This window comes from Cinclus cinclus, chromosome 14 (assembly GCF_963662255.1).
Source record: "Cinclus cinclus chromosome 14, bCinCin1.1, whole genome shotgun sequence".
In the NCBI taxonomy this organism is placed as follows: domain Eukaryota; kingdom Metazoa; phylum Chordata; class Aves; order Passeriformes; family Cinclidae; genus Cinclus; species Cinclus cinclus.
The window spans coordinates 19,910,167-19,979,350 of record NC_085059.1 but is presented as its reverse complement, the minus strand read 5'-3'; the positions used below and the strand labels follow the sequence as shown (position 1 = coordinate 19,979,350).

General features: G+C 55.7%; 3 protein-coding genes across 3 annotated transcripts in view; all 3 read right to left on the bottom strand.

The window, feature by feature from the left end:
• The window catches only part of SLC26A2 (solute carrier family 26 member 2), a 16,140-nt gene extending 15,289 nt beyond the window's left edge, over positions 1-851 (bottom strand). Inside the window, exons 1-2 of the mRNA XM_062502341.1 lie at positions 754-851; positions 3-216 (exon numbers count right to left, since the gene is read on the bottom strand). The gene's annotated coding sequence lies outside the window, so the exon portion shown is untranslated. The remainder of the gene's footprint in view (positions 1-2; positions 217-753) is intronic.
• A 2,126-nt stretch (positions 852-2,977) lies between these two features.
• LOC134049725 (tripartite motif-containing protein 29-like) lies at positions 2,978-7,934 on the bottom strand. The gene is made up of 6 exons (XM_062502342.1): positions 7,249-7,934; positions 6,540-6,635; positions 5,948-6,181; positions 5,831-5,853; positions 4,741-4,910; positions 2,978-3,430 (listed from the first exon to the last, which is right to left on the bottom strand). Exons 1-6 carry the CDS (start codon positions 7,861-7,863, stop codon positions 3,387-3,389), a joined length of 1,182 nt encoding a protein of 393 aa, XP_062358326.1. The 5' UTR covers positions 7,864-7,934; the 3' UTR covers positions 2,978-3,386.
• Positions 7,935-15,493: 7,559 nt separating this feature from the next.
• Positions 15,494-58,229, bottom strand: PPARGC1B (PPARG coactivator 1 beta). Its single transcript, XM_062502268.1, has 12 exons — positions 58,146-58,229; positions 27,503-27,676; positions 25,150-25,362; positions 23,264-23,374; positions 21,093-22,176; positions 20,567-20,603; positions 20,142-20,206; positions 18,976-19,738; positions 18,424-18,499; positions 17,546-17,667; positions 17,133-17,287; positions 15,494-15,597 (listed from the first exon to the last, which is right to left on the bottom strand). The coding sequence occupies exons 1-12, from the start codon at positions 58,227-58,229 to the stop codon at positions 15,494-15,496; spliced, it is 2,988 nt and encodes a 995-aa protein (XP_062358252.1).
• Between the last annotated feature and the right edge of the window lie 10,955 nt (positions 58,230-69,184).

Below are 69,184 nucleotides of genomic sequence, written 5' to 3'. Positions count from 1 at the left end.
ACCTGGTTGCTCTTTTCTCTTCTGCAAAACCTGAAGATTCTGCTCAGCTTGGTCTCTCTTCTGTTCCATTCTCTTCCTCATGCTGGCAACAACTGCCAGTTCTGCTTCCTCGTTAGACTGAAGGTCACCCAGGATCATCCTCTTTTTCTCATCAAGCTCTGTATTTATACTTTTAAACAGCTCTTCCAGCTGAGAAGTCAATGTTCTGGTAATGGTCTAAATGAAGAGATAAGAAAGAGGGGCACTGGCTCAGAAACTCCACCCTTCAGTTTAGTGCCTCTGCTTATCAATTAGAATTGTATCTGTCCTTTGCACTGGCTTTAGAAGGAAGCAGACAATAAACATTTCCTTAGAATATCTAATGTAACTTCGATGTAGTAACAAAGTCAGATGAATTTCAGCCACCAGAGTGAGAGTTTACTGGTACACACTGAAAATCCCTCTTGTAGATTTAAATTGCTTTTCTTTTATTGAATGGGTAGAAAACATTAAAAATACATAATCTTATGTACAGTTTGTGGGCTGCCAGTCCTGCAGCCTGGTCTGTGGAACACCAGTACAGGGTGGAATCCCCCAGTTGGTTCCTCCTGTGGAGGAGATGGAAGGCTGCAATAAAGCTTGGCTTCTGGCAGTTTCTCAAACCACTCCTTTCCCTTTCTATTCATCTACTGCTAACAGCATAGTCACCATCACTTATTGCTGGGAAACTGTGAAGGAAAGATGCTCTAAATTAGCAATAATCTGGATACCAACCTTGATCTGATTCTCGCTTTTCTGAAGCTCTTCTAGGGCAGTAGCTAAATAATTTTTAGATTTCTGCAGCTCTGTCATGGTGTCAGAGAGTTTAACCTGGCAGAAGGAATGACAGCACTGAACTTCCCAGCAGGAACAGCTTCAAACCAGTCTGTGGAGATGGTGAAATGGCCATTGTCTCACTTCAAGGCATAATGAGCAAAGGAAATGCATTTTATCCCTTCAGCCTCAGTGATTCTGGAGCATTTCAAGGACAGCAGCTGGACTCAGAGACAGGAACATGGATGCCCCCGTCTCTTGTATTTGCAGGAACACTGGCTCCACAAAATTTGTGGCAGAAGGAGGAACCCCAGAATCACTGAAATTGGAAAAGACCTCCAAGGTCATCGAGTCCCACCTGTGCTCAATGCCCACCTTGTCACCCAGCAGAGAGCACTGAGTGCCACTTCCAGTCATTCCTTGGATACCGCCAGGATGGGACTCCACCACCTCCCTGGGCAGCTCCTTCCAATGTTTAACAACCCTCTCAATGATGAAATTCCTCCTGATGTCCAACCTGAACCTCCCCAGCACAGCCTGAGACTGCATCCCCTCATCCTGCCACAGGTTACTGGGGAGCAGAGCATGGGCAGAGCCCGTGGGAAGGGAAGGACCTCGAGAGGGAAAACTCCCTTCCCCACCCAAAATCCAGTAGCAGTAGCATTCCCGGGGCTCTGTGGAGGAAGGGATTTTCTAATCCCAGCAGGAATATTCCTCAGTCCCAGCTGGGAACACCGCAGTGAGGGCGCCTGGCAGTCCTGGGGCTCCAGAGCCTCTTGCTGGCTGAGGGACCGACCCACAATTGTCCCAAACACCTTCCTCTGTTCTTCTCCCTCTGCTTAGCTGTCCACACTGTTCTGGAGGGAATGAAAAGCAAATTCCAGCAGAGTGCACCAGTCCCTTGCTGGGACAGAGGGGAAATGGCCGGAGCTGCCCTCACACCCATCACCATTACCTGTGAAAGCCCCACCACCCCTCCTGTGCTTTTCCCCCTTTCCTCACGGCCAGGGCAGGGACCATGGTGAGGGAAGAGCTCTTTACCAGCTCTTTGTCGTGTTCCTCCTCCACGGAGATGGCCTCGTGGCCCCTGTGGGACCCCGGTGATGGAGCAGAGCACGCAGATGCATTTCTCCTCTCTCAGACTCCATTTCAGCAGCTTGCTGTGATCCTGGCAGCTCCTCTCCTCTGCCTCTGATGGAAATTCTTGTGTTTAAGTTGTGTTGTGTTTGCTCAGCTGGGCCTGGCACAGGGACACTTCACAAACCAGGCAGGTTTTCACGGGATCCATCCAGGCAGTGCTCACAGGGAACCATGCCCGCCTTCCCCTTCTTGGAGCCTTCGCCCTGGTGGAGGCTTTCCCATCCAGCCTGTTGCCCTTTGGAAGTGGTGGCCTGAAATGCCTCTACGATGCTGGCCATCTTGAAATTGTTCTGCAGCTTCATGCTGGGCCCTAGGTGTGCATGTGGGGCAGGTCGAGAGCCCCTGGGAATTCTGCTGGGTTCTCAGCACCTTCTCAGGGCACTGCTGGCAGAAGTTGTGGCCACAGGCCATGGACAGCAGCTCCTGGTACATGCCCAGGCAGATGGGGCAGGTGAGCTCACCCTCCAGGCTGCCAGCCCCTCCACATCCCTCCTGAGCTTTTGGTATGGCTGCAGTGACAAGAGAGAACCAAAACTAAAACCAGAGGCAGGAACTCAGCCCCGAGGCTGCACGACCTTCCCTTCCAAACCCTTCCCTTCCAAACCCTTCCCTTCCAAACCCCTCTGAGCCCTTCCCTTCCACACCCTTCCCTTCTAAGCCCTTCCCTTCTAAGCCCTTCCCTTCCAAGCCCTTCCCTTCCAAACCCTTCCCTTCTAAGCCCTTCCCTTCTAAGCCCTTCCCTTCTAAGTCCTTCCCTTCCAAACCCTGCCTTTCCAAGCCCTTCCCTTCCAAACCCTTCCTCCACCCCAGGGCAGGCAGAGATGTCCACCCTTCCCCACGCTTTGACAGCCACTTTGGGAAGTTTTCCCTCTATCTCCAGCAGGGAATCCTGCCCAGTCCCTCCTCACCTCACAGGGCAGCTTTGCTTCTGCACTGGATGTGCATGATGGAAAGAGGCAGCAGAGGCAAAAGCTGCTGCCTTAGATCAAAGATCAGCATTGCTGCTGCCTAGTTCTGTAGCAGTTAATGTTGTGCTGTCAATTTTTAAGATAAAATAAATTGCCATCGTGTTTTGCAAGCTAATAAAATGACTTTAATAACATGAACCCAACGCAGTACTTGATACAGCTGAGCAAAAGTGAGCAACTTAATGGTATTTCCATTATGATTAACAGAACAAATAAAAGAGGATCTCTTGCAGGAAGAGGCAGGGTGCTGTGAAACACCCCCCATCACAGCAGCCCACAGTCCCATTTCTGATCTGTGCCATCTTAGCACAGCCTCTGTACAAGGCTCACAGCTCCTAGGCCTGGAAATATAAAATAACACCTTGTCCCCACATCACTACAGGAGCTTCCACACACTGATGGCAGCATGGATGGACTACTTCAAAGGGATGGTTCCTGTCCCTATAATCATGAAGTCCTTAGCAGGATGTCCAGCCTTGACAGACATCATGAACAGACAAAGCCGTATTTCTGCCGTGGATGTCTTCGACCTAAGGAACACACAGAGCTAATTACGAGGCATTTGCAGGCAGCATTCAAACCAGGCACAAATAATTCCAAACTTCCAGCAGCTCTCGTTGCTGGTGTCCTCCTCCCAGCAGCTCTGGTCACCCTGCATGTCTGGGGTGGCTCTGTGTGTATTGGAGTCCTGTCCTGCTTTGGGCTGGGGTTCACTTCAGTCATGAGGACTCCATTAATGAGAATTCATTCTCTCCTCAGCAGCTGGTTCAGTTTTGGGTTCAGTAGAGAGCAATGCTGCTAACACACTGATGGTTAGGCTGTTGCTGAGCAGTGCTTAACCTGAGCCAAGGACCTTTCTGTGCCTTGTGCTCTGCCAGCCAGGAGGTGCACAAAAAGCTGGGAAGGAGCACAGCTGGGGCTGTGACCCAAACTGGCCAAAGGGACATTCCACACCATAGAACACCATGCCCTGTATATGAACTGGGGGGAGATGGCAAGAGGGAGCCAATTGCTGCTCAGGAACAGTGGCTGGACATCAGAGAGCAGGTGACGGGGGAGCAACTAATGGTGCATCATTAGTTTTGGTTGGGTTTGCTCTCTCTCTCTCTCTCTCTCTCTTCCCTCCTTTCTGTGATTGTTATCATTATGATTGCCACTGAATTTGTATTTCGTTAGGCTATTTGAAAGAAAATGAAGAGGCAGATCCAAATAGGGATCCATGTTGTGTTGTATTACCACCAAATGAGAAGGGACCTAAAGAGAAAAAAAACCCATTATAATTAACAGAGAATTGTGGAGATTTGGAGTCTGCCTCTGTTCTGACCTAAGGCTTGCTGCCAGCGAGGGCTGAAGCACCATCCAGAGAGCAGTACACAGGAAAACCCAATTTCACCAATTCAGCCAGACAAGTGTCCCCCTGTGCACTGCTCTGGGACTGTAGGTTGAGCTTACAAAGCATTGCAAAGGAGTAGAAATATTTACACAGAAAGAGCAGGTTATTTATGTCCTAAGCAAACTCTACCCTGCTGCTGCTGCTGGGACGAGTTCTCAACTTTCCCCTTCAATGAAAGGGATGCCACAGAGGTATTGCTATTATCTTCTCTTAATCCTCCCAGAAAACTCCTGGGACTTCCAAGCCTCTTTATCCATAGCCTGGTTTATTCAAGGCATGTCCCAAAGCCCTGAATCCCAGGACCTGTTCCCTTTGCTGCACACACATGTACAAATAAGCACACACTGTAAGGAGTTAGCACTTCTAGAGGTACTCAGTGTAGTCCTTCCTTAAAAATGTTTTATTGACTTCTCCATCTTGCTTTTGACATATGAAATGAGCACTTACCAGTAGGTGCTGCTCCAAATGCTGGAGGTGGTTGCTGCCTTAAGGAGGCATCCATGTTTGAGAGGAATTTCCAGAAAAACGACATAATAGAATCTGCTGTTGATTTCTCCAAAGTAATGGGTGGGTTTGCCACTATCACACCGTCCATGCTAGGAACTGGGTTGCGTTTCCTAAAACGTGCAGAAGGAATCACAGAACCACAGAATTAACTGAGGTGGGAAAAGACCTCCAAAGGCCATCAAGTCCCAACTGTGCCTGATCCCCACCTTGTCCCCAACCCAGAGCACTCAGTGTCACCCCCAGGAATTCCTTGGGCACTCCAGGGATGGGGATCCAAAGCTCCCTGGGCAGTTCCAATCCCTGAGCACCCTTTCCATGCAGAAATTCCTGCTGCTGTCCACCCTGAGCTCCCCTGGCCCAGCCTGAGGCCGTTCCCTCTGCTCCTGTCCCTGTTCCCTGTAGCAGATCCCAAATCTCCCCCGGCTGTCCCCTCCTGTCAGGGAGTTGTGCAGAGCCACAAGGTCCCCCCTGATCCCCCTTTTCTCCAGGCTGAGCCCCTTCCCAGCTCCCTCAGCCCCTCCTGGGGCTCCAGCCCCTTCCCAGCTCCGTTCCCTTCTCTGGACACACTCCAGCCCCTCCATGTCCTTCCTGAATTGAGGGTCCCAGAACTGGACACAGCACTCCCAGTGTGACCTCAGCAGTGCCAGCACAGGGGACACTCAGTGCCCTGCTCCTGCTGCCACACCATTGCTGACACAGGCCAGGGGCCCTTGGCCTCTTGCCCTCCTGGGCTCCTGTTCAGCCAACACTGAGCAGCATTCCCAGTTTCCTTCCCTCCAGGCAGCTTTCCATGGAAACTGGAACTGCATGAGGTCGGTGTGACCACAGTGCAGGACATGGCCCTTGGCCTCACTGAATCTCACACTGCTGGCCCTGGCCCATGGCTCCAGCCTGTCCTGATCCCTCTGCAGAGCTTCCAGCACATCCACACTCCTGCCCAACTTAGTGCTGTCTGTGAACTTACTGAGAGTGCACTCCAGCCCCTCGTCCAGATCATCAATAAAGATATTAAACCTCAGGAAGAGCTTACCTGGCTTTAATTGCTGCAAAAACCTGTAAAGACATTTTGAAAGCAGAATTAGCACAGTGCAGGCACAGGCCAGCCCTGGAGCTGTGTGTCTCTGAGAAGGGAGATGCTGATAGGTACCTTGGTGAAAAGAAGTGTGTCCTTCTGATTTCTCAGAGCCTCCAGCTCCTGAACATCACGGCTGGCTAAATCCTTCTTCTCCTTGTGATTATTCATCTCTCTCTGGATCCGAGAAAGTTGCTGCTCCTCGTGCTTACTGAGAACTTGCAGGACCTCTCTTTTTTTCATCTCTAGCTGCTTATGCATGTCCTTGAACAGGTTCTCCAGCCGTTCCCTCCTCTGTCTCTCCTCAGTCTATTGAGAAAACAATTTCAAAATTGGAAGGGACATTTTCCACATGAGCTCTCACTCAGAAAAAAAATCTGTCTTTTTTTCTGGGATGAGAGAAGTAACTAAATGTAGAAAGTTGGTAAAGTAAAAAACCACACACCAGCCACTAGTTAGGAGGTACAGACTTAAGCTTAATTAAGAATCTACCTCCCAGACTGATAAGAAAGTTGTGCATCATCCTCCCTCAACAAACACGTGAAAAACCACCCAGGAACTAAAAAAGTGTCAGAATCCATTATCTGAGGAAGTGCAAAAGAAAACTTTATCTCATCATTTACCAGACAGCGACCACCCTAAGGTAATATGAGACCTTGAAACAAACCTTTAGTCCATTCTCTTGTTTCACCAGGTGTGCTATGGCTTGATCCAGTGCAGCTTCATGCTTTTTTAGTGTTTCCAGAGTTCCAGGAAGAGATATCTACAAATATAACCGGAAGAAGATATCAGGATAGGACTGGCATAAAGCACGAGATCAGCAGTTTTATGGACAGGGCTTAAGCTACACTTGCAAAAGGTTTGCTCACCGCATGCTCTGAGAGCAAATCAGTAGGTAAATGCTTACGGGAAGGTTTTATCCTTGAACAAATGCCACAGTTACAAGCACAAAGAGGACAATTTGAAGCTTAAAACTGTTAACGTGCACTAACCACATACAAAGCTATTTCCCCTGTTGGCACCTTTCTTTCTGTTACTCTGTCATTAATTATCTTTGCATAAATGCAGCTCAGGCTCAACTTTGGCTCGGAGGTGCACCAAGGACTAAAACTCTTCATGAACACTCAGTCCCACCAGTGTGGCCAAACTCTTCTCTCAGGAGGGGAAAAAAGCGTTTATAACATCTTGTTTTATATCTCAAGGGCCAAACCCAGGCAGAATCTGGGACAAAACTAAGAATAAAAGCCCAGGATTGCAATTGAACCCCGTCCTGGGCGTGCAGGTCTGAAGCAGAAGTTGGCCCCGTGCCATGGGCAGCTCTCCGGGGTTTTCCTGGCGCAATCCACGCCCGTCCCACCGTGCCAGCATCCTCTTACCTGGGAATCCCGGAAAGCCTCCTCCAAAGTGACGATCTGGTGGTTCTTGTGGGACAGGATGGAGCACAGGATGCAGATACACTCCAAGTCCTGCTTACAAAAGCACTCCAGCATTTTGCCGTGCTTGGGGCATCTCCTCTCGGCCAAAGCCTGGCTGTCACAGGGCTCCACCAGCACATGGCTCTTCTGGGTATTCCTGCCGTTGTGTTTGTTCAGGTGAGCCTGGCACAGGGAGGCTTCACAGCTCAGGCAAGTTTTCACCGCGGGCTGGGGCTCCTGGAGGCAGGAATCACACAGAACCACCTCCTCTTCCTGGCCACAGCCTTCCTCCTTCTCCTTGCGCTGCCCTTCCTGCTCTTCCTCCTCTTGGTACTCAGGAGCATCCATAAATTTCTGCACGATGTTGCGGAGATGGAAGTTGGGCTGCAGCTCCCCGACAGAAGATTGGCACAGAGGGCAGCGGGCAGGGCTCTGCTGGCTCCGGAGAGCCTGCTTGATGCAATCCCTGCAAAAGCTGTGGCTACAGCCCAGGGACGTGGGCTCCCTGTAAACATCCAGGCAGATGGGGCACGTCAGCTCCTCCCTTAGCCCGGCCACAATCTCCGCTTGGGCCATGGCGCTGCAGCTCCGGGACAGGGCTGGGACGGAGGGAAGGATTTGCTGGGAAACGAAACAAAAACACGGCCGTGACGAAAAATTCAAATTCGCTTTGTGACGTAGGTTAAAATGCTGCCTCCTCCCCTTTGCAAGGAAGGGTCATCCTTCCCCTCTCGCCAGCTTCCTGCTCTGAGTGCCACGTGTTAAGGAAAAAAAAATTATAACGAGCCCTGTTTAAGGCTTGGGGATTGTTTTCGGCTTTGTCCTGTGCGTAAGAGGTTATTTCAGCCGTAAAGACCTCAGCCATGCTGATGTGATAATTGATAAAAAGATTCGTGTTAATCATAGAAGTATTGGGGTTCACAGAATTCACAGAATTGTATTGGGGTTTGTATAAATCAGAATACTAAGGTCTGAAGTGAAGCATTGGACGTTAGATAAGAGGAAAACGTATGATTAAATCATTCTGTTTTAAATCCCCCTGTTATGAATATTATGTTTTCTAAATAAGTTGTATCTACTACCAGTTTGCAAAATCAGACTTTACAACAGTCCGACAGATTTTGCAAAATGGGACTTCCTGCCTTCGTTTGACCAATGCTGCCTATCTACAAAAAGCAGAGTTCCTGACTTTTGCCAGTTTTTATCTACCAAGACCAGATGGTTATCTGTGAGACTGACTATTAGCCAGAGACTTTACAGATGTTTATTCACCACCACTGCTTACCTGGCAAAGTTATGACAGCAAAACCACAAAAATTATTGATTACAACAGGAGACCATACTGTAAGAAGAGGCTGCAAAGCAAGGTTGGATGGAGCATGGAGTGGGCAGTGACCCCTCACGTTCCCCAGCCCTGCTTGTTCCATCTATATCAAATAAAGCAATCTCAATTTTGTTAAATATCAAGACTTTTTGTTTCTCATTTATAACACTGACAGGAACTAATATCCCCACAGCAATGGGACGCATTCGAAGAGATGTTTTGGGAGCACTGTGATCAAAAAAAGAATAATTGGAGGAATGGGGATGTTTCCCAAACAACCACCCAAGACCCTCAAAAGAACCCTACTCCAATTAAAATAAACTCTGAGAAGCGATTTAAATATGCAGAAAATTCAGTGAGAATTTGGAGAAATGTGCTGAATAGGTAAAAATTACATATAATTACATAGATTTAAGGTGGTCTGTTAGCAAGGTGTGTAATAGGGAGTTATGCCTTTTCTAACATTGAAATTACAGTGCTAGTTTAATTCCCCATTTTCAGTGACAGCAGCTCAAGGCTGAGAGCTTGGACACTTCAAGGGGAGCATGGCAGAAGGTCCAGCCCTGCTTTGATGGTCAAAAAACGAGGCAGGAAGGAAAGCTGGGAGAATCCTTGTGGGCAGGGAGGCTGGGGCAGCTGGACCAGAAGGCAGAGAGCAAAGGAACCAAACCTGTTCTCCTCTGCAAAGACACCTGGATGGAGCTGGACACAACCCGGGACTGATAAACGCATGGGTTACCTGAAGTGCAGCCTCCAGAGCCCCTGGCAGATCTTGTGTGGCACAGAGCTGAGGTTCCTGGCAGGGAGCTCCTGTGCCAGCAGAGCCCAAGGCAGGATTTGGTGTCAGATGCCACTGCTCAGAGCACAGATGGGAGCTGAAACTCCAAAGAACAGCCCAGGACGGCTCAGCAGGCAAAGGGCATTCCACACTGGCCAGGAGCAGCAGCCTGGGGCGTGCTGCCCACACTGCCACGTGCCAGCCAGCCCAGGGCAGTGACCAAGGCTGTTCCTGTTCACAGAAGCTCCTGAGGGACTGATTTTCCCCTCCCACAAGGGGGTCCAGGAGATAAATAACATTCCTCCCTCCCCTCCAGCAACCGCTCCAAAACAGCACCTGTCTGTGTGAAAAGAAGTTGTTTTATTACCAAGTTATGCCAAAATAACAACAGTCCAGCTGGCATTTTTCTTAAATGGCTGGAAGTAATTACTGGGACCAACGTTCACCAACAGCTCCCTTCAGACAAGGCATCACCAGGTCTTGCTTGCAGGAATTATCCTCAGTAAATAATCATATTCAGTAAACAGTATCAGTACTTGATTTTCCAGGAGGCTGCCTGGGAATGCAGTGTTGGAGGCACAGGTCAGGCTGGGAGGACAAACATCAGCTCTGGGTCTGTCCCTCCCTGAAGACCCTTCCTTTGTGAGCCACTCTCCCTCCTGGAACCCACTCCTGTGCCTCTGCTCCCCATGAGCCCACCCTGGGCACCCCATCACTGGCTGTCCCAGATGAATGCCCACATTTCCCCCGTACAAATTATTTTTTTCATCTGTCTGGGCTTTATTGGCATCACAGTGCCTGAGGGATCTCTGAAAAACATCCCACTTTGGTGGCCTTGAAGCCTGCTGGTTTTGGAAAGCAGCAGGGAATGGGCTTCCCATCAGCTCCGGGTGCAGCAGAGGCAGGGATGAGGGGCTGGGTTTGGGGTGGGAGGCTGGTTCAGGCTGGGGGACCCACACTGGGCTCCCAGGAAGATGTAGATCTGCTGCCTAAATGGGTGCAAATCAGCAAAAGCCACCTTGCAGAGCTGCTCCTTTCGGGCTGCTGGGATCCTCCAGCCTGGCAGCGTCACTGATCCACGGTCTGGATAAAATCAGTGCAACCTCTCTGGTCTCTGGTGAGCCCTCACAGGGCATGGATGGGGCTCCCATGGGCCTGCCCAGGACTTCCAAACATCCCTTCCACAGTCGAGGCTGCCATGAGGACCAGGACCCCAGGACCCCAGGACATGGCTGTGCCCCTGGAAGATCAGTCTGGCTCCCAGGGTCTGCTCTCCTCCTTCCAGGGGTTCTCCAGGTACCATCCTGAGCTGCATTACCACCTGGAGTCTTTCCCACATTTTTTCCTGCTCTCTTACTCCAGAAAATTTGAGGAGCATGCCCTGCTTTGTTCTTCACCCACTCCATCTGGGGAGTTTCTTCAGCCAGGGGTCCTGTGGCAGTGGCACCACTCCAAGTCCAGAGTGCAGAGCCCAGGTTTCTCCTGCACGAGTTCACCTGGGAGAAGCCACACTTAAAATAGCAACACACAGGGATATTCCCAAGCAGGAGCTGCACCCCTGGCAGCTGGAACAGAGCAAAACACCTCACCCTGAGCAGACTTGCACTAAAAACTAAAGTACGGCAGCACGAACTTGTTTCTTTTTTTGTTCTTTCCACTTTATAGTATATATGTTATCGTTTATTTATAGGCAGATCACTTCACTATTTACAGTACATGAGCGTAGAGATTCTACAGTCTTTTTGATGTAAACAAGAAACTCCACGGCAGGGGAGTCTGGAAAAAGAAGCCAGTTCTGAAGTATTTACAGAATTTAAAATAGAACTTTTATACCCACTGGATAGATATAGAGAATACATTGAGCGATTTGGTTAAATTATCTATGAAACTATAGAATCTGACAATGTAAAAATACAAGAAAACGTTCTCTCATTTTAGAAGGTAGACAGTTAAATCACACTAGAAATAAATCTCTTTTGTTTTTTTTTAAAAATAATAACAATAATAATAAAGGAAAGGCATAAGAATCCATGCCACCTCATAAGGTTAAAGTATATTACATAAATAAGGACACAACAGAACGGAACTGGGGGAAAAATTAAGTGAAATATAAAAAAACCACTACCAATTAAAAAAAATACTAAAAACTTGATTCTTAATCATAGAGGGATCAATTCTGCTGCTTTTACTCACTCTGCAAGTAGAAAATTGCAGAGTTAAGTAGCACTTACTTAGCATGAGCAAGGGAGGCAGAATTGACCCCTAATAATTATGAGCAGTGTCCTTTTACTTAAAAAAAAAAAAGAAGAAAAAGACAGAATTTAGCTTTTTAAAATATAAATAACAAAGCAGATGTGCCCCTTTTTAGGTGAAATTCTTACACCTTTCTCAAGAAATGCATCAATTGAACTGTTCTCTCTCTTTCTCACATGCACTCACACACTCCCTCCCCAGCTCCTGCTGCTGCCCCTGGCCCCGGGGAGGGCGAGGGAAGAGGAATTTTGGAAACCCCAAAATGAAACCCCAAGGCTGCATTTGGCTCTATATTGCTTGAGATTGTCAGGGATGGATTTAGAACAGAACGGGTTCAGCTCCAACACCGCTTGGACTCAGGACCCAGCAGAACTCCAGAAAGAAAAAAAAAATTCCCCCCAAAAAAAGGAGAAAACCGTGTTGATCTGCATTTGCAAAACTCATTTGCGTGGCCCAGAGCTGAGGTCACACTTGGGACTGTAACGTGGTGACTGAGCTGCTGCTTCCTGAAAGATGTGAAAGAGGAATCGAGAGAAACCTTTGCTTTGGGGCAGCATCCAACCTTAAAACCTGGGATTGTCCTCTGCATTCAGCCCACACACTCAGAAATGTTTGCTCCTCCCTGCGGAGCCTCAGGGACACACTGGATTCCAGCCAGAAACCTGCTGCCCTCCCCTGAACAGAGCTTTTCTGGGGCAAACCTGTGCAAAACAAGCAAAGGGGCATTTTATCAGAAACTCTTCACATTCAGCACTTCCCCACAGCACCTGCAGGAAACGGCTGGGGGACATTCCATACTTCCACAGTTTTAAAAAAATAAATCTCCTCCTGACTTATTGCCTCCCAGAATAAACCCTTTTGCTCCCAGTTTCTCCTGCCCATCCCACAGTCGGGGCTGGGGTGTGAGGGGTCCCTTTTTGAGGGGAACCCAAGGTGATGCCACAGGATGGGTGGGATGTAAAAGGGGGATCCCCAGTCCCTGGCAGGTCCTGCAAAGCTCTGGGCACCTCTGGCTTCCCTGGCAGCAGTGCCTGGGCATTGCTTTGCTCCTGCCCCATTTCCCTGTCAGCATCCAAACCTTAGGCAGTTCAGGAGGGAGCTCTCACCTGCCCCTGTGCCCAACCCAGCTTCCTGCAGACTCGAGCACTGTGAGCTAAAGACACCTTTAGAGTAAAATAAAAAAAAAAAAAACCCACAATAATTAAAAAAAAAAAATCGAGTGGAAATTTATTTTTCACCCAGTGCTATAAGGTGGGGGAAGCCCCAGGGCAGGCAGCACACAGCCCAAGGGGCTCTAAGCATAGTGCATTAAGTCTTGGAAAAAAATGATCTTTTTGGGGAGGAGGGAAAACAAACCATCCCAAGTGAATGGAAAAAAAAAGAAAAAAGTAAAAACCCAAAGCAAAAAAGGAAAACCCAACCCCACTTATAGGCTTCAGGCACCACGAAGACCACTTATTGCATCCCTTCCTAGCCTAGGGCTGCAGTACTGATGAGCTCTGTGCAGGACCAGCCCAGGGCACCCAGCCACAGGGAAACACTGGGAAATTCTATACCTGGGTATGCCAAAACCAGTGCTTGGGAAGTGGCTGAGTGATCCCCTGGAGTGGGCTGGAGCCCCCCAGCTCTGCACTCACCCTTCCCCTCCACCACCCTTGATGCATCCCCAGCAGGGCTCAGCCATGGGTGCCCCCCAGCTGAGTGGGAGATGGAAGAATTCCACTTATTTACTTCTCTTTTTTTTTTTTCCTTTTCTTTTTTTGTTGTTTTTTTTTTTCCTTTTTTTTTTTTTTTTGGGATTGATCATTTTCTGAAAAACATCAGCACAGCACAGGACAGTACTACCCACCCTAAATGTGTCGCTATATACATTCTACATAAGCTCTATAGCAATCACATGTAAACATCATCATCGTGAGGAAATACTAGGACAGAAAAAGGCAAAGCTACAATGAGGCAATTGCCAATAGCAGATGCTCAGTCTCGGCCAGAGCTGCTCGTGGGATGAGAACCAGGAGGTTTTGGGGTGTGGGAGAGACACCAGATTTCACTGCTGAGGCTGAAATGGCACAAGGACTGTTCCCTGGCAGTGAACGTCACCAGTGGTGGCTCGGGGACCTCACGGTGGCCTCCAGGTCCTGGCACTGCCAGGCTGGGTGTTGTCAGAACCACGGCTCCCCCGAGGGGAACAGCCAGGGAACTGTGCTGGTGTCGGCATTCCTGCTCCTGCCAGAGCCCAGGGCCACCCTGGCAGGGCTCTGGCTCGTGGTGTCACATCTCGTGCCATTTCTGAGGCTTTGGTCACTCTCCCTGCTGAACGGGACATGCCCGGGGAACTGGGGGATAAAACCCCCAAGTCATGGGGAGGGGAGACCCCAGGAGACTCTAATCTATCTATTGGCAGAGTTAAGGCTATAATATTCTATCTACAGAGGATGGCTGAATCCCTAGTGGTCTCTGGGGCTCAAACATAAAAGGAGAAGGTGGCAATGGCTTGAGGAGCAGCAAGACTCCTGCTCCCTTGGGAGAACGGTGCCTCTGGCTGGCTGGTGGAGGGCAGTGTCCCCATCCCACTGCACCCACACATGGAGGGCAAGTCCACAAAGGAATTTCACACTTACACCCAGCCGGGGCAGAGCTGTGCCCCGGGTGCTGGAGAGATCTGGGGTGTGGGTGGGTGCTGGGACGTGTATGGCTTATCAGCTACAGCAGGGTGCTGGGTGGGTGCTCAGGGTGGGTGCTGTGCCCCCCGGCCTCTCTGGATTTGGGGCTGGACTTTGGGCTGGATTTTGGGGCTGGATGACTTCGGGCTGGATTTTGGGCTGGCTGCCCAGCGAGGAGCAAGGACAGGTCTTCTCACCCCGCTTGCTTTGCAGGGTACGGAAGCAAGTGTGGATCAAGCCGCAGGGCCTGGCCAGTGTTCCAGCCATCCAAGAGCTGGAGAGGAGCCAGTTCCTCCACATCCATCCCCCAGGCTGTGCCAGCAGGACCCACCAGATCAGGCCTGGCTGGCTGCAGCCCCCCAGCCCCTCTCTCCTGTCCCCTGAGGCAGCGCTGGCTGCAGGCAGAGCACCCCTCTCCCACCCTCTGCAGCCTGCAAAGCTGCCTGGCCCTGGCTCCATCACCCACCAGGACCCAGCTCAGCACGGGGGTGATGCTGGGGGGGGTTTGGGCCGCACCAGCACAAAGAATGGCTTTGACAGCAAAATGGGTGACCCCGGGGCAAGCACCGAGCACCCCGGTTTGCCAGCAGGGGAGGCAGGGGAATGTCAGCTCTGTGACTGCTCTGACCCCCATTTGCTGAGTGGCAAGTGCCTCATTACAGTGCATAGTTAAAAATCAAGGAAGCGGTACAATAAATCTGAATTACAGTACATCTGAGCCATAAATACATTTTTTTTAAGTATATACTTTTTTTTTTCTCTTCTTCTATTAAAAATTAGTTTATAATCCTGATTCTATTCACAATGAACAATTTCATCATCACACACTACAGACAAAAAAAATGTTATGGTGAACACAGCTGCAACTCCACATCGGGAGCATGGGGAGGGCTGGGAAGGGAAAGAGGGGCCGGGGGGCTCCTAGGCTCACCCTAAAACAACCAGTCAGAAGCAGAGGGGGGGACTAACGTGTGGCAGTGAGACATCAACACCATGGGGACTCACAGACAGAAGCAGCTTTGTTCAATGTAAACATCGATCAGGGGACAGCAGTCTCTCTCTCGCGGGCGTGCTCTCGCTCTCTCTCGCTCTCTCTCTTGCCATAGACTGAATAATTTCTTTGAAAACGTAAACATATTGGAAGTGCCTTGACTGAGGTATTGAGGTATTCCTCCAAGGTTAAGGCTGTTACCGATGCAGGCTGAGCTGAGCCTCCTGCAGCAAGCTGTCGAAATCCATGGTCTCGTACTTGCTTTTCACCGGAGCCGGGGAGGACTCGTCCGTGCTGCAATCTGAAAATGGCAGGGACACAAGGCAGCCGGGTCAGGGAGGGGGGATCAGCGTCCTCTCTGCCTCATGGGGAGGGAAACTGAGGCACAGCAGGGCACAGCCAGGCTGGACACAGAGGTGATGGTGACAGGACTGGGGACACTGGAAAGAGCTGGGCCAGAGGAAATGCAGTCAGGTCCAGCTGGGCAGGGCACACACCACTGACATTCACTGCCAGGGATGAAAAAATCTGCTGGGTGCAGCTGAATTTGGAGGGGCTGACACAGGGCCATCCCATGGGAGCTGTGCTGGTGGCAGAGCCAGCCTGCTCCACTGCCAGCCCTGTGCCAGGAGCTGAACACGGCGTGGAAAACCCAGGGAATTCAGCACATAAGCTGCCTAGTTTCACAGCAGCTTAACATATTTGGTGTATATTTTTGAATGGTGTGGATGCATTTCAGCTCTGCCTGGGAGCTCCCCTTCTCAGCCTGTACCAGGATGAGCAGGATTTTAGGAATGAGCCAGGCTGTGCAGGAAGGGAGTGACTGGTGGATCTGCAGACATCAGGTGAGGAGCACTGAGGGGGTTTCTCTTAGACGGGGGGGCAGCCCTGGTCCCCCTCCCCATAGCACTGCACAGACACCATCTTCCTCATCTGGTTCCTAATTTCTCTGTGCCCAAAATGGGAGGCTCTGGGATTTATTAAAATGAAAAATGGACATTCGTGCCCACAATCAAAGTCAAGGGATGGCTGCTCTAAGCAGAGCAGATACTGCAAGGTGATAAAAAATCAGGGAGTACTTGTATCAGATACGGCATCTGGAGGTAAGTCAAGATTGGGGCTTTATTTTCTGGACCTCAGTCTTTCACTCATCAAGTGGGATCCAGAACCCTTCAGCCCCTGCAGAGGGTACAGAAATAAACACACAGTGTTGGTGGAACACCTGAAGCAAGGAGGGCTGGGCAAAGCCTGGGACACATTTCTCTTGCAGGACTAGCACAGGGTTTGGCTCCTGGCCCTCAGCTGAGGCTGCAGCCCTGGTGACACAGTCACTGAGACCTTGTTGAAGCACTGAAAGGATTAATGCCACCACAGCACATTTCAGAGCTGTCACTTTGGCTCCAGAGTGCATGTGCAGCGTGGTGAATCCGTCCTGCAGAGCAGCAAACCACCCACATCACCTCTTGGGCTAATGAAATGTTGCTGACTGCCTTCTCTAATGCCTGGGAAGGGAGTTTTCTGCTGGAAAGCCTCCAGCACTGTGCACAAACTCAGCAGACACAGGATGGGCTGCGCTCAGCTGAGACCCAGCAGCCCCAGGCTGTGATGCCACATTTTGCAGCCAACACACCCTGATGCCTCACACCATTATTTTTTTTTTCTTCTGCCCAGTTTCACAATCCACCTGCCTGAGCCATGAGCCACAGGAAAGCCAGTGGGCTTCTCCTGCAGGCTCTGAAGGCGTTTGGGATCCCTGCGTGACCAGGGCTCAGCGCTGCAGTGTGCTGTGACAGCTGTGTGCTGATAAAGGAGACAAAGCAGCTGCAGATTCCTCACCCAGGTCAGCATATCTGGTCCAGAAGAAGCGCCCCAGGCCACCAGAGCTGAGCTGGAAGGAGGGCTCGTTCCTCTTCCTTAGTGAGGGGCCGTTCTTCAGCGATAAGGCGGCGTGCTCGGAGTACCGGTACGTGATGAAGCCATACTTCTCCCCCCTGAGCAACCAGAGAAAGAATGCAAAGTGTGATGAGCCCCACAGCCCTCGTGATGCAGCATTACAGCCCTGGCCCATCATTCTTCCACTCCTCCATCCCACAGATGCCCTTGGATGTCTGGACACGCTGGATCTCCTCCAAAAGTACCAAGACTGAGGGTTTGGCTGACCCATGGGATTGATGTGAACCTCTGGGGCTTGGGGAGAGGAGCTACCTGTAGCTGCTGGAGTCCTGGGCTACATCTCACTGGCCACTCACCTGTTAGTCCTGGACAGGACCTGACACTCCACGATTTCACCAAACACCTCGAAGCGTTTCTTCAGCTCGCTGGAGCTCATGCTGCTGGAGAGGTTTCTGATGTACACCACCCGGCCTTCCCCCTGCCAAAACAACCAAAAGCTTTCAGGTTTGCACCTCCGGGCTGCTGATGGGCTGTGAAGGAGCCCCTGCAAGCCAGCACTGGGAAATGCTGCCATGGACACAGCCTGACACCTCCAGGATCTGGCTGTCTCTGCTCCAGCCAGGTCATAGTGTCACCCACAGGACAGCCACTACTAGGCTGGAGCAGCCACCACCCCTTTTTTCTCCTTTAAAATTCTCCTGCACTCTTGCAGCTCTTTCAGCTTCTCCTGGCAAACGTGGGATATATTCCCAAGATTTGCCAGGGGCAAAATCCAATTACATTGCAGGAAAAAGTGCCAAAGTAGCATGTGTGAGTGTGAGTGAGTGTGCACAACAGTATGGAGCACCAATTTACCCTCCCATATGCCCACCCCTCTCCCAGCATGTGCCCACAAGTTCCTGGTGCACAAAGATGCAGTGGAGCCACATCTGTGACAGCCGAGCAGCTCCAGGGATTCCCCAGTTCACCCCAGAAATGGCCAGTGCCAAGTTCACTGAGGCACCAGTGTAGGATGCTCTGGGCCCCCCCGCCCTTTGCCAAGGACTCCATGTGTTGCCAATCGCTGGCAGCTTCTGCTGCACGTTGGGTTTTCCTCTCCCCCCACCCCCATGTCCTTGTTTAGCACTGGCCTGGCACCAAGGGATGCTGAAGCCAGGGCTAACGGGCTCCAGTGCTGCTGTTTGGAGCAGGAGAGGAGCCGAGGGCTGGGGTTGCTTTGTCCCCCCTCACTTACGATGGCCTTTTCCCGTCTCTTCTTCAGCTGGCCCCGGTGCCCGCTGCCACCCTGACACTGCTCGCCGTTCTCACACCTGCAAGGGAGGGCCAGGAGGTCAGCCCAGGGCTGGGGGAGCTGCTGGGAAAGCTTCAAACATCAGTGAGAAGCTGAGACACCCACAGGAGTGGATGGGCACTCAGGACACTGGGAGCCAAGGAGAGACTGGAGTTTGGAAACACTGGAAAGGAGACTGGAAAAGTTTTTCTCATCGACGCCACGGTGTCCCCAGCCAGCACTTGCCCCTTCCCAGGCCTGGTTTGGGTGCCTGCCCATGCCCTGTCACCCATGGAACCCCCCAAGCTGCTTCGCTCTGGCCCTGCTCCCTCAACCCATGGCCAGATGCTTGCAGCGGGGTGCCTGATACAGCACGAGTTATTTTCATAATTTTTCTTTCATTAATTAGCATCTTTACTACTTGGGCCAGCAGAGCAGAGTGCACTGGGGCTGCTCTGCACCATGCCAAAAATTCAGGGAGTAAAACCAGCCCCGATGTCCCCAAGCCCCCCGTACCTGAAGGTGCGTCTGCTGGCAGGTGACCGCGAGCGGCAGCACGAGGAGCCCGAGCTGGACCTGCTCCTGGAGCAGTAATGCAAACTGGTCCTGGAAAGGGGGTTTCTCCTCAGGCACAGCTTGGTGTTGCCATGCTCCTCCTCTTCATCCTCCTCTTCCTCCTCATCCTCCTCCCCGGGGGAGCCGCTCTCACTGCAGCTGTCCTCAAAGACGGTGTCGTACTCAGGGGTCTTGCAGAACACCATGTCCTCATCATCGAGGGCACTGTCCAGAAAGCCAAAGTGCTTTGTTAAGCTGGCTCTGATCTCCTGGTCTCTCAGCTGCTTGATGCCATCCTTCCACAGCATCTCAGTGCCCGTGTCCTTGCCCAGCTCCAGTCCCTGGTAGTGGGCGGCCGGGACCCTCCTCTTGTGCTCCGTCTCCACCTGGCTCGGGGGCTCCCACGACTTGAGCACCTTCCTCTGCAGGGCAGCCTCGGGTTTCAGCACCTGGCAGTAGTCGTGGTCCCCGAAGGAGCGGGAGAAGGGTCGCTTGAGCAAGCCCTGCTGCTCGGGGAGCGGGCGCCCGCCCGCCCGGCTCAGGTGGGCGAACAGCTCCGTCCTCTCCGGGTGCTTCCTGGGGGCTTTCCTCGAGGCTGTCACATCCCCGGTGCCCCCGGGGCTGGGGGCCATCCCATCCTCCTTCCCTGGCTCCTGGGGGATGTCTGGCTTGTACAGGTCCTCCTCGGCGGGTTTGTAGGGCGGAGTGGTGGGTGGAGTGAGACCTGAACCCCCCAGACAAAGGGCAGGAGTCAGCTCTTCCCCCTCCGTCCCGCCCTGTCCCACCCCAGTCCTGGGCTGCACCCATGGCCCCCACAGCCTCACCCAGTGGCACCTGGGGCACTAAGGATGCCTTGATCCCAGAAGGGGCCAGAGAACTCTCCTTTCCCTCCTGGCCCATGCAGGGCCCCCCTGAACAGCTCCTCCCACCCCAAAATCATTCCTCAGAGCTGCTCATGGTGCTCAGATGTGGCAGTGCACAGGGAGTCTCCTGTGTCTGCAGTGGGAAGGGGATGAAGGTGCCCCCTTGACCGGGTAGGCTGGAACTGATGCCTCCAGGCTGAACTTAGGGTGAGTCCCCTCCTAGAGTACATTTTTGCAAAACTAAAAAATTCAAACCTGTCCTACCTGCTGTCCCACACAGCTCCACAGTCAGCATTGGCTCAAAGTTTCTCTTCCCAAAGGTTGGGTCACTGGAGAAGTGCAGAAAATCAGGAGAAAAGTGTTTAGGTGAACCAAAGCCCCAAAAACCAAAAGCAAGCTGAGAGAACACTGCCCACAAGTGAGTCCTCCCACTCTGGCTGGTGCCTGACAGGGTAACCCCACAAGGGCAGTGGGGCGAGCAGTTCCAGGGCACACACAAAATGCCCTGGGCATGGCACTCTCCCAGCTCCCTGCACCCTGTGGCTCCCCACAGCCCTGTGCCCAGCAGTGCAGCTCACTGTGCGCTGCAAACACAGCTCCCTGTGCTGGCTGCAGAGGCTCTGCCCAGCCACACAACCCCAGGCAGTTTCCAGCCCCAGATTGGTTCACTCAGCCCCATCTGCACTTACGTTTGTGCCAAGGACAGCATGAGACACCTGGGTGTTTCTGAAAGGTAGGAGAGAAGCAGGTTACCAGTGGAGCTGTATCCCTGCAGTGCCCACTGAGGGCTTTGCCCACTTGAGAGGGACAGCTCACGCTGCCATGGCTGAGCCATTCCTGCACTTGCAGTTTGCAGGGGTTTTGGGGGCACCACTGCAGCTGAACCCTAGAGCCCAGACCCAGGGTGAACCCATGGGGAAGAACCTGCAGGGATGGGGGAACCAGGTCCCTGCTGGTTTATGGCCACACCAACTCCTCCACCTCATTTTAAGAATGAGGAAACAGAGGCAGAAGATACCCATGGATTGAAAAAGCACCCCAAAAGTGAACAGACCCCCAGCTCCCTCCATGCACAAGACCCCACAGGCAGGCAGCACAGGGGGCTGCTCACAGCTCTCCTGCCAGCTGAGTGCCCAGCAGCCAGCCAGCATCACTCACCCACAACAGGGATGGCACGGGCAGGGGGGTGAGCAGGACAGTCCCCAAGCCCCTCACCTGTTTGCTCCAGGAGGGCACAGCGCCGGCTCTCAGTGCCCACCTCGCCATCCCCCAGGGAGCCCAGGCAGAGGGGTTGGGGCTCTGCTGATGGGGCTGTGCCCCCCACTTCCACTTCAGCAGCTGGCTCTTCAGCAGAGAAACCCTCCAGCACTGGAAACTGGGCCTCCCTGCAGCCCAGGGGCACGGAGGACTCGGTGTGGGGCTCATCAAGGAAGGAGAGCCAGTGCCCGAGCTCGGGGTTGAGTCTCTTGGAGCGGCGCACGGCGTGAACAGCGCTGTCCTGCTTGCGGGCCGCCTTCCCTGTGCCCAGGGTGCCCTCCTGCTTGCCAGCATCGTCCTCAAGGCCACCCAGCTCCCGTGGCACCTCCGCCTCGGGGCTCTGCTGGAGCTCTCCCTTCTCTGCCGCTGCTGCTTTCACTCTGGATGCGCAAGTCCCACTGGCATCCTCGCCATCGGGTGGCACGGGGGAGCAGGAGCCGGGTGGCCGTGCCAGGGCGGCGTACACCGGCTTGCCCAGGCGGTATGGCTTGCTCACATCACACAGCAGGTCCCGTGCCAGCAGCTCCTTCAGGATGGAGAAGGATGCTCCGGGCTTCTTGCAGCTGCCAGGTGCCTGCCAGGCGCAGCCCGGCCGGCTCTGGGCACCGCCTGGCACGGGGGCACAGTCTGGTTTGGCTCTCTTGAAGGGGCTGCTGCAGGGCTGGGGTTTGGTGTCGGCGGGGTCGCGGGCGGGCAGCTTGCGAGGGGGCAGGCAGTAGGTGTGCATGTAGCGGATCAGCTCCACCACCGAGTGCAGCTGCCCCTCGCAGGAGAACTGGCGGCCTGGGCCATCCTCTGCCGAGGACAGCGCGGCCACCGAGTCACCAGAGCTCAGCGAGTCCTCGCTGGAGTCACTGTCGTCCTCGTGGTGGGCGCAGTCGCCCAGGGATGGGTGGTGGCCGCTGCTGGAGCACTCCTCGGGTGCCTGGGGGCCTTTGGTCTGGGAGCAGGAGGTGCTGGAGGTGAGGTGCCGGTGAAGCTCCGTGCAGCTGCGGCTCTGAGCCTGTGGGACGCTCGCCCTCCTGTCCCGGGGACCCTCCACCTTCCGAGAGGAGAGAGGAGAAATTCAGTCCCGAGCTCCACAGCCACGACCCTGAGGGGAGGATGACAGAGCCACCCCACACCCTCACACCCCCCAGCTGTGGCTCACCAGCACCCCGACCTCCCTGGGGTCAGCCTCACGCCCCTCCTGCAGGCAGTGATGCTCCTTCTCCCCAACAGGCATCTGCTGCTCTTCCCACACAATCTAATTTGCCAGGCCTAATGCACAGCACAACCACCATTAGCAAAGCAGGAAAATCTCTGATGTGGCACCTTCTGCTGGGCTTCAGATCAGCTGAAGTGCTGGGCTGGGCCTTGGCTTGGGCTGAGAGTCAGCAGGGAGGGGGTCGAAGGGGTGACTAGGGAGCACATGGGGCTTTCACAAATGGGTGCTCAGAGAAGCTGGGAGAGGCCAAACCCCCCGGGTTCAAGTGAGATCAAGGTGCTGCTTAGCACAGCACAAAGTCTGAAAGTTTTCCAGAGCCCAGACTACAACAGACAGGGATGGGAGCACTGTGGGTGACAGTCCCTGCCTGTTCCCAACTCCCTGCCCAGCCCCGAGGCTGCCCACACTCCCCAGCACCATCCTCTGGGCAGCTCCCAGGAGTTGGGTGCTGCAGGGGGCTCTAGGAATGTGCTGGTTTTGCATTAAGTGATTTTTGGTGAGGAGGGAAGGAGCCAGCCATGGAAGTGATTTTCTAAGAGAAGCTGCTGAGAGCATGATTTGCTGTAACACTGAGGCCACAAAAGAACCATCTCTTATAGAGAAGTCTCCACAGCATGGCAAGAAAGACTCCTCACCCTAAGAGAACTCAAAAAAGACTATTGCAGAGGTAGTAAACTGACTGAAAAGCCCAGGTTTTGTCTCTTTACATTGTCAGTAAGAAAGAAAAAAGGTGCGTAGGGGGAGGTGTTATAAAAGTTTATTCTTATTTTCTTACTCTTTTTCCTTTAGTTCTGTTAATAAAGTTTTCTTTACACCCTTCAAAATTCGAACCTACTTTACCTTCCTCCTAATCCTATCTCACAACAAGAAATGAGTAAATACTTCCAGCAGGTGCATTAGAACCACTAGTACAGGGATGTACCTTTGTACAGGGCCGTGCAGGACGGGATTTTGGGGTCCCCGGGCGCCGGGCGCTCCCGTCCCGCTGAACCTCACAGCTTGGAGGTGATGGAGACAGGAGCAGCTTCTTCAGCTGGAAAGAGAAAGTGGCAAGAAAAGGAGTCGGCATCGCAGAGAGGGCAGAAGAAAACACCCAGGGGAGGGCCATGTGTGTGAGCATCCCACCCAAAAATAGGGCAAAAAAGAAATAAAATCAGGCCGCGAAGGGGTTTAGGGTTTGTATTTCCCACCTCGTCATGGCTGTGGGGCAGGTGCCTGGCTGTGTGTGCAGCCCTGTCCCCACAGCATTCAGCCCAGGGACCCCCAGGCAGGTTGGGGCACTGAGGACAGGAGGGAATTTACTTCCCAGGGACAGCCCCACTGGTGTCACACACACAGGAGCTGCCGTGGCATCCCAACTTCTCACTCCATCAGTTCTGCCTGAGGTGACAGAGGCTTTATACTGGTGTGAGTGATGGGTTTGGACAGCTCGCTGGAGTCCCCAGGGAGGCTCATTTAACCAAAACATCCAGAGAGGGCCTCGACTCATTAACGAGCTTTCAAGGCATTCTGCAGAAGCAAATCCCTGTGGGATCTGTGGAGGATCTCCCCCAGCACTGTGCCAAGCCCATGGGCACTGGGTTTTCCCCAGCTCACCCGCAGTGCCACCACTTCTGACAGCAGGCTCAGCACAGCATTTCCCTTCTACTCAACCCCAATTTTGATCAGGGGGAGGGCAAAAAAACCAACAAAAAACAACCAACCCAGACCCCACACCCAGCAACAACATTTGAGATTGTGCCCGTGTGGCGTTAACAACAGCTCAACAGCAAGACGACTGCGTAGGCACTGGGGACTGCAGGACACAGATCTGGGGCTCCTGTGCTGCCTGGGGGGCACGGAGCCCTGCAGGGTTAGGGACTGACAGAAAAGGGGTGCCCGGGTCGGGGTCTGCCAGGAAATGCCACCCTCAATTTTAGGAGTGAGGGTTTTCTTGGTGGAAGCGCCCAGCACCCTTTCCCCCCCACCCCTGCAACGTATACATCCTATATATACACATACAGGTCATGTGTGATATATACCCCTGGCGGGGCGTGGGCGGTGGAGATGCACGCTGTCACCACTGGATGTCACTCCTCCCCTTTGCTGGGAGTTTGGGGACACCCCGGGACCGGGCTGGGGGCTCTGGGGGGTGACTGTGAGCAGCAGGAGGGAGCAGCTTGGGTGTCCTGTACCAGGGAACCTCCCAGGTCACGCTCCCAGTTCATACTGGCCAGGAAGGGGAGCAAAGCTGGAGCCCCAATATTGCAGGGAATCAAGAGGGATGCTCCAGCCACCAGATCTGGAGGCACTGGAGGCAAGCCAGACCCTGAGGGGCTTCGATGGAAGGCACAGGGAGGGTCAAACCCTCCCACTGAGAGCCGAGGGCAGGGGCTGACACTCAGGCAAGCCCCTCTAGTGACAGCAGGGAGCTCAGAGCCAGGGCAAACAGCCACCACTGCCCATGGGCACGGGGCTGGGATGAGCCAGGGAGAGCCCCGGGCATCCCCCACACCTGCACACGGGATTAAAAGCAGGTGTGGGTGTGCCAAAGCAGCCCCCAGCCCTCCGGCACCCACCCCCACCCCATCCATCGATAGATTTGTATACACAGAGCTCGTCCCCGTGAGGATGGTGATGGAGGTGACAGCGATGATGCAGAACATGTATACGTATACAATACAAGTATATGCTTTGGTATTGACGGTTAAAGAGAGTTTTAAGCCTAGAATGAAAAAATTCAGACCTTGGCTTCCTATCATACCCATGCAGCCGGCTTATCTGGGGCTCATCCAAATCCACCTTAAACAGTAGGAAGTGGGTTCTTACTAGAGACAGCTCATCACACTCGGGGGCCGGGGGCGGCCCCCCCGTGACCGGGGCGGTGGGTTTGGGGGAGGGGGCAGGTGAGGTGGTGGCAGGGTTGAGCGTGTCCCCCTCTTCCATAGTTCGGAAGGCAGCCAGGCCCATGTCATCTCCCTGTATATCATCCAAAGTCTCCGTGAGGGCTGCCAGCAGCGCTTCGTTCTCGCTGTCTATTATCTGAAAGGAGCAGGCAGAGAAGAAAGGGGGTGTTAGGATGGGCAGAGGGATGCTGGAGAGGGGACGGGGACCAGCAGAGCCACACCAGCTCCCACACTTCCCACTGGGAGAGCTTTTCCCCAGCACAGCGCTAGGATGGGATGGGGAGAGACCCAGAAAAGGAGCATCAGTCTGTCCACCTGCACCGCAGCAGGAAAAGAATGAATCAGAGCATCTCCTCTCCCAACAGTCCCTCCACCCCACCGTGAGCCAAACAGCAGCAGATAGAGGATCTGTGAGGAAAAATCTCCTCCTGACTCTGGGCTGCAAGTGCAAGAGCTGTGAGCTCAGCCCAGTGGACAAGAGGGCACAGCCTCCCAGGAGGGCACAGGGGAAGCTCTGCCCTGCACCACTGGCCAGATGCCACAGCCTGTGACAACAACCACTCTGAGATTTGTGCTCACTAAAGGCCCCCAGACAGAGGCACCTCCAGCTCCTCAGGAGCTCTGAGCCCTCACACTTCAAGCTGGTGCACCCAGTGAGAGACTCTGTCCAGAGCACAGCCCCAGTCACTCCCCAATCTCCCATCAGCATCCCCAGATCATGCTGTTCACCCAAAAACTGGGTCAGGGGAGCTGCAGTGCAAGGCCCATCTCCCTCTGGGCTAGGGGCTGCTCCTGCCTCCTCCCTGCCCATTGCTCCAGCTTCACTTGGGTCCCTCTTTTCATCTGGGCTTTGGCTTTGCTGATGCACCTCCAGCCCCACGAGTTCCCTACTAGTCTGGCAATACAGCGCTGAAGGCCAGAAGAGGATGCAGAAGCTGAGGAATGGCTGAAGTGAGCCAGGAGTTCCTTCTTTTTGGTCCTCCTCCATCATAATCTGAATGTAAACCATGTCCAACGAGAAGCAGGCTACCATCAGTGATAAAATTAGCACGGGGGTAAAGTCAGGCTCACAGGCAGGACTGCTGCCTGCACACAGCCTCCTGTGTTTCTCTCCTCTTGTTTGAAAATTAAACATCTTTTGTTCCATGCCCTAACCTTGCTCGCAGTTACTAGAGCAGGCTCCAGGGAAAGGCAGCAGGATGCTCCATTTTTGGCTCAGTTTCTTTTCCTCCTGTTATTGGCACGAGATTGCTGTGCATACAAGTTCAGTGGGATACATTTCATCATACTCCACTGCTCCTCATCGGCCTGGCTTTTGCATTTCTTTTCTGTTTATCTTTTCCCCAGGAAGTTCATGGAAAATATGCATCTCGTGATGAAAGTCCCTCAGCTGGACTGGACCATTTTCAAGCACAGCATCAGCCCAGCATAAAAGCCAGAGGGTTGTTATTATGGGCAGGTTAGAAAATATTGAGGCGCTTTTTTTTTAATCTCTTTGTTTAAATAGAAATCCTCCTCCCAAAATATAACCCAGGGTTGGTGATTAGCTGGTACCAGCGGCTCACAACCTCCTTGTGCAAGGGGGTGAAGGCCTGGGTGCTGCTCAGGAGGGCACAGAGACCTCAGCCCCAAGGACAGGCACATCCAGGGCATGGCAAGAGCTTTGGGCAGGGTGAGGGGGCTGCTCTGTGCCCAGTCCCCTCTGCACCTCCCTGCTTCCAACCCATCTGTGCTGGGCCCACAGCCCTGCCCTGTCCTCACAGCTCCAGGAGATGAAACAGAGACAGGGGCAGAGGGACACGGAGCATCCCCTGCCCCATCACTGCACCACGCTGGCACAGCCGTGGATCCATCCCAGCCCAGAGCCAAGGAGAGGAACCAGCCCCTCTGCCAAAGGGACCCCAGCCCCCAAAGGGACCCCCACACACAGGGGGCTGCCGGAGCTGGGAAAACAGAGCAAGGGGCTGCTCTGTGCTCCTGGGAAGGGAATTTTCCCAGTGCTGAGACCCCCACACTGCCACCCTGGCACTCTGGGAATGGAACAGGACACGCTGCACCCCAGCTGCAATTCCCTGTGAATAATCCAGCACAGGAGAGCTGGCTCAGCCTCCTCCTCCTCCTCATCAGCCCTACTCCGCTTGCCCCATTTAGAGCCGGTGCACAAATTAATGGAGCACTAATCAGCTGGGGAGGAGATATTAATAGTTGTGTGTGTGTTCCCTCCTCCCACCCACCCTCCTTCTCCCCCTGTCTCCATCCTGGGGGGGATGGGGTACCTGGAAGAGCTCGGAGTCGTCGGTGCTGTACTGGCTGGAGTCGGTCTCTGAGTGCTCCCCACCCCACTGCAGCTCGCTGAAGCAGCCAGCAGAGTCCAGGTCACCTGCATCCAGCTGGGACAGATCGATCTCAGGGAAGTCAGAGTAGAGGTGCTCCTCGCCAGACACTTCATACTGCACACAGGAAAGGAGAGAAACAGGCTGAGCCCAGAGGTGCAGGGAGCAAAGACAGCAGCATCCCCCCACGGGGACAGACAGTGATCCCACCCTGGTGCTCCCACCCTGGTGCTCCCAGCCCCTCTTGAGGGGTGACATGGCACTGGCAGGGTGTGGTGGGCACCTTTTCACCCCCTGGGTCTGCACAGCCTGGCACTGGTCACTGTGAGCAGCCCCACAGCTGCCACCAAACCCCCCCTGGTGTCACAGCTGTGGCAGAGGTTGGAACAGCAGGACCTGCATGGGAAGAGCCTCGTCCGTCCCTGCAGATGGTCAGGGCTCAGCACAGCCACCTAATTGCTCTTAGGGCAATTCCTGCCCTTGAGTGCCCTAAAAGTAACACCCAGGTCATGCAGGTGGCCTGGGGATCAGCACAAGAGACCTGGCACAGCAGCACACAGGGCCAGCCTCACACCTGGAGCTCACCCTGTCCCCACCACGTGGCCCTGAACCACTCAGGGCATCCCTCTGCACATCCCAAAGCACCTCAGACCCTGCTCCATGCAGAATGAGAAGAACAGCATGGAAATGAATGGATGTCTGAGAGCACACGGCACAATGTGAGCTGCAGGAACTGAGCTAAAAAATCTCCATTGAACCACAGAAAGGAGCTGGCACCTACCCCACTTGGGTCTGGCTTCTAGCCACGATTCCCCATGGCTGCACCCAGCACCCAAGGGAGCCAGGGCTGGCACCAGCACCCACTGCCTGCCCTGGCATTTGGATGTGCCTGGTTTAGCCTCGGTGTCCAGGTTAAAACACGGAGGGGAAAGGTCTGGTGCAACTCCTCCCAGCATTGGCTGCCCAAGGGGAGTTTTCTGGCAGTGAGGGAAGCAAGTTTATTTACTGAGCAAATGGATTTTGGAGCAGGCAAACATCTGAGCATGTGAGAGAGGCTGCAGGGGAGCACACGGGCCCCTCTTGAGCACCCTGGAAGGGTCTCCTCCCTCACTCAAAGGGATTTCAAACCCTGCTGCAGGAATGGAAAAGAACAGCTTTTCTCTCTCCTCATTTTTTCGTTGTTCAAATTGGGATATTCTGGGACTACTGACTGTGCTCCCCCAGGCTGAGGAGCCTCCCCACCATGTTCAGGACACTCCAAAGGACACTCCTGTGCAGGCACTCACTCCCATTTTGCATTTCTCACCTGCTTCCCAACCTGCCTGACCCCAGGGGAGGTGGAAAACAGGGGGAGCACCTTGGAGGGCACAGCAAGGGCAGGGCAGAGTGGTTTAATGGGCAGTGCCATGTCCCAGCCATGCCCAGGGGCTGCATGGGGCTGGGGGATGCAGGGAGCTGCTGCTGCAGCCCCAACAGAGCTCTGGGGGATGCTCTCCCAGCACCCTCCCTTCACCGTTTTGCTGGAGGGACGTGTATCAGGTAGATAACACAAGTGTGGTGCCACAAAGTGTATCAGGCACCCCTGAGTGGCTTTGGGAGCTGCTACTCCTCGCTGACCCCCAGGGATGGGGATTTTCTAACCTGCCCTGCAAAAACCTTTGTTCCCAGGTGTCAGAGCACGTGCAGCAGGTCAGGAGTCCCCACTGCCAGCTCTGGGGGACACAGATGCTGCCTTTCCCCTTGTTCTGTCCTCTCTGGCATCAGCTCTGGCATCAGACATCCTTTGGCCTTTCAGATGTGTCCCTTACCTGCTGTGGCTTGTCCCTGCCTTCCTGTCCCTGCTCCAGTGCCTGCTCCAGAAAAAGTCTTGTGACAACTTTGTCTCCCCCTTCTCCCCAGATCTTCCCATGGGAACACAGGCAAAGGTTTTTATTTTTAGCCAAGCCATACATACATAGATATACGTGTGTCTGTGTGTGCGTGTGTGCGTGCAATTAAAAATAGCAGAGCAGCCAAATTCTCCTGCTCCTTTTGATATGCCACAAGGGAAAAGATCCTGGTGCTGAGATCACAAGGAGCAGCTGACACCAGTGCTTGGGATGTCTTTTGATCAACTCCACAGATGTGACATGTCCCCATTGGCAACAGGGCTGGGTAAAAATAAACTCCTGCAATGCAATGTTGCTGAGCTGCCCTCTCTGGGCACTCCAGGGAGGGACTGACCAGTCACTGGGGATGCTCCCTGCCTACCACAGGTTGGGAATGCCTAAAACTCAGCTCCTACTCCTTCTTGGAAAATACGGGACAGCTTTTGCTTAGTGGGATAACCCATATTGCACCTCAGCACCCCAACCAGTCCCCTCTGCTAGGCAGGGTCATTTACCCAGCCCAGCCACCATGGACCTGGGGCTCCAGAGGGAAATCGCCATTCCCAGCTCAGCACCCATCACCCTGAGCAGCACTGAGAGCAGAGAGCCCCTCTGGGCTGGCTCAGGGTGGGGAAGGGCCCAGCCCCTGCCCAGGACAGGGATGCCAGCAGCAATGGGGAGGGCATGGGAGACCTCCTCTGCTCTGACTCTCCCTTTTCCCACCCTTTGCACTTCCTGCTGCCTTGGGAGAGGAGTGAACTTTTGTTCTAATTTTATTCGGGACTTTGTAGGAAGATCAGCCATGGGTTCTTGGTGTGCAGCCAGCAAACACCCATGGAGACATGCTCAGAAATTCGGAATTTGGAGGCATCCCCCAGCCCAGACACCTGGCCCGGGTGTGCTGCAGCAAAGCAGCGACCAGAGAGATGCTGGCAGTGTCTGATGAATCCCTGCCCCAGGGAGGAGAGTTCCTGGTGTCTCCTTGCTCAGCATCTCTTTGTCTCCTGGCTCTGGAAGAGCTCCCGGGCGCTCCCACTCCCTGTCCCTTTGCAATGTCCCCAATGTGCCCTTCCCAGGGCAGTGGCAAGGTGAAGCAGCACGAGGAGATGGCAGAAGGGTTAGGATCCATCTCCCTGCCCCCTTGTGAGGGTGTTCAATACAGGCCACTGTCTCTGGTGTCCACAGAAGCTCTGGCACTTGTCCTGAGCTGGAGCCACATCCAACGATGTCCCAGCCCAGTGCTGGCTCCTGACACCCTGGGGACAGCAGGTGGGACATGTCCCTTTCAGTTCTTCTGGTCTGGAGCAGTGTGAACTCTGCCATGTGAGGTCTTATCTCTGAAGAGACACGAGACTCCTCCCCAAGCCCAACTCTAATTCAAACACTGGATTAACGAGACAGGAAATGTTTTCCTCTTTTCCAGGGTCAACTTGGGCTCCCCATACGAAACTCCTGCAGTCAGCAGGACTGGAGAGGCTGGCTGGGGTCAGGTTGTATCCACCAGCCCAGGGAGGGCAGGAACAGCCCTGCTGCCAGGGAATAGCAAGCTGAACCAGGGCAAGCAATAGCTCAGCTCATTGTCTGCTCTGCTCAACTGGCTCAGGGAGCTGGGGACAGTGCAGTGACCGTGACAGAGAGACCTGCAGGTGCTCTCCTCTGTCTCACTCCAACAACAGCACTGGTAGAAATTACCCTTATCTGCAGAACCCCTGGGTCCAAGCCCTTGAAGCCATGGCCAAGCATTTTGGCGTGGGCTGTGGGCACACGGAGTGATGGCACACAAAGGGCTCGTGCTTAGTCAGCCTGCACAGTGGCAACCTCTGGAGAACTGCTGGCCACTGGCAGCACCTTCCAGGAGCCTGCCAGGGCAGCTCTGCACTGCCTGTGTGACAACCCTGCAATGGCCCTGGCACTCAGGTGCCACCGTGCTGCATGGAGAAAAAAAGAAGGAAAGAGGCAGCAGCTCAGAGGGGCCGAAGGCAGCAGCCAGGAACAGGGAGCCCACTCCTCGCTGGGCAGCAAATGGTGACTCAGCTCCTCCCTGCACAGCCAGGAGTCTACCCAAAGCATTAAGGGATAAATATACATGCACACGTGCTGCAGACACAGCCCCAGATTAGCCAGGGGTGTTCAGGCTGGGACCCAAAGCAGCAGAAGGTGAGAAATGCCAAGTGCTGCTCCCACCAGCCCTCCCTTGGCCCCAAGGGGAGCTTCTCCCTCCTCACCCTCACCCGGCTCCGACTCGGAAAAGGAAAGAAAATCCTTGGGGAGGGGTTTTGCAGAGAGTCCTCGGGCTTATCAGGGAAATCCGTAATCACAGACTGCTCCAAACGGGGATTACAGCCCTGCAGGGAAATGGGAGATGGGCACTGCTGTGGCACTGGGCTGGCAGCTGTGGCACTGGCTGCTGTGGCACTGAACTGGATGGTGTGGCACTGGCTGGTTCCACACTGGGCTGGCTGCTTTGCATTGGGCTGGCTGGTGTGACACTGAACTGGCTGGTTCCACACTAGGCTGGCTGGTGTGGCACTGGGCTGGTTGGTGTGACACTGAGCTGGCTGGTGTGGCACTGAGCTGGCTGCTGTGGCACTGAGCTGGCTGGTGTGGCACTGAGCTGGCTGGTGTGGCACTGAGCTGGCTGCTGTGGCACTGGGCTGGTTGGTGTGCACTGAGCTGGCTGGTGTGGCACTGAGCTGGTTGGTGTGGCACTGAGCTGGCTGGTGTGGCACTGGACTGGCTGGTGTGGCACTGAGCTGGCTGGTGTGGCACTGAGCTGGCTGCTGTGGCACTGGGCTGGCTGGTGTGGCACTGAGCTGGTTGGTGTGACACTGAGCTGGCTGCTGTGGCACTGGGCTGGCTGGTGTGGCACTGGGCTGGCTGGTGTGGCACTGAGCTGGTTGGTGTGACACTGAGCTGGCTGGTGTGGCACTGAGCTGGCTGCTGTGCACTGAGCTGGCTGCTGTGGCACTGAGCTGGTTGGTGTGACACTGAGCTGGCTGCTGTGGCACTGAGCTGGCTGCTGTGCACTGAGCTGGCTTCTGTGGCATTCTGGCTGCTGTGGCACTGGGCACAGCCACTCACCCCTTTAGGCAGGCAGGGCTGGGTGCCTGCAGACCCCCAGAACACCCCTGCTGCCCTAGAACCACAATGAGGCGATTTTATGGGCATGACCCACACTGGGACCAAACCCAGGGGTGCACCCTGCTGTCCCCACAGCTCCAAGCCAGGGGACATGGTGCCCATGGGGTCAGGCCATCAGCACCAGGACCAGTGCTGCCAGCCCCTGGTAATCCCAGGGATGCACCAGCTCCAACCCAGCCCAGAGGGATGTGGGATGTGTGGGGTGGGCAGCCTGGCTCCAGCACCAGGGAGGAGGGCAGACGTGGGAATGGAGGAAAGAGCTATAAATAAGTGTAAATACAGCAAAGAGGCACCTGGCCAGAGCTGTGAAGGTCACTGCAGCGTGTGCCAGCAGATAAGCAACCCCCCTCCCCAGTGGCATTTGACAAAATGTCACTGTGAATGAGGGAGAGCTGGTGTCGGGTTGTGCCTTGGACCTGTCACCCCTTGACACCCCCGATATTTATAGGCTGAGAGCCCCACAGAGAAGGGCGAGGGGTCCCTTGGAGGTGAGGGGAACCTGCCTGTACCCACAGTGAGCACAGGGACAGGCAGGTCCCTCATCCCCTCCCCAGTTTGGGGGAAAGGCACACAGGCAGCAAAAAACATGAGACACCTCGCTGTCCTGCCAGGCATTTTGCCCTCTGCCCCCTGTTAATTTTTAATTACTTTTTTTCTAACTTTCTACTAATCCGTTTTAACGATTCAGCCCAGCCAGCAAGAGGCAAAAACTCATTTAAAGCCTGGACTAAGCGAACAGCAGCTCTTTTTTCCTCCTGAGCTACTCCAAAAAACTCCTGCTGGTCCCTCTGGGTGCAGCACGTGGGAGCTGCCTGGCCCCACGTTGGGCATGCTGTGCCAACACAGCCTGGGCTCAGAGGTTGGACTCAAAGGTTAGACCTGATGACCTTAGAAGTCTTTTCCAACCTAAATGATTCTGTGATTCTGTGGTACACATAGAGCAGCTGTCCTCCCAACATAGCCTGAGATGTGTTGAGTGGGCAAAGGGGTGCCCAGTGCCAGGCTCTGAGCCCCAGCCCCAGCCTGAGCACAATCTCACTTGCTGACTTTTGTCTTACATTAGAAGGGTGTAATTAAGATCAACCATGAGATGCCAGTAATGGGAAATATTAAACATTAACCGCAAACAATAAACATGAACTTGCCAGGATAACTTTGATATGGAGGAAAGATGGATGAAATTGCACTAAGCTGTCCTTGAGTCACAGGATAGAAAAAAGGAGCCTGAGATACTGGTAATAATGCCCTGGATAAACAACATTCTGCTGGAATACTTCAAACAAAGGTGTGTCGGGTTTAGGAAGAAGGGCAAGCAGCAAAGTATATCACAGGTTACAGAGCTGCATGTTCACACTTCGCTCAGCTCATTTATTCAGGCTCCCAATTACAGAGTCCACTTTGGTTCTGCCTGAGCTCCAGGCCCAGCAGCACCCACCAGGGAGCCCCTGCAGCCCCCACAGACCCTAAAGCACCCAGCCAGTGGCGCCAGGCACAGGGCAAGGGCAGGGGTGGCTGCATCCTGTGCAAGGAGCAGGAACAGGCTGTTCCCAAGGAGCCACCTCCTCTCTCAACACCACCTAATGGAAACAGCCCTGCCTGGCTGTGCTGTGTCCCTGTGGTCTGCCAGGCAGTGCCAGCACACCTGGGCACCCACAGCGTGCTCAGAACTGTGCTTGCCCAAGTGTGACAGCTTCATCCTGCACCCCTGGGGACAAACAGCAGCACCAGCCTGGAAAATGCCATCCAGCACCCCCAAATACACACGTGCCAGTGCTTGCTGCCAGCCCTGTCACCAGCTCCCTGTCACCTTTTGATGGCATTAGCCAGGCAGGGCACAGACCCCAGGCTGAGCACTGGTGGGGTTTTCTAAGAAATTCTTTGTTATCTCCCCCAAACCAAAGGCAGGAGCAACGGGCAGCAGCTGGCACGTGCTGAGCTGGGCACACAGCCCAGTGGGGAATGACATGTCCCATCAGCTCCGAGCTCTGAGCCCTGCCCTGTGAGCTCCCCGGCCATGGGGACAGGCAGGGAAGGAGCAGGAGCAGGCAGGGCACCCCCAGCACCTCCTCACCTCCTTCACAGCACAGCCTGTGTGGGACAAGGACACAGCATCAGGTGGCACAAGCCCTGCAACCCTGAGAGGATGCCCAGTGGGACTGGGAGCACTGGGGACGGTGCTCGAGGCCAGCAAAGCGTGGAGACACCGAAATTGTAGGGATTGCTTCCACTCACACACCCCTGGAGGTAGCAGGGAAGGCTGTGGCTCCAGACAAGCTGGGAGCCCCAGGAGCCAGGCTGGCATCACAGGGGACCAGGCTGGCCATGACAGGGGACAAGTCCTGACTCACTGAGGAGCTGACTGTTAGCCAGCTCTGCTGGTCACAAGAATTCCCCACGATGGCAACTCCCTCATTTTGTAAGGAAAACATGAGGGAGTGATTATTTTCAGACCTTCCTCTTCTGATGTCCCACATGACTGATGTGGGCACAGGGACACCAGTGAGGAGGAGCAGCCCTGTCCCTGCTCTGCTCCAGCCCCTCTGGAGGTTTGGTGCCCAGCTCAGGGCTCCAGGATGTCCTTTCTGTCCACGGGACATTGTGAACATCCTCCCATGGCACAGCCTGTCACACCCAACCCCAGCTCAGCTCCACGGGCACTGCTCTGTGGCACTGGTAGCTCTTCACCCCTCTCATCCAGCTCCAAGAGCAAATCCCTGCCTGGAATCAGCAGCTGTCCCTCCAGGTTCCCACACTGTGATGTGGTGGCACTCAGGCAGAGGCAGGGCCACTGCCCTTGTGCCACCAAGCCCAGCCACAGCCATGCTCCCTTACTCACAGCCACAAGTTCCCAAAAGCTCCCCTTGGCTTTCCAGGAGTCCTGGGAATTCCTGAATTATTTCAGCCTGGCTCTGCCCAGCTCAGCAAGGGCTGGAATTCCTTTGAGAAATGAAGGAAAAGTAGTGTATTTTGATTTTTACTCCCTTTTTCTTAGCTCTCCAGTTTGTAGCCATCTTGTTTTCCAATCAACATTTTTTCTTGTCTGCTGAAGCTTCTTAAAAGCAATGCTTTTGGTTCAGATGTTTTTCCCCTTTCTTTGAAATTAAATAAATTCTTCCTGTGTCAACTTATTCTAATCTGTATTTTCGTTTCAACCAATCATCCACAAGTAACTTGCATCATCACAGAGAGAAAAGGATTTAACTGAACAGAAATTCCAGCAGATTCTTGATATTTGAAATAAGGCATCACAAAAATTCAACACTCATGAAATGGAGTCATGAACGTAATCACATTTAAAGTTCTGTGTACATGATGGCACTCAGTGTCATCCTGTGTGACAGGGGAGCTGAGGTCACACCCAGCCCAATCCCTGCCCAAATCCTGTCCCTTTACACCTGACAAGCAGGTAGACAGAACCTGCTGCCTGCCAGCCACCCCAGCCTGGTGTCACCCCCATGCCAGGTCTGTCACCACCACCCGCAGGATGTCCTGAGCCTCAGGTGCCTTTTCACACCTTTCTGATGCTCTGCTGAGGAGCAGGGACTGCCTGGACAACCTGGTCCTTGCTGGGAGCACTCCAGTTCCTCCTGCAGCAGCTCCGGTTCTGGCACTGCCCAGAGCTGCTCGTGCCACCAGCAGCCTCTTAGTGTTAATCAGGCTGAGGCAGGAGACAGGGAAGGTTCAAGCTGGGGTTAAGAAGGCACAAGGAGGATCTTCCTGCATTTAGCCTGACCTGGTGGCTGGTCCAGCCCCAGAACACTGCAGGGATGGCCCTGCCCTGCTGGGGGTCAGGCCACCAGCTCCAAACCCTCCCTGTGGTTCTACAGGAGCCTTTCTCCTGCTGGACACGGGCTGTGCTGGCCCTCGTGCCGGGAGGGTCTGTGGGAGCCCCCACTGTGCCCAGCTCCTGTGTGAAAATGAAGTTTTCAGCTGCATGCACGAGGTCTCAGAGGATGCAAACCTCTGTGCAAAGGGCAATACCACTCAGACCTGTCCTTACCCGCCTGTCCAGGTGTGTCCATGCCCATATTCCAGTGCAGGTGGAAGCCCCAGCTCTGCTGGGTGGGTGGGCACTGTTGGTCACAGTGGGGTGACTCACTGTCCATGCCAACTCCTGCTTCTGCCCTGCCCAACACCTGGCACCACGGACCTCCCTGTCCCCATCACCTGGGGACAGCAAGAGCTGGGTCTCCCCCACTTCTCCTCAGTCAGGGGCTCTCTCTCCTTCCCCATCCCATTTACACCCAGATAAATGATTGCCCATTTTCTGCCCAGCACCTAGAGGTGTCCTGGACAGAGAGGACTGTCACCACCAGAGGGGTGGTCACCTCTGCTCCCACACCACTATGCTCAGAAAGCTGCTGGGGAAGGGGAATGCTGACAGCTGGGTATTTTCCATCAGGGAGTCCCTAGGATAAAGTGATGATCGGTATTGACACCACTCCAGCTCTGTGGGGAAACTGAGGCCAGGGAAGGTGAGAGGAGAGCAGGTCCCAGCAGGTCTGTGGATGCAGGACACGCTCACAGGTGGGTGCTGGATCTGAGAACCCTGAGCAGCACCTCAGGGCAGGTTGGGCAGGCACTTCCAGCAGCACAACCTGTTTGCTCTGGGGATTTTCTGTGGCTGCACGAGGCTCTGCTGTGTCCGGGTCCACACCTGAGCAATGTCAGGTGTCCCAGCCAGGCCACCTGCCCCCAGGGCTGGGCTCTGTCCCTGCTTTTTGGCTCTGCAGGAAGCATTTCTTCGAGCCACAGCCTGGAGCTGGTGCTGCCAACCTGCTTTCTTCAGGCTTCCTACTCTGCAAACAACTGACTCACCCTGGAAAGAAACTGCTCCAAGATCTCCAGATAGAAAAATCCCTATGAGGGCAAGAAGCTCCTTCAGGAGCACATGCAAACCCACATACACAAAGCTTTGTTCTATTTCAAATTCTCTCCTGCGAGGGACCACACCTTTCCCCTCCCCAAAACCCCAGGCAGGCTCCAACAGGGCATGAGAGGAGGGGTCTGGCCGCTCCCAGCTGAGGGCTGGGGCCCCTCTCCTCCTCCCAAACCAGTTGGGGGCCCTTCTGCTCTACCCAAACCAGTTGGGGTGAAGCCCACAAGCATGAGTTCTTGCACTAAATCAGATCCTTGAAGTGCTGCATGTGCTGGGCTGGTTCCCTCACCACCCTGCCCTGAGCTTGCCTGCCCCCAGGCCTTGTCCCCCCTATTTTTGACCCCAGCAAATCCAGAGACCCCAGAAAGCCAGAGACAGGCTGGCCTGAAATGCAGCCCTGAGCTCTGGGTCTGCCAGAAACTGGTCTGAGCCAGCAGCCACCTTTGGGTTGGGAGCATCAGAGCCAGGGGTCCCCTCTGGTGCAGGGGAAGCCACCTCTACCCCGGCAGTGCCACATCCCAGATGGTCTGAAACCCCAAGCTGGGCTAGTGGGGGTTCAGGCTCCTCAGCCCTGGCTTGCTGTGCCACCTTCGTGCACTCTGCATGGCCCCAGTGCCTGGCAGCAGCTCCCCAGCCATGTGAGCTGCTCCAGTTTCCAGCCCTGTGCCTTGCTCTGATCCATCCCTCTCCCTCTGATACCTCCGTGCCAGGGGCTGCCATGTGGGAACGTGGGCCAGGAGTCCTTGTCACAGCCTCCAGTGTCACCTTGGAGGGGTCCTGCAGGGAGGCAGGAGCAGGGCTGTGCTCGGTGTGGCACCGTGGGGACATTGCTGGGGCAGGAGCTGGAGGAGAAGAGCCAGCCCTGCACGACCCATCCTGACAGCAGGACACAGAGGGCACGGTGGGCATGGCACCAGGGCAGGCATCCCCTCAGCCTGTCCCCAAGCCCACTCCCAGCCTGGACAGGTGACACTGTGTACCCAGAGCTGCTCCAGCCAGGCTTGGTTATGCAAACCACAACGGGAGCTGTTTCAACTAGTTGGACTCCTGCCTGGCAGTCAGGTGCCTTCCTCTTCCTCCTCCTCCTCCTCCTCCCAGATGGCTGCCAGTGCCCTGGGCAGCTGCCCAAGCTCTGTGGGTGCCTCTGTCCCCATGCTGAATGTGCCACTCCTGCAGTGGGCGAGGGGCTGTCCCTCCCTGGGGTGCCCTGGGATGTGGGGGGCAGGCAGGGGCTCACTGACCCCCAGCACCATGTGCTGCTCTCCCCCAGCTCAGCTGTGAGCCATCTTAGCCACTGGGGTGTCCTCAGGCGTCCCTGTCCTGCCAAGGCACAGCTGGCACCACGGGAGGGCACAGGGAAGGTTGTCCATGCACTGCACCCTGCACAGAATCATGGAATGGTTTGGATTGGGATGGAACCTTAAAGACCTTGTTCCACCTCCTACCATGGGCAGGGACACCTTTCACTATCCCAGGTTGCTCCAAGCCTGGCCTCGGACACTTCCAGGGGTCCAGGGGCAGCCTCAGCTTCCCTCATGCCCATCTGGGAGCAGAGATCTGGGGCTGTGCAAGCCCCAGGGTACAGCAGTGGGAAGGGGCTGTTTGCCCCATTGCTGCTGAGTTTTACCCAGCATTGTGCTCAGGTTGGCATTTCCCATCCCCGGGAGGTGCAGGAACCCAAGCAAAAGAAGGATGTTGAAGGAAGGATGCTGGAAAAAAGCCCTGGTGCTGTGAGGCACAAAGGAAGGCTTGGGCAGAGCTGGTCACCATTCCTGTCACCAGCTGCCTCTGCCACATTCACACCTCATGGCAATGGCTCAGGGTTTGGCTTTGCCTGCAGAAATTCTCCCCAGGCTAGGAGGAGCCAGCAGTGGACAGCATCTGTTCCCAACATCCTCTGACATTGCAAAACACGGGGAAAAAACCCAGATCCAAGAACCAGGAACCTCCATGCAAATCTCCTCATTCCCAAGCCAGCACCAACCTTGCCCTCTGGGATGGCAGGAAAGCCACAGCTGGCTCTGCACAGGGCTTTTTTACACAACGCTCCAGCCTCTCCTTGAATTTCAACATGGATTACCAGGCACTGCCACCGACTGAGTCAGCAGAGTCCTGGCAGCCCCAGCTCCATCAGGGAACCATCCCCTCCCCACCACCAGCTGCTCCTGGCAGCTGCAGTGGCACAGCCAAGGCAGCCAGGCTGCTCTGGGGATTTAGGGACCACAGGGATCAGCAGCTCGGTGGGGTGAGAGCTGTGCTGGATGGGATAGGAGCTGACAGCGGGCTGGGGTGGCACAAGTGATGGCTCCATCCTTGTTTTCTTTACTACAAAATTCTGTGCAACAAAATAAAGCATTTGCCAAAGGAAACGGGCCCCAAGCCAGCTGCTTCCAAGGCTCCCTGGAACGCTCTGCTCTCTCATCCCTCGGCAGGCACTGAGATTTTGTGCAGGTATCAGTTTTTCTGCTCAGGATGCTTTTCCAGCTGGATGTCTTTGATGAGCTTTTCTGCAGAGGTGGCATGGAGCTGGAAGAGCAGGGAAACCTGCCTGTGGTGAATGGTAAAACCCTCTGGCAACACTGTGACGCTGCTCCAGACTCAGTGTCTAAATATAGACTCCTCATTTATTATCCTGCAGCTGCTGGGTTTGGTGTGAGAGGAGCCAGGGGCTGCACTGATGCTCCCCTCACCCAGGACTGGGACTGCCCGGACACATCCACATGCTCAAGCTGGCACAAACAGGGTGCAAAACATAAAATAATCCATGAACCTTTCCCCTGGGTGTCTCCTGAGAGATGAGACCGAGTCTAAATCCCCCACTCTGTATTCCATAAGGGTTTAGATGTGCTGACATAAACGGGTCCTGCCTGGGTGGGAACCCCTGCTCCTTGTAAGTGGTACCCGGACTTCTGGCAAAGCACGGGTGGCTTCCCTGAGGGTTGCCCACTGCCAAAATCCAGGGATCTTCCTCAACCAAACCAGCCCCAGATGGAGCAGAGGGGCAGGAGGGGCAGGGAGCCATGGGTGCCATCGAGTGCCAGGCCTCCATCTCCTTCCTCTGGGATGTGCAACAGAGACACAAATCCTGGTGTGACCCCGGTGCTTGGCAAAGGATGTAGTGCCTGTAGTGCCAGGGAGACAGCAAGTGCAGCCAGGCTGAGCACTGGCACCCGTGGCTGCCTTGGGTGAGGAGCCATCCCTGCATTCTGGCAGCCACAGCAAAGCCACCCATCCTTTGGCAGGAGGCCTGGGTGCCTCCATCAGCACATCTGGCAGAAAGGGGTGAGAAGGAGGGATGCCCTGCATGGCCAGGCAGCCAGGCTGGGCTGTGGCCCTGCTGGGACTCACAGCAGTCATCCCCCACTCCTGGCACCGAGTCCCATTGAGACGGGGCCAAGCGGGACGGAACTCCAGGCATCCATCCTGCCTCCCGGGGCTCCCAGCTGGTTCATGCTGGGACACTGGGCTCCCTGGGTGGCCAGGGCCCTGCTGCCAGCACTGCTAGCCCCCTGCCCCACCAGCACAGCCTTGGCCAAAGGAAACAGCCCCCAGATCCCCCCCACAGCCACCCCAGCAGCTGAGCAGGAGTCTGGGAAGTGCCAGGAGAGGGTTAATCCACTGATCATCCCTGCTGGAGAGCAGCACCAGTCCTGCACCCCACACACTGCTCCTGGCACCTCTCAAGGGTCTCCCAAGCTGTGGGGTCTGCTGGGGCTGCCTCATCCCACTGGCAGCACACATCCCTTGGGGACAATGGGATGGAGTGGTGGCAGCAGCAGAGGGAGCCTTGGTGCCCACTGTGCCTGTGCCACCTGCTCAGGGGGACACTGGGAACCTGTCTGGCACTCCTGCTGCACACCCACCCTCTCACACCCATCCTCTCACACCTGGGCACTGGGAGGGTGGGACACAGTCCCCCTGACCATCCCCCCAGCAGGGACAGAGGCGACAGTCCCTGCTCTGAGCATCCCAGCCCCTGAGCCTGGTGGCTGCAGAAGCAGCAGGGACATGAGCGATGTCACAGCCCAGGCTGCTGCCCCCATACAGGGACAGGCAGCACCAGGCATGGGGCTCATGAAAAAGTCACTTGGAATGACAGGTCCTTGAGTGTCCCCACTGCCATGGGGGCTGCAGAGAGGCTGCTCCTCTGTCCCTGCCAGTGACCCATGGGGACCTGCAGCATCAAAGACCTCCCTGCGCTTTTTGGGGCTGCTCCTCCTTCTCCCCTCATTCCCTTTCCAGGCACCATCCTATGCACAGACTTTGAGCAACCCAAAAAAAATCCCCAGATGTGATCTCTGGGTGACCTCCTTCTCCTCGCTGTGCTGACATCTGCTGAAGCAGCACCAAGGGGACACAGGGACACCCTGCTTCTGCCTCCCCCCTCGGCCCCAGAGTCCTTTCCCCTGCTTTCCCCCAGTCCAGGAGGGGCATAAACCCTTGGGCAGTGGCTGGTATTTGGGTAAGAGGCCACCCTGGGGTATGGAGCCAGGAGCATGTGCTGCTGCTGTCCTGACACACAGAGGGCTGGGGCTGTGCCTGGCCATCAGCACAGGCTCCAGCAACTCTCCCACGGCCGCCAGCAACACCCCCGGGATCCCCGAGCTCAGCTGCAAGGGGTGACAGGCAGGGAAGGGCTCAGAGGGGAGCACAGCCTGCCTGTCTGAGGCTCTGCCCTCTCTGCCTGTGGCTCCCAGCACTGCAGGGCTTCCCACTGCTTTTTCCCCACTCCAGGACTGCTGCTGTGCTGCTGGCAGGAGCCCTGTGCCCATCTTCCATGGGGTACTCTGCCACAGAGCTCCCAGAGCTCCTTCCCTCCTCTGCCTCTCTCCTCACCCTCCTTTGGCTACCAATGTGACCCTCTCCCACGTTTCCCATGGGAGGATTTTCCTGACACCCACGAAGGGATTTGCAGGTATAAAGTGCTCACTCCGTGCCATCATCACTGCCCGGGAGCTGGCATCCACCTTGGCAGACACCCAGAGCTGTCCTGGAGAAACACGGGCAAAAATCTCACCCTGGCACTGCTGAGCCCAGCCTTGGGCAGCCCCTGGCCCTGGCCATCGCCCCTGGCCAGGGGCACAGGTCCCGTGGGAGGGAGGCAGTGCCCAGGCAGCCAGAGCAGGGGACATCCAAAGAAGGAAAAGAGTTGGATGGATGGAGGAGCCGGCCAGGCTCCCTGGCCAGCCAGCCCATACTGTAAAAGGAGTGGGAGCGGGGAGTGCACAGCTCTGGCTCCAGCAGTTTTAAGATGGCTGTGAAGCTGAGAGAAGGAGGAGAAGAAGAAGGAGGAGGAGGAGGAGGACATTAACCCTCCCAGCACTGCACTGCAGCCACGAGCACTGCAGGGAGATAAATGGCAGTTTTCCAGAGGCTCCACTTAACAGTAGATGGACTGGGGACCACTCAACTCCCACCCAATAAAATCCAGCTGGTGATGCTTTCAAGCCTGGCAAGGCTGAGCTGGGAGATGCTGACCTCACACAGGCTATGGGAAGGAGGAGAAGGAGAAGGAGAAGGAGAAGGAGAAGGAGAAGGAGAAGGAGAAGGAGAAGGAGAAGGAGAAGGAGAAGGAGAAGGAGAAGGAGAAGGAGAAGGAGAAGGAGAAGGAGAAGGAGAAGGAGAAGGAGAAGGAGAAGGAGGCACATGACAAATAAAGGAGGTGACCCACCATGGGACAGGACATGCAACAGGACCTTAAAAACCCCTTGAATATCGACTCCCTGCAAAGATGTCCTTCCACTCACGCTGCCCCTGGGGGCTCAGCACAACAGAGGGGCAGGAAAGGGGCACCCCTGGTACCACCCATTTGGATGCCTGCATTGCCATCCCTTGCTGGCTGCTCAGCAGGAAGCAGCAGAGCCAAGTGACTGCTCAGCTTTCCTCCTCTTGTCCCTGCGGACACTCACGTGAATATTCACGTTTTTCCTGCTTAATGTTTTCCCTTAAAAACATCGGGCTTGGCATTCCCGGTGCTTTTCTGCAGGATTCATCAGAACTACAGCGACTGGAGGAGCAAAGGTATCGGGCACTTAACAACAACTTCCCTTCCCCAAAGTTTTAATTGGTCATTGACGTCAAGTGATTATTGAGAATTATTAATTAAGAAAGCATTTAAGAGCCTGGCTTTTGTTGAGGTTTTGCCATTACAATTAGTTTATCGGCCAACAGGAGAAACATCAGCCTTTGCAGTCACTTGGAGTGCAGCAAAGTGCCCATAATTAATTTCCTTTTCCACAGCAAGTGCTTTGCTCTGACCTGCCTTGGGGACTCGCCTTTCTCCAGGTGTGCCAACCACAACAGCCCTGCAAACAGCCAGGGACAGGGACATCAGGATGGGAACACCATGTCCCCTCCAGCCCTTCTCAGGGCTAGCAGCTCCTTTCGGGAAAGCATCCTGGCCACATGCCCTGATCTTGGGGAGGAGGCCACCCTGCCTTTGAAAGAGATTTTCTTTTTATCTCCTTCCTGCCCTGGGGAAGCAGCTGCCTCACAGGTGCTTGGCATGGAGAGGATGTGTTTTGGCAGCTCAATGCTTTCCAGGAGTTCCCTCAAGCCCCTCATACGTCGGCAGCACCCACCACAAACAGCAGAAGGATGCTGGGGGGTGAGCTGAGGCTGGAGAGGCAGGAGAATCCCATGGGATGCCTCTAGGAATGGAGCTTGAGCACTGCCTGGTCCTGCCTCAGCCTGTGCACAACCTCAGGCTGCTCCCTCCAGCAGCAATTGCTGCCTCTCCACCTCTGCTGGGGCATGAGCAGCTCTTCCTTCCCTGGGGGATCTGGGGTGCTGAGGGGCTGGCAGGTTGTAGAGTGGGTGCCAGCACGGTCCAGCCCTTCCAGAGCAGGGTACAGGGATGCAGGGATGGAGGGTGCAGGGGTGAAAGGATGGAGGATGCAGGGGTGCAGGGATGGAGGGATGCAGGGTGCAGGGATGGAGGGTGCAGGGATGCAGGGATGTAGGATGCAGGGATGGAGGGATGTAGGATGCAGGGATGGAGGGATGTAGGATGCAGGGATGTAGGATGCAGGGATGGAGGGATGTAGGATGCAGGGATGTAGGATGCAGGGATGCAGGGTGCAGGGATGTAGGATGCAGGGATGGAGGATGCAGGGATGCAGGATGCAGGGATGGAGGATGCAGGGATGGAGGGATGCAGGGTGCAGGGATGCAGGATGCAGGGATGCAGGGATGTAGGATGCAGGGATGTAGGATGCAGGGATGCAGGGATGGAGGGATGTAGGATGCAGGGATGTAGGATGCAGGGATGGAGGGATGCAGGGATGGAGGGATGCAGGGATGGAGGGATGTAGGATGCAGGGATGGAGGGATGCAGGGATGGAGGGATGTAGGATGCAGGGATGGAGGGATGCAGGATGCAGGGATGGAGGGATGCAGGGTGCAGGGATGTAGGGTGCAGGGATGGAGGGATGTAGGATGCAGGGTGCAGGGATGCAGGGTGCAGGGATGGAGGGATGCAGGGTGCAGGGATGCAAGGATGCAGGGTGCAGGGATGGAGGGATGCAGGGTGCAGGGATGCAGGGACTCAGCCCAGCCCCGCGCTCCCAGCCGGATGCTGCTGCTGCGGCATTCCCTCACAGCACCCCAAGTGCAGCACCAGGAGGGACCAGCAGCCCCTGCTCAGCAACTGGGTCAGCTAAATATAAACGGAGCAGCCCCAGAACCAGGCACCTTCCTGCCTTGCATCACTGACACCCTAAAAACCACGGCCTGGGGACCGGGGCTGTAGCAGCTGTGAGGCTTCACCAGAGGCTCTGCTGCTCTTTGTAGCCATTGCACCTTTGTAGCCATTGCTCCTTTGTAGCCATTGCTCCAAGGGCTCCCACCCTTCACCCTGCTCCCCCCCCAGGGCAGCCAGCACAGAGGTGGGGGACCAGGTGGGACAGGTACCTCAGGACAAAGGGACCAGGTGGGACAGATACCTGCAGGACGGCCACACCAGTGAGCTGTGTGTGCACTCCTCCACACAGAGCAGGCCCCCAGGAGGGAGATTTTCACTTCCATTTATCCAAACCAGCTGGATCAGCTCCCAGGCACCAAGGCAAGCAGCTCAAACCCCCTCATTAGGGCTGGGCAGATGCCTCCCAGCCCAAGGGGTGCAGGCATGCACCCACAGGTTCAGCTCCCAGGGTGACGTCAAACAGCCCCAGTGCTGCACATCCCTGGGTAAGAACATTTTGTAGGAATACTCTGCAGCAGGATGGCTCAGTCCCAGTATCCCCAGTTTGGTGCACCCCAAAGGCAGATGCCAGCCCCTGTCCTGTAGTTTGCGGGTGCAGTAAATCTGGTGCTGGAGCCCAGGACAGGCAGGTTTGGGGTGCTCTGGGCTGCTCCCTTCACAGCCTTCTTTGGCACCGTGCGGGAGAAGAGGGATGGAGCTCATCCTGCACCCCACACACAGCCTGAACAGCCCTTTGCAGCCTGCAGGTCTCCAGTTGTCTGCAGCTGAACATCACCCACCCCAGAGGGTTAGTTATTAGGGAAAAACACTTTAATGAGGCAGCTCATTAAAGGCAGGAACAGATTAACCCAGGGAACCTGAGGAACTCAGTGACTGCCAAGTTGAAGAATAGGAGAAATAGGCTTTTTCCTGGCAACGGTGGGAGATGCTGCCTCAAAGCAGTGGGATGAGCCCTTGAGTCCTCAAAGCCCTTTCAAAGCCCTGCACCCTCCCAGGAGCTGTGTGAGCTCTGGAGATGAAAGATGCTGGGAAGGGTGGACCACAGCTTGAAACCTATGAAAACACCCACTGAAATACAAGCAGAAAAGACTCCAACCCCAATAGTCAACTTCAGGCACTGCCTCCTCCACTGATCAAGCAAAATCCCAGCAACAAGCATGGACTTCCAGCAGGGATGCTCAAGGGAGAAAGCCTTTGGCAAGACACAACCCTGCTGCACAGGAGTGACGTGGGAGGAGAGGCAAAGGCAAGCAGAGTTCAGAGTTATGGTCACCACAGAAAAATGAACCCTGGAAAAAAATAAATCCAGCTCCATTTCCCACTACAGAGAAAGGTCTGCAGCCCATCCCTTTCCACAGGCAGAGGAGAGGCTGGTGAGTGGTGGCAGCCCAGGCGAGTGGGGCACCTGGGGATGCCAGGGTTACCTCAAAGCCACTCCAGCAGCAGGGTGAAGAGTCAGGCCCGTGCCGTGGCTGTTATGAATGAAGGTGGGAGCAGTGCAGCTAAAGATAACTTTGTGAGCAGGTACTATTAATAGCAATACTCTCAGGCTTTCGCTTTGTGCTTCCTCTGCGGGACGGAGGAGCGCTAATGGATCGAGCCTTGCCACGGCTCTGGGGCAGGGCCCTGTGTGCATCCCTGAGCCCAGAGCTGCACTGACACCCTCGAGGAACGGGGAGAAGCAGTGGTGGCCGAGCCTGCCACCGGTCACCCGCCACCGGTCACCCGCCACCGGTCACCCGCCACCGGTCACCCGCCACCGGCGCGGCACCGGCCGGGCACTGGGAGGAGGGATGCTGGCGAGGCTGCTGCCATGCTGGTTTCCATGGTGACTTCAGCACTTGGCGAGAGATGGAGATGACGGGATCAGCCAGCGAAGTCACTGAGCGGAGCTGGCGTTCTCCGTCTGCCGTGGCCGGCGGCACAGCCCTGCCAGCCCGGCGAGCGCGAGTGGCTGGCATGGGACGCACACCCGGCAGCCTCGGGGCATCTGGGTCCCCCTCTCGTGTGGCTGCCAGTTGTCCTGGTGATGCAGAGCCTGCGCAGCCCATCGGCCCCTCCCTGGCACATCCAGGAAAGCTCTGACCCCAGCACACCCAGCACCGAGCACCCATTCAGGTCTGTGCCCCAGGCTCTATCCCAGCACTGCATTTCCACTCCCAGTTGGGAATGTCTGTCTGCCCCGCAGCAGGACACACATCCCTTCACATCCCAATCTGTAGCATCACTGGAACAGCCTGGCAGGGTGGTACCCAGCTCCTCTCTGCAGCTGAAGGAGATGCTGCAGGCTGGGGCTGAGCTGGCACTGGGACAGCCCTGATCCTCACTGGCCCTTGGCCCTGCAGAGGCTTTCCCTGGCTTACAGGTAATCTAAGATCAAGCGCTCCAGCCAGCCGTGCCTGGTCAGACACACAGGGACATCACGGAGCAGTGGGGAACCGAACACCTGCAGCATGTGACTCCCCAGCTGGCTCAGCCTCCCTGGCCCCAAAAGAGCTCTCCCTGGGGACCCCAGTTCTTGCCAAGCTGCCACATGTGGCCGTGCCATTCCCGGGCTCGTGGCAGGGAGCACACAGGGCCGGGACAGTGGGCAGGGGGCTGGGACCCCCGGCACCCCCTCCCACCCGTGTGCAGGATCCTTGCCGCACACCCTTTTATTCCAGCAGTGCAATTAGCCTTGCTGACCCCTGAAATCCTCAGCCTCTCTAAGCAGCCATGCATTAAATCCCGGATCCAAGAGTGGAAATAGACTTTGTAAAAGGCTTATGGCCCTATTTATTACATTTTACGCATGACGGAGCCGGACAGCGTGGCAGCGGCGCTGCCTCCACGCCGGACACACGGACGGACACACGGACACGGGGACTGCAGCGGGCAGCAGAGCCTCAGCGGGTGTCTGCTCCTGGCCAGGCTTGTGCTGCCAGCTGAGTGCTCCCACAGACACAGGGATATCGATCTAGATGAAAGCCAACACCGCTGCCGGGGCCGGGTAACCGAATCTGCCGCACATTTGTATTCCTCGGAGCAGGGCGGGAGGGCTGCAGCCATCTGCCAGGGAGCTCGGGGATCCTGGGGACACTGCGAGCCCTCTGCATGGAGCCCCACTGTGCCACCTCCTCCTCTACATCACCTGCACCCTGCTAGGGCTGAACAGCACCGACCTGAGCAGGGCATAGCCCAAACAGGACCTGCCAGGTCCTTGCTGTGCAATGGCAGCGGAGGGGACAGCGCACTGGGGTTGTACAAGGTTGTCCAAGGGCACCGTGTGAAACCAGCATGCAGGTGTTCACTCACACATCCCTGGGGTCCCATGGTTTAGCCAGGTGGCTCCTGCATCCCGGGGGAACGGCAGAGGAACCTGCACACTACAGGCTGCACTGCTCTGAGCTGGGCACTGGGCACGGTGAGGGGCAGGAATGGGTGTGCAGGGAGGCACCAAAAGCACTGGGGCAGTGCTCAAACAGCTGAGGGACCCTCTGCTTTCCTGCAGAAAACACAAGGCAGCTCCCATGTGTATCCAAATCCTAAGGAGCCCCTGCAGCAGCACCAGGAAGAGGGAAACACAAGGGTGTCCTCTTCACACCCCTAAAACGAGCCAGCTGCAGAGACTCGTGTCCCCAAGTCCCTGGGACACCAGCACACACACACACACACACACAAACAGCTGCTCCCCACCTCTTTGGAAGGGACACATGGCACCCTCACTGCAGGGCAGTTGGAAATGTTATGAGACAAAAGCAAAGGTCACCCTGTGCACCTCTGAGAAACTCAGTTTCCATCAACACTTGGTGCAAGGTGTGAGCCTGGCTGATGCCAGGGGGTGCACGGGAGCTCCCCACAGCACGTGATCAGACCCATCTCTTGTGCTGACTCCAAAGGCAGAGAGCTCTGGTGTGAGTGGAGAAGCACAAGTGAGTCCACGGGCTGTGCACAATGCCCGGATTCCGCCAACCTGCATCTCAGAGAAGTGCACAGACCCTGGTGCCCAGGAAGGTGTTTGTCCCTGAATGCCCATGAACATCCCTGGCAAAAGGAATTGGCACCTGTGGGGTGTCCCTCAGCTTGGGGATTGGTCCCACACCTTTTCCTAAAGGTGCTGAAGGGCTTTGCTGCCTGAGCTGCACCTACAGCAGAAGATGCGTTGCACTTCTTTGGTTTTCCATCCAGTGCCACGTTGTGGGGTGATTTCTCTCCAACTGATCACCCCGAGGTGCTGCAGGCACACAGGGCCCTTTGGCAGGACTGGGTGTGGAGGTTTCACCTCATAGCTCAGCCCTGCCTCAATGCTTTGGAGAACAGATCCTCCCTTCAAAGGGAGGTGATGGCACAATAACAAACAGTGTTTGGGCATAGATGGGCCCTGGCCTCAAAAGACATCGAGACATTTAGGAAAAACCATGCACTCCACACGTTTCCCAACCTGGTCACTGCCGTGAGCTCCACGCTGACCTGGAAGGCTGCAAGCCCATCCTGGTAATGGCAAGGGGAATAATCCCCCCAGTCCCCACTGAATGAGGTTTAAACTCCCCATAACACCCATGCACAAAGGTCCCATACCCTCCAGGGCACTCGCAGGCTAATCCTCCCTCCAGAGCAGCTGCTATATTTAGGTATCTAAATGAGACAGAGTGGCTCTTTCCAAAAAAGAGTTCGTTTGGGTTACATAAATACAGAAAGAAACTTGAAAGCTGTGTTTCCAGGTCCTTGCACTGCCATAAGCGAGCAGCAGAGATGAGGACAGTCTCCCCCTGATAATCTGCTTTTCATGTATTTTTGACTCAGCTGGATGTGCAGATGGGTTTCCAGCTCCTCTGAGCAGACGGGCAGCGGGCACTTGGTGGACACTGAGGTGGACATTGAGAGGAGACAGCCAGGGCAAGCAGACCTTCAGTACTTCCCAGGGAAACCACTCTGCATCCCAGATGAAGAGGAAAGGAGCAGCCACCACTCAAGGCATGGGCTGGAGGAGTCAACAGGAGGAAATCAAGTGAGCAGCTCCAGCCCTCCCCATCTGTGCTGTCCCAACATTCTCTCCATGACATTCACTCGCCTCTCAGCTACCAACTTCCTTCCTGCTGCATCCACTTCCACATCCTGAAGCCTCTGGTCCCATGAAGAATTCCAAAGATAATGTCCTGCACACCTCCCACGGCTCACCCCAAGCTCCCCAGTTCAGCTGCTGGGATGGGCTGTGGGGTGGTCACCAGCAAAGCAGTGTCCCCCCCAGGGCTGGGTGACAACATGGACCGTGAAGCTTTCTGGGGACACAGGCCACGTGCTTTCATTTTCAAAATACATATAAATAGACATACTTATTCCTACTTAAAAGGACACGGCAACAAGGGGAAAAAAAAGCAGCTCAAATACCATCCAACCTTTCAGCCTGAGAAAACCACACAGTTCTCACAGGCTTGAGTTCTGTTACCTGGGAAATGGGTTCTAGCACTTGAAACCCGCATGCGCCAGCCTCCCTGTGGGGCCCACACAGAAACAGAAACTTCCTTTTTAAGAAAAAAATTGTGATTTTTTTTTTTTCCTGTTCATTATCAGCACGGCTTGGTCGTGACTGTGTGCGAGCTTGCTCTAAAGGAGAAGCGATGCTGGTGGTTTAAATCTCCAGCTGTGCAGAGATCTGGGGTTGATACTGTCGGAGGGGAGGTTTGAAAATCCTCCTGTCATTAAGATGTGAGAAGGCAGCCCTGAGCTTCACACACCTGGCATGGGCAGACCCACAGGTCTCTGAGCCAAGGGCAAAGGGAAGCAAGCACCTCAGCAACCTCGGTTTGCAGGGAGCCAAAAGGAATGCAAAGTTTAATTAGCTGGAAGCCAAGGACTGTGGAAGTTGCAAACATTTGCACCGAGGCAGGAAAAGTGCCAAGAAATCAGGACAGAGGACTAAAGCTGGACAAAGTTCAGCTGGTGCTGGTGCCCGGTGAGCACCCTGTGCATGGCAGCAGTGGGTGCTGGCAGCTTGCCTGGCATGAGCCAAGCTGCAGCCATTGGCCAGCTCTGCCTGCAAGCCCCAATCCCACACGTGGACAGTGGGATCTCACCCTGCTGCCAGCCCAGGAGTGTGGGCTCTGCCTGCGCATCACACGTGGAGCAAAGGAGCAAACCATGGCCACCAGCTCTGTGGCCACCAGTGTCACCACACCATGATGGCATAGGGTCTGGCATCTGCAGGGGAAAAACAGCCAGAGCCTGGCCCTGCTTCATCCTTCCAGGAGAACCGTGAGTGTCACATCTGTCACCTCCAGCTGCTTGCTGTCACCCTGGCATGTGCACAGCCATGGCCCCTGTGTGACCAGTGCTGGTCTCAGCTCCAACCCAGCCTGGCTGCAGCCCAGCCCTGCCAATGCTGTGTGCATGCAAAGGGTCATGGCAGTCCCCTGAACACCCTGTAGCTACAGATGCATTTTCTTCATGAAAAAATTATAACGCAGCTCCCTCCTACCTAGGAACTCAGCTAAAAAAAAAAAAAAAATGCAAGAAAAGCTCAGCAAAAATGCTGCTCGGCAGCTCCCCTGCACCCCAGGGACAGCTGGGGCTGCTCCAGCCCTGGGTCACCTCGTGGCAGGACAGCCAGGTCCCCAGCTGTCACTTGTGAAAGCTGCATCCCCCCCTTGCACGGTGCAGGAGGGAGGCGAACAAACATGAAGAGAGGCAGCTGGGCTTCCTTCCATCCCCACAGCCCAGCTCAGGACGCTCGGCCCTCGCCACAGGATTTCCTTGCTCTTGACGTCTGTGAAAATTAGGAAATGAGGGTTCCTCGGGGAATAGGTGGGGAATTTTGGCAGCGGGGGCAAAAGGATGACACTTCCCACACTGCTCCCCCCATGTGCTGGGGACAAAGCAGGTCCTGCAGCCTCCCCAGACAAAGAGGGGAGCAGAAGTGACAGCAGCAGTGAGCTTCTGTTCTCTGAGTCAAACTCAGAAAAAGTGAAACAGGAACCAAAGGGTCTGGGTGCATTGGCTCAGCAGAGGGGCTGCAGTGCTGGCTCGGCCACAGGAAGAATTCAGAAAATGCATCTCAGTAAAGATAGCTGCTGCCCTGCAACTGTAGTCCCTGCAAGAGCTTGAGGCGCCACCTCAGCACAAAAACATCCATATAAAGCATGTACTGCTCATCCCAGGGGAGGAGTGTCACATCAACCCTTGGCCAGCCTGTGTCCCCATCCCAACTGCTGGGTGGGCAGGGGGCCACGGGGACAGAGGGGACACAGATGTCAAAAGCTCCACGTACCCTTCAGCATCATCATGCTCCCCCAGAGAAGCTCCTGCTGCTGGGGTGCCCACCCAGCTCCCAGTGCCTGCTAGCTTTGCCTCAGGACATGGGATGTGAGATAAGGGAAGTATTTTCCCTAAGCCCCACATTGCTGCCCAGAGCCAGCAGAGATCAAAGGTTACTCTGGCTACTGGATGTGTCCCCAGGGCTGCCACAGCCTCTCCACATCCCCCACCAGCAGGTACCACACTTGCCACATGAAGAACCCCTCCCCTGGGCTGGGGGGGGGGGGGGGGCGGGTGGTTTCCAGATCTTCCAGGGCCAAAGGAGATTCCCAGCTTTTACTTTTCCCTGTGTTAATTCAGAAGTGAACTGGTTTAATGCAGCAGCTCGGCCTTGACTGTTGCCTCCACGTGGGGAAGTGCAGTGAGACGGGGCTGGATAAGGACAGGGCTGACAAGACCCTGAGCACAGCCAGATCTGTGCAAAGTCCTTCTGCGTTTCTTGGAAGCTCCCGTTATTGAACGGAACAGAAAAAAAACAACAACCCACCAAAAAAAAAAAAAACCGCCATAAATAAATAAATAATAATTTGTGAGCCAGAGTTCAGGAAAAGTGCTGAAAAGCAGAAGGGCCGAGCGATAAGGGAAGGGAAACACATTGGCTGGAGCATCACCCAGTGCCTCCAGCGCTGGTACCCCTGGAAGTAGGTCACTACCTCACCTGACCACCCGCCCCATTAACTTCAACCTTTAGTCCCTGGCTCCTTACTACAAGCAGCACAGAGCATCCTTGCCCAGGCACTGGCGAGCAGGTGGCTCTGCAGGCAGCAGGAGGTGGTGGCGTGGAAAGCTGCCCACTCCCGGGGCGTGCCCCCAGAGCTGGAGCCCCACACGGAGCCTGGCGGTCACCCCGGCACGGCCGCGCTGGTGCCGGCGGCGGCTCCGGAGATCCCCCCCGTGCTAAATCACTTCAGGCTGCCAAGCAGTCACGAGAAATATAAGCCCGAGCCGGGTTGCCATGGAGCAGGGCTCAGCTGCGGGAGCCTGAAGCCGATTCCTCCGGCAAACGTGTCCGCAGCTCGGGCCCTGCCAGCGCCTCGCGGGCCTGGCTCCGCCGTGGCGGCCACCGAGCGCCACACGCGTGGTCCCTGTGGGGCCGCATCTCTGGGGACAGCGCTTGCCAGTGCTGCAGAGCCTCACGGGGATGGTGCCCCTCGTCCTGGTGACATCATCTCCCCCAGAGGCATGGGCATGTAGAAGTGGTGGCTTTGGTGGCGGCGTCTGGCAGTAACAGCACACACCGGCCCTGTGCCAGCTCGGTGATGTCCCCGAGCCCCCACGGTGCTGGCACATGCTGGCCAGGAGGAATCATGTTCTTCGTGGGATTATAGAATTGTTTGGGTTGGAAGAGACTTTAAAGATCATCTAGTCCATGCCCTGCCGTGGGCAGGGACACTTTCCACTGTCCCAGGTTGCTCCAAGCCCTGTCCAGCCCGGTCTTGGACACTGCCAGGGATCCAAGGGCAGACACAGCTTCTCTGGGAAATCTGTGCCAGGGGCTCACGGGAAGAATCTTTACCTAAATCTCCTGTAACCCTACTCTTGGTCAGCTCGAATCCATTCTCCTTGTCCCATCACTACAGCACTGCAGCTCCCATACTGTGCCAGAGCCCCCAACCCCACCAAAGGGGATCTCAGGGCTGCCGGGCTCCTGCCCCTGGCACCACAACAAATCATCTGCCAGCAGCCAGCCTGTGGCATCCCTGTCCCCAGCCCTCCACCAGGGACATGGCACCCATTCCCCAAAAACAGGAGAAGGGGCATTCCCAGAGCGTTTTTAATTAGATAACCAGCCGTGCCAAACAGCTCGTGTAAGAGGAGTTCCTCCCTACAAAAAGGCTTTTGACATTGGAAAGGTTAATGTGAGAGAGATCCCTCTCCCTCACAAAGCTCCCTTTGCTGGAGGCCCTCGTTGAGCCCTTAATTATTCACCTGTTGGAGAGGTGCCTTTCCATTACGGCATGAGAGCAGGTTAGGGATGTGCAGGCAGGCAGGTGGGGGAAAAGCCCCGGTGTGGGGCACCCCTGGAGCACTTCCAGGGTGGGGAACACGGGTCAGAATCCCGAGGGGAAGGCAGGCAGGTGTGTCGGGATGCTCTGAGGAGCAGGTTCAAGCCCAGCCTTCCTCTCCCTCCTGCTGCTGGCTGTTGTCCGTCTCCTGGCTCAGCTCAGACTCTGCTGTGCTCGTCAGCCTTCGCAGCCTCTGCTGGGGTGGGGACAGCCAGCAGCACCCCCAGCACCCTCCAAACCCTGCTCCAGCACAGTGACAACCACCAGGACACAGCCACCCTACTTCCCAGAAAACTTCAGCCTTCTCCAGCCCTGGCACTGCAGCAGCCCTTCGACCCACGCTGCAGCAATGCAGCTGAGGATGCATTTTGCACAGGCCCTCGGGCCATCTGTCATCCAAACCCACCCCAAATCTTTGAGAGAAAAGCCACAGAAGAAGCAGGATATGGGTCAGCTCAGTGAGGACTATCAGAAATTAGGGATGCATCCCCACTTCCTCACTAGAAATGCCAACCCAGCACGGGCCCACCGTGCCTCTCCTGCACTCATCGATGGATTAAGCTGTTAGCAGGAGGCTGGGAAGTTAAAGAGGGAATATTGTATTTCAGTTCATGTGATCTTTAAACATCCCTCTGAAAAGCAGCCTGGGTTTGGTTTTTTTGTTTGTTTTTTTTATTTCCCCCCCCCCCCCCCCCTTCCACTGCACTTTGTTTGGGGTTTTTAAACGAATTGAAGCCATAAGAGCCACAGAGCTCCAGCTTCTCTCAGGGATGCTGAGAGCTGCTCCGTGCTGCTCTCGGCAGAGCTGCCTGGCTGGCACTTCCCAGTGCCTGGTGCCAGCAGATGAACCAGCCACAACCAGCTTCATACCTCTGAGCAGCAGAGTTGCACAAAATGGATTAAACAGGCCCAGAAATGACACATTTTGAGGCGCAGCAGAACAAAATAGCTTTTTAAAAAAAAAAAAAATAAAAACAGGATAAAAAGGAAAACCAAGGAGTTGTCAAGAGAAAGGCAGATATCAAGTGAAAAACCCTGATTTTCTTTCTGTAGCAATGCAGGTACCACGTGAATCATCACTGTCCTCGATATGTAAATAGAGGTTAGCAGGCACCCTCAGCACAAACCCTTCTGAGTAAGGGACTGATGCAGACACCCCTGTCAAACCTTCCCCATGCATCTCCCCGAGAGCCTTGCTCAGGATTGCACCCCTGGAAAGGAAGGCATCACCTGGCACCTGCACCAACTGCACCTTTCTCAAAACCTACTGCACAAGCCAGGACTGGGGAGGAGCGTGGGTGAAAGAGCAGCAGAGTCCCAGTTCCTCAAAATTTCCACGAAGGAAACAGCTACCATTCATCACCTCGTGACCTCCTGACACTGCAGCCTGTCAGGATAATCTGCTCTCGTGCTGGAGCACTGGGGGTTTTTGGGGAAGCAGCCTTGGGGCACCACAGAGGAGTCAGTAACCCAGTTGTAAGCAGAGTAGTAATGGGGAGAGACGTCAGCACCAGCCCGGCCCGCCTCCTGCTCCCAGTTAGAAGGCAGCATGTGACAGAGCCAGGGCTGGAGCCTTCCCCCAGTTTCATCAGAGGTTAAGGTACAAGCACAACACATGCTTACAACTTCAGGCAGTTCTTAAGCAAATGCATGCAAATCATAGCTGGGGGGGGGCTGTTTTTCTTCCTTTTTCCTTCTTTTTTCTTCCCATCCCAGCCCTGAGCCCCTCAGCACACATGGGGACAGAAGAGGAAATGGAATTACAGAAAGCAGAGCGCAGAGGGGCTGCATGGGAGCTGCAATGCTGCCCTCACTGCTCCTCTCCTCCCACACCTGCAGACTTCGGACCAGCACTACCTGTGCTGCTCCCTCCAGCAGAGAGCAGAGACAGGGAGAGAAAACAGGGGACACAGCCAACCACGTTTCAAAAACTTGGTGTCATTTCAGCACAGGCCATTTCACAGTTCCAAATTTTCCAGGGAATGTTCACAACATGGTGGGCTCGCACCGGAGAGGGATGACAATCCGTAGGATTTTTTTTTTTCTCCCCTCCCTTAGCAGTCCCTTTTTGGAATAAGATTCTTAAATTGGCACATCAAATGCCGACCAAAAAAGCGAAGAAAAAAAGAGAAACAAGGTTCCAGGCACGTGGTGCAACCATAAGAGCTTTTCATGTCGTAGTTAACACGCAGAGAACAGGAGGGTTATGACAGGGAAGCGGAGCCAGGAACTTTCACCTGTTCAGGGAGCAATGCGGCTGCGGGAGCTGCTCCTTTCTCCCAGGGGATGGCATCCCACACAAGCAGCCCACTCCAAAGGGACAGTGTCCCTCAGCCAGCCTCCTCTCCTCCGAGCTGGTTCCTTCAGCAATAACAAAATAGAAAAAAAACCCACAAAGTGCTTACAAAACCTCGGCCCGCTTCTCACCTTTCCTGACCCTCCTGCTGTAATGAACCTGTCAGCAGCTCTCGGTAAAGAGGCCAGGCTGTCTGCCCCCTGCTCTGCCCCCAGAAGCCGCCCGGTCCCGTGCCAAGCCGGAGCGCTCTGGCACTGCTGCATGCGAGCAGAGGTGCCGGGACTACATCAATCTGGCTGGTGGCAAGCCCTGCCTGGTTCTGTCTGGCACACGCACCGCGGGCAAATCTGATTTACCAGGTTGTTTGTTTTGAACCCAAACGGTGGCAGGATTAGCCCTCGTCCTGTTCCCCACAAACACACACGCTCCTGCTGTTGGCAACCGCGGGGCTGAACGGGGCAGAGAGCAAGGGTTGGGATGAATGTGCTCGCTCCACAATCTGAGCTATTTTGTAATCCGTGGTTATGAAAGTGAAGGGTCGGGGGAGATGATACATAACTACAGAAAACTCTTCCCACTTGCAGCAGCCTCATCAAGCCGACTGCGAAATGCGTGCCCCGGCTCCGGCTCCTGCCCGGTTTATTGTATAGCGCCTCTCTTGCAGCCCCCAAAATGGAAAAGCATGCGAGCCCTATAGCCAGCACGGCTCGCTCTCGTGATCCCGCCGGAGCTGCCAAGGAGCCTTAATCTGATTTTAATACCCAGCTCCGTCCAAAACACAGCCCATCCACATTTTGGAGCCGGCGACTCGCAGCACCCAGACCCCTGTCGGTGTCGCACACCGCCCCCCCCTTCCTCCCCAAACCTCCATCCCCCAAGATCCCAGCCCGTATGCGTGGAACTGACGCTCGGCATGACTCATCCCCCAGCCCGGCTCTATCAGCCCCCACCGCGCAGCCCCCTGCGGATCCCCCCCACCACCGCCCGCACCGCGCCGCCCCCTCCCCACCTTTGGAACAACCAGGGAGGGGGGGGTTAGTTCTGTACCCAAACCCATCAACTCGTCCCCCACAAATCCCCGGCCGATGGGGGGATGGGGGGGGTGGGGGTGCGGGAGTCCACGTGCGAGTGGTGCTGAAAGCGCGGGGCTGCGGAGCACCGGGAGCACCGGGAGCGGCGAGCACAGCCCCGGGGGCGGCTCCGCACCGCGGACAGAACGGGACCGCAGCAGAGCCCGGGAGGACGAGCCGAGCCCCGCACCCCCGCTCCGGCAGCACCGGCTTTTCCCCGTGCTCTTCCCCGGCAAGCAGCTGGGGAGGGACGGAGGGGGGGGGAGTCCGTCCGTTCCTCCCCTCCAGCTGCAGCGCAACGGGGACCCAGCACAGCTCCCCCCGCGCTCCCTACCTGGCTGTCAGCGAGGTAACTGAAGACGAAGGAAGAGAGATCCTCGTCGAGCAGAGAACTGCAATCCGGCCCCGGCTCCGCCATCTTCCACCTCCGGCTGGGGCTGGAGCACCGAGCATGCAGCAGGCGCGGCGGCGGCGGCGGGAGCCGGGCGGCCGGCGGGGCGGGGAGCGCGGAGCGCCGGGGCGGAGCCGCCCGCAGCCCCCGCCCGCTGCGGGGAGGGGGGGAATCGCTGCGAGGGAGCCCCCCGGGGGGTTTTGCAGACACCGCTTTATGTGCCGCTTGTAGGTGCCACCCCGTCAAAGATGGGGTGTCCGGTGCCACCCCGCTGCTGCCGCATGGTCCCTGGGTTGCTCTGAGTTTAGGTGTGTAAGTGGTGGGTGCAGCGGGTCAGAACAGGGGGCATATCCAGCGTCTCTCTGGGGTTTTGAAAGTGTCCCGTAGTTCCTGCAGGAGTGCCTTCTCTAGGGATGTGCACGCAGTGGGAGCCCACTTTGAGCAACGCTGCTGCGCACACCTTAAAATCTCCAGCGTTTAAAAGTGGGAGCACCCAACGGCACCAGGCAGCTCTCAACAGTCCCCAGATCACGCCATGTGGAGATGCATAAACCCTGGGAGCCGCACTTGGGCCTGGGGTCACTTGCAGGCTCACTGGGTCTGCACTGAAGTGGGACCAGGGCACTGCAGTAAAAGAGTAAAAAAGGAGCAAAAGATCTTCTGATTTTCCTTGTTTTCATTTCAGCTGCGGCTGTGAGCATCTTGATGTCACGCACGTCATCTTTCTGTCTGGGGTTTTGAGGCGTATCCTAAAAGCCCTTTCAGAAATAATTAATGATGGGACCAAAAATCTCATGAATGTTCTATTTACTTACCCGTAGCAATTACATGGGAAAGAGCAGGGCTTGGCACTGCAGCCTGAATTAGCTAATACACAACCAACCAAGTGGCAACACCTGCAGCCTAATGGCTCCAGATCCTTGCATCCCCTCAGACTGCATGGACAGCCCTGCAGGGTCACTGTAAAGAGCTGATGGAGCAAATTGATGTGGAGCTGTCAGGGTGGGGAGCTTTGTGCCAGGCTCCGAGGGGTGAACAGAAAGTGCTTCTTCCTCTGGCAGGAAAGACCCACTGCCCCTGTGTGTTCTCTTTGCTGTTGTTTCGAAGGCAGAGCTGTTTCCAGCCACTCTTTTAATTCCCTCTAGGCTCCCTTTGGTTCAGGACATGTTGTGAACATGGTGCAATGTAGCAACACTGGGTTTTCCCTGATGATCCCAAGCCTTGCACCAAAGGGAGATGCCAAGGACAGCAGCGTCTGTTGTGTCACACTGATGCGAGCTGGAGGCCAGGGTGGCCTGGCTGCTGGGATGGGACAAAGCAATTCTTCCTCTTTGCTGTTCACTCTAGTACTAATTACTGTTAACAAGTGCCAAAACACTTACCCAAGGTGCTTTTCCGGCTGCCCTGCCAGCAGTGAAACTTCTCTTCCCATGGGTGGGAGTCCTGGGTCCTGGAATGCCCTGCCAGGATTCACAGCTGGAGCTCACAGCGGGCACAGCACAGTCAGCAGGGCCAAGGAAGGAAATCTCCTTGCTCTGGGCCATGTGAAATTCCTTGAAGACTGAAACTCAAATTCCAGGGTGACCCAGCTGACCACTGGTGCACTCCTGGTTTTGGTCTCCAGGATTCTGATTTCCTCCTTTCTTTGCAGGAGGTACAAATGAGCTGAGAACAGGAGGGGTGTTTGCCCCATCAGGGCAACAAGCATGGCTGGAAGGCCTTTGGGAGGAATTTGTTGCACAAAAGGAGAGGTTTGCTCTTCAGTATCTCGTGATTTCCTTTGCACCAGCTGCACTCAAGTAGGAAGTAACATTCGTGGGAATTACTTGCGAGTCGTCATTCTAAAATCAAGTTGTGCATAGCTGGGTTTTACAGAAATACCTTTTTCCTTCTGGTCCATATGCAGGCACATTTCCTCCTCCCTTGCCTTCTAACCCGAGGAGATGAGCCCTTCCCAGCTTCCAGTGGTCACAGCCTGCAGGACACCCACCCTGGCAGCAGTGTAGAGGAGCATGAGGAAAGCAAAGCCCATCCTGCCCTGCCCCATTTCTCCTCTGAACAGAGAGGTTAGGGCTTCTTCCAGCCCTGCAGGCAAAACTGGATGTGACATTGGGGTCAGGCTGCCCTTGTGCTGGGAGGGGGACAGAGGACCAAGTGGACTTTCTACTGCTTCTGCGTTTCAGAGGGGTCCTGCAGGATGAAGCACATTTGCTCACGTGGCTTCAAGTTCAAGTTAGCCTGCCCAACTTCAGCTCCTGATTGCTCTGGACTTTTGCACAATCCAAGCATTTTCTTGTGCCTTTTGATTTCTTTTTTCACCTCTGAAATGGAGATCACACCACTTCCCTGTGCCCTGCAGCTTCTGGAGGAATTGGTTGAATAACACTCATAAAAAGGGTTTCGGAAGCACCAGGAGAGAGGCGAAGGAGGACAAGATGTTATAAGTGGTGTTGTCTCCACCTTCTTAAAAGCTGGTCATGTGGCAGCCTCAGAAACACCTGCGGTGGGTAGGGATGGAGTCCGGAATGCCGTGGTGTGAATGGGACATCACAGTGCCCGTGTCACACACTCTGCCCTGTGCACAGGAGCCAGGCAGCTCTGCCATGTGCTCACAGCTCTCCTGCTCAACCAGACCCTGAGCTTTGAGAGCAGGGCTGCTGCCAGAGCTCCAGCTTCTGCTGCTCTCCGTATCAATGGACTCGAAGAGGTGTCAGCCACTCTGGAACAGAGCTAAGCCCCCTGTGCCCACCCTGGCCTGGCTGAGCCAGAGCTCTCGGTGGCACCGTGCCGCTGCTGCAGCAGCAACTCGATGCTCAGCCCGGAGGGGCTGGGGATAACATTACCGAGGTAAAATATAACAGGAAAAGCTTGCAAATGTCCTTTCAAAACAACAGCGAGCGAGTAATGTCATTGGGCCAGCGGTCAGGAGGGGACAGGGTTTGAAGGTAGCCTGAGCTTGCCAAAGGCCAGGCGTGGGACAGGGGCAGGAGCCAATGAGCTCCGGCTGGGCAGGAGCCACCCCGGCCAGGCGACCGCCCGCCCTCGCTCTCACGTTGCAGCTGCCTCTGTTTGTGGATGGCAAAATGTTGTAAGGACCGGGCAGTGAGAGGCAGCGGCAAATGGGGCTCCTCCGAGTTACAACATCCCCAGCAGCCCCCTGCCTGGTGACACTCTCTGCTTGGCACTCGCGTGAAATGCAGCCCCAGGAGGGATCGGCGTGGTGGCCGCTCTCGTGGGGACTGGGGAAAAGCTTTGTGCTCTGTGAGCCGGTGTCTGGGGGCAGCTGAAAGGGAAGGTGTCCCCAGGCTCCCCCAGAGCCCTGCCCTGGAGCACTCTCCAGCCATGCAGGCTGCTCGCTGGGGCACAGCGGTTGGCAGTGCCACGCTCTGGGTTTCGCTGAGTTTCTCTGCCTGGCTCCTTCCCACGAGCTCTGCTTTCCCTTCCCTGCAGCCTGCTCAGCCTCATCCTTCACCTGAAGTCACGAGCACAGGGACAGAGTGTTGCTTTGCCTCCATGCTTTCTGTGCCTCATTAGCTGTGTGCACCTGGGAGCTCCTGTCTCCTCCTCCTCCTCAGCTGGTGACAGGAGGGCTCTGTTATGCTTCATGATCAGCAAGGAGTCTGATGTCCTCTCTGCCACAGGGCTGAGGGACTTGCCCCTGGGGCTGAAGGGGACCTAGGAAACAAAAGTGGATTTTGAGGGCAAGTGGGTGCTGGGCGAGCTCTTGGCTCTGAGATCCAGCTTGTCCAGGGAGCAGGACTGAGCCTCTGGTAGTTCAGAGGTTGCATTTCCTGCTCCAGATTCCCTCAGCATCATTGCAGAGCGGTGTCCCACTGTGCCAGCAAAGCCCTCATGCCCACCTGGGCACCATGGACACTCTGCCTGGGCTGTGGCTGAGCCCCCCGGCCTGGAGTGCACCTGGCCCTCCAGGGTCCCTCCCCACCCTGTGCCCTCTGCCAGGCTCTCTGCAGCTCTTTCCCTGGAGCAGAGGCTGCTGCAGCTCTGTCAGAGGTGCCTGTGGCCAGCACTGAGGGTTGGAGGGATGCACCCATGCAGGAGGATGTTGTACAGGGCTCCAGCCCGCCCCATCCTGCAGCTTGCTCCTCTCCCAAACTGCAGCCTGGAGCATGCCGTGGAGGTAAATCCACACAGATACTGCAGAGAAAACCTAGGAGGAGATGAATGTGATGGCAAAGGAGCAAGAAGGGGGTTTTGTGCATGCATTGTTGAAACAGATGGGAATTTCCCGGAGCAAGAGGCAGAGCCCAGGCAGCGAAGGGTAGGGAAGGCTCCTGCACGATGGCTCATGCTACCCACCAGCTGTGTGGGCTGAGCAGGGGACCAGGATGCCCATTGAGTCCTTATGGCACTTTCAGTGACTCATTTGTCCACGGAAGCAGCACACCCACAGCAGCTGAAGCAGCCTGTCCTCTTCCCCAGGCTGCTCTGGCACAGCAGGGCCAGCCGGCCCCTTCTGCCTGGGGATGAGAGGCTGGCAGCAGCCCAGGGCACGCAGCTCAGCCTGTACCTCACTTCAGCTGGGGGAAGGAACACGCTGTCAGAGACCTTGCACTGCTCTTTCTGCACTGCCTGAGCACTTCTGCAGCCCGAGCCTGCCCCGTGCTGTCCCAGGGTCGGTGTCCCCCGTGCTGACCCAGAGCAGCCTGGCACAGGGCACCAGCCAGCCGTGGCACCGCAGGGGCTGCACCATCCGCTTCGTGTCCCTCGTGTCCCTTTCACTGTGGCTGAGCTCTGGCAGCTCTCGCACTTTGCTGGCAGTGTCTGTCACAGCCCATCCATGTCACCCCACTGCCCTCTCCCTGCCCCCCGCCTCATGCCTGCCTGCCGAGCTGTCCTGGTGGTGCTGCCTGGGCTCCCTTCACTGCCCATCCCTGTCTGGCAGGACAGCACCAGGAGCTGGGGTATCTCCTGTGTCCCCCATCCTGCTTCCAGCTGCTCCCAGGAGGAGTGAGGGGCATTGGGGTGGCTGGCTGAGACCCAGGCTGGCCTCATCCTCCTCTGTTGATGGCTCTGATCTGGGAAATTCCTCTTGCCTCTCCCTGGAGGCTGCTCAGAATCTGAGTGCATCTCCTCCTTTCTGTTTTAACTTCCTCATCCCTGAAACGTGCCACGATCACCAGAGCAGGTCCTGACGCCCCTGCACCAGCAGAACTGGCCAAGGCAGTGAGCGGTGAAGGGAGATGCTTTGGATCTGCAGCACTGCTGAGCAAGGACTTGCTGTTCCCCAAGCAGCTGTTGCTGGCAGGGATGTCCATGGGCATCTCCTGGCTCGTGACTCCCAGCCTGCCAGGCTGGCTCTGTCTGTCCCTGAGCCTCCATTTCACAGCACCTCTTCCTCCCTTGTCACCAGCTGTCCTCTGAGCATCCGCCACAGTGACTGGCCACCGCTGTCCCCAGCCTCCTGAAGCCCTGGCTAGGCACAAGGGGCTGGTGCTCAGCTCCTGGCACCCCCTGTTAGAGCAGAAACACCTCCACAGGTGTATCCCCCCTTGCCAGGCTGGTGAGCAAAGCTACCCTCAGCACTTTGGGGAGCTGGGGGCTGGGGATTCAATGGGGCTGGATGGTGAGGGGTGGGCAGCAGGCACTGGTGCATCTTCCAGCCCTGTGCAGACGCTGCTCTGCTTCTCCTCAGCGCCTCAGCACTGTCTCCCTGAGCAGGAGACACTCCAGCTCCAGCCAGTGCTATAAATAAAACCACGTTCTTTTATCCCGCCAAATAGGTTCTCATTGATTTTACCCATTCCTCCTCTTCCCCCTGAATCCCTTTGGATTGTGAAGTCAGCTGTGGAGGAGCTTGGGGAGCTGCCAGCCTGGCTGGGGAAATGCCACCCCCTGCAGCCCCTCTTTCTGGGAATAGCTGCTCTCCCCTGGTTTCCACTCTCTGAACAGGCAGCACCACTGGAGGAGAGCAAACGGAGCTCCCTGGTGGAAGTTTGCCGGCTAATTATTTATTAATGTCCTGACAGTGCAATCGCCGGCAGCCAGGCAGCCTCTGAGCCCCGGGAGAAGGAGGAGGAGGAGGAGGATGGAGAGCTCCTCTTGCTGAGGAGCTCGGAGTGAGCCGACACCGCTTTGGTACCTGGCTGCTCTGGTCACCCATGACTGAGATCAAGGGGGCCCATCCCAGAGCGCCTGGGAGGTGCTGAGGGCTGGTCCCAGGGTGTCCCTCAGTCCCTTGTGGGTGATGGCAGCTGTGGGGCTGATCCCCCCCAGAACACGCAGTGTTTGGATGCTGGCTCTCTGCAAGCAGCTCTCCTGCACACAGGAGCTCCCCGTGCAAGGATAGCAACAGAAATAATGCAGCAAATCACAGCTCGCACAGCCTCCCTAGCACTTGAAAGCATCTCGAGAGCTTAAAAAGCTGCAAGATGCTCTCAATCCCATCCTCTCCCTGCTCCTGTGCTTTCCAGAGGACGGGGGGAGCATCCATTTCCCCGGCAACGCGGTCCCGGCCAGGCTCGGCGGGCACGGTGCGGGAGGCAGGGCAGCCTCGTGCTGCCCGAGCGGGGCTCCGGCTGACTCATCGCCATGCAGTATGCAATTACCACGGCAAGTGCAGGCCCCTGCTGTTCCGCACAGGTATCTGTGTCAGCCAGGGCTATTTCCAGCTCTCCCCGCACTCCCGGCTCCGAAGAGAGGTAAGAACGCAGCCGCCTCGCTCCTGCGCCTGCCACAGGGACGGGCACGAGTTTCCCGGGAGCGGAGAGCTAAGGGGGGGGGGGTGGGTTGGAGATGGCATCCCAACAACCCGAATTGCACAACTGGGGGAGGAGAGTGTGCCGTGCCATTCCTTGCCCACGTGTGCCGTGGGGTTAAGGGAGCAGGAGCTGGGAGCGACCCGGGGCTCGGAGAGGTGGGACCGGGCAGGCAGGATTTGGGGTTGAAGTTATTAGCGGTGCTGGTGGCGCTGGAAAAGCAGCAGGGATGGGATGGGATAAAGCACAGTTTGAGAGATGTTCTGGCCTGGAAAGGCAGGCGAGGGGAAGGACCGGGAGGGATAACGGGAGTGCAGTGCAGCGCCTTGCCCTGAAGGAGCAGAAAACCGGGAGCTCCGCGGGTCAGCGGCTCTGCCTCCCCATCTGTACATCGAGTGCCTGCCATTCCCCACCAAGCTGTTGAGCCAAACTGCACTCGGAGAGTGAGATTTTTGGATTCCCGAAATGTTTGCCTAGGATTTTGCTCACTGCTTTTCCCGCTGGTGAGCTGGAAGTGGGGAAAGTTCAGGTGTTGGGCACGTCTTGGACAAGCTCTGAGCAAGGATGCAGCCCTGCAACCACAAGCCTCGATCATGGCAGGGCTTTTACAGCCAGGCAGGAGCTCCAGCCCTGTCCCCATGGCCATGAGCAGAGGCAGCTGTGTCATCACACCAGTGCTCAGACTGGGAAGGACTAGTGTTCCTTCCTGGGAAGCCTGTGTGGGATGAGTCTGCCCAGCCTTGCACAGCTTTTGGGGGTTTTCCCGAGGTGCCGGAGGTTTTCTCATCTTCGTCTAGAGGCTGCAATGTGGAAGAAGCCTCCATATGTGATGCAGATGTGCCTGGCATGGGTTTGCCCAGGATGGTGACATGAAGGATGTGTGACATCCCTGGAGCCCCAGGGTGTGTGTCAGGGAACATCGTGCATCCATCCTCACTGCCCTGAGCATGAGCTGTGCTCACCACCCAATGGGGCTTGGCTGGCCAGCCCTGCTGGGGCCAGGTGTGGGGGATAATGGAAAAAGAAGGGATGGATACATCCGAGGGGCTGGGAAGGCTCTGTGCCTCAACATCCCTTCAGCTTTTGCTTGACCTGTGCCCACCAAAGCCTAGCTTGGGAGAGGGTGAGGCCAAAGCCAGACCTGTGCCCAGCATGGGCTGTGCCCCTGCTCCAGGTGCCAGGCTAAGAACAGCACCCAGCACCTTCATCCTTCCCACACCCGTCAGCAGAGCCCTCAGCACGGGAGAGCTGCTACAGTATTTCACTGGAAAAATCACATTAATCATCCTCAGCACCGCCTCCCCGGCCTTTGTCATAGTTTGGTGCCCCAGCACCAGCTTTAAAAGCATTATTTATTTTTAATAAAAGCTGATCTAAAGAGCGGCGTTGGCAGGATGATAAAAATAAAAATGCAGTGGTTGTCACAACTGTCAGCATCGCTGGGAATGGGGTCTGGCAGTGCCCGGCTGCCTTCCCCTCCAGCCTGAGCGGCTGCACAGGAAGGGAGGAAGCAGCAGCGCATGCCTTGGGCAGCCTCTGTTCCAGGAAAGCAGCTCCTGCTCCTTATTTCAACACACAGGTGCACTTCTCCAGTGTATTTGTAATTTTCTAAACATTTAGTAACTTTTATTTAATTTACTGCATGAATAAATGAGCAAATAGGACATATACAAATGTTGGGAAGTAAATTAGCTTAAGTCCCTTCATTAAAAGAACTATGTGTTATTAAAACAACCGTGTTGCAATGCGCTGGTATCACATTAGCAACAGGAATAAGAAATCCTGTTTATCCCTACGAAACTAGATTTTCAGGGCATGGATCTGGCAGCATGCAGCAGGGCTGAGGCTGTAAACCACAGTGCCTGGCAGCATCTCCATTTCCCCAGGGAGCCTGGAGAGTCACGGGGCAGCATTCCATGTCCCAGGCTCCAGGGCAAGCTGAGAGCTTCATCTCGAGGCTGTCCCTGGAAAAGTCTGCCTGTACTGCCCAGCCCCACGGTGGTGTCCATCAGGTGGGAGAGAGGGAATTGTGCAGGAATTGTGCAGGAAGGATGCAGGAAGCACACCTCGCTCACTTCCTGACCATCTCTTCTCTTTCCATCACTTTTTTCTTTTCTGGCAGATGGGAAAAAAGCTTGACTGGAGGCCCTGGGAAGAGCCGACCCCAGCTCCTGCACATCCCTGCTGCTGTGGCTCTGCAGAGCAGGGTCAGGGTGCTGCACAAGGGCTCCTCTCCAGCTCAGGTTTCTCCCTGGCTTTTCCAAAGGATCCCTGTGAGCAGTGGGGTCTGAATGCTGCCTGGCCAAGGCAGAGCAGAGCAGAGCCATGGCTGGGACAAAACAAAACCAGCATTCACAGGCAGTCATTGAAATTCCCAGCAGCTGTTCCCTCCAAGCACTCTCAGGTCTGCCCTCCTTTGCTGTCCTCAGGCACTTCCAGGGACATTTTCCTGGGTGTTAAGGAACAAGTTCACCCATGACCAGTATCCCTCCTGCTCCTGCCTGATAAAAATAAGCCCTGGTGGGGTGGCACTGCCTGGTTCAGTGGGTCATTCAGGGCCAGCTGGGTGCTCCTCCCTGGCAGGACACCCCACTGTCACCAGCACCCCCAGCCCCTGCCCCACATGTCCCACAGCCACCTCCCTGGCTCCAGCTCATCCCCATTTCCTCGTGATGCTGTCTGAGCCCCCGAGGCCAAGCCATGCTGTGTGGCTGGCTGCCCAGGCTGTCTCCAGCACCTTCCCACATGGCTGCAGTGGGAGAACCCCCCTGGGACACCGGGAGAACCCTCAGGGATGGGGCTGCAGGCCAGGCACAGCCACAGCAGCCCCAGCTGGAGCTGAGCTCTGCCTCGAGCACAGCTCACGTGAGATAGAAATTGCTCGGGCACATGTTTTGGTCTGGTTGGGCATAACCCCAGCCCTGCCTTGCCGTGGGGGCTGGAGGGGCAGGCACTGGGGCAGGCAGGGGCACGTCGGGCACGGCAGCAGGAGCCAGCACACTGCGGTTCCCAGCTGGAGCCTGGCAAAAGCTTAGGGAGCCAGGGCTGAAAATGCTGCCTGCAGCGATCACAAATGAGTTTAATGGCCTCAATTTAATTCCCATTTGGACACAGTGGGGAAAAAAATATATATAGAAAAAGAGGGAGAAGAGCAGAGTCCCAGATGGGTGCTTGGGATGGGGATGGTGAGCCACAGACATGTGGGAGGCACAAAGTGCCAGGGGTGAGCCTGGGGAAAAGGGGACTGCGCTGACAGCAGAGGTGGGTGTCACAGGGACAGCAAAAGGGTTGTCACTCCCACTGGATGTGCCCAGTTCATGTAGCTGGAGTCACCAGCATGAAGATGCACCAAGCACAGAGCTCTCCCATCCCAGGAAATCCATAGAGTGCCAGGAGAGTGCCTCTCCTCTCCTCTCCTCTCCTCTCCTCTCCTCTCCTCTCCTCTCCTCTCCTCTCCTCTCCTCTCCTCTCCTCTCCTCTCCTCTCCTCTCCTCTCCTCTCCTCTCCTCTCCTCTCCTCTCCTCTCCTCTCCTCTCCTCTCCTCTCCTCTCCTCTCCTCTCCTCTCCTCTCCTCTCCTCTCCTCTCCTCTCCTCTCCCAGGGTGTCCGTGTGTCTGGCCAAGGGAAGGTTGGCAGGGAGAAGGTGCCACTTCAAGCCCTCAGGAGCCAGGGCTCCAATTTCAAAAAATAAAGTGAGGTTTTCATCTGTATTTGCTTAGAGAAGTAATGGTTTTATTTGTGATTTGATGCTCTTGTCCCTGATGACTCAGGCACGAAAAGGGAGAGCTGATAAGAGTAAAGAGGCCCGGCCAGAGGGATGCTGGTGGCTGCTCTGTGCCTGGCATTCCCCACCTGGATCCCTTCCAGGGGATTCCAGAAATGCTGTCAGCTCTGGGATCTGGACTGTGGCATGGCATGGGGAGGGCAGCAGCTTGGGGAGGTGAAAGCAGCAGCAGCCAGCCCTGATAAGAGCTGGGCTCTGCCCCGTTATGGCTGGGGAAGGCATGAAGAGGAGCACAAGGTATTCCATACTTGGTGTGACCTGCCTGGATCACTCTGTACCTCTGGCCTCATCCTCTTTGGGAGAAACAAACCTCTCTGGTGGGGAGGAGAGGAGATATTCCCCCTCCCTGACATCTCTCTGTGCCCACCACATGCCCCTGGATGCCTGCTGAGGCCTGGTAGGCAGCAGGGAGTGCCCCTCCTTGGAGGATTTAATCACTCCCAGAGCAACCCAACTCCATTTCTCCATCACAAGAAACAAACT

Excerpts from the sequence above, each read along its gene's own strand:
- LOC134049725 (XM_062502342.1), bottom strand. The coding sequence starts at position 7,863 with ATGGCCCAAGCGGAGATTGTGGCCGGGCTAAGGGAGGAGCTGACGTGC. Across the intron at positions 6,182-6,539 it reads AACAAGAGAATGGACTAAAG|ACTGAGGAGAGACAGAGGAG; the intron begins GTTTGTTTCAAG and ends TTTTCTCAATAG. Across the intron at positions 5,854-5,947 it reads ACACACTTCTTTTCACCAAG|GTTTTTGCAGCAATTAAAGC; the intron begins GTACCTATCAGC and ends ATGTCTTTACAG.
- PPARGC1B (XM_062502268.1), bottom strand. The coding sequence starts at position 58,229 with ATGGCGGAGCCGGGGCCGGATTGCAGTTCTCTGCTCGACGAGGATCTC. Across the intron at positions 22,177-23,263 it reads CTGCACGGCCCTGTACAAAG|GTGGAGGGTCCCCGGGACAG; the intron begins GTACATCCCTGT and ends TCCTCTCGGAAG. Across the intron at positions 20,604-21,092 it reads TGCCCTCCTGGAGCAAACAG|AAACACCCAGGTGTCTCATG; the intron begins GTGAGGGGCTTG and ends CCTACCTTTCAG.